The sequence below is a fragment of the Phaseolus vulgaris genome, chromosome 11 (assembly GCF_000499845.2).
Source record: "Phaseolus vulgaris cultivar G19833 chromosome 11, P. vulgaris v2.0, whole genome shotgun sequence".
Taxonomy (NCBI): Eukaryota; Viridiplantae; Streptophyta; class Magnoliopsida; order Fabales; family Fabaceae; genus Phaseolus; species Phaseolus vulgaris.
The window spans coordinates 44,291,009-44,354,680 of NC_023749.2; the positions used below are offsets into that span (position 1 = coordinate 44,291,009).

Sequence of the window (63,672 nt, forward strand, 5' to 3'; positions counted from 1 at the left end):
TTGACTATCTTACAAGATATTTTTACATTGTTTTAACAATTATCTTGTGCAATTCATTCCAAGTTTTGTTTATCTTCAAATATCAATTCACATTATACATTATATAAACAAACGTAACTAAAAAAACACTTTCAAATTTACAATCACTCTTTCTCTTTATTTATTTCAAAATTTATAGCATTGTAATAAAAAATTTGGCATATAAAGTAAATGTCTTTAATTATGTATTTTGATAAAATAAACTTAAAATAATTAGTTTCAAATATAATAGAAAAAATAGTTACTTTTTTTATTATGTGAAATGACATTCGTGTCTTTTTTAATTTTAAAATAAATCCTTATTTTCGTTAAATATTTAATAAAATAATAATTATACATGTGTACTTTTTTTAAAAGATATACCTTTTTATATTTTAATAAAATAATATTCATTTTCCTTATATTTTTAAAAAAATGATACTTATTGTTAACATATTTAATTTTTAAGGATATATCGTGCTATGCAATTTTTAAGAAAGTGTGAGGATCGTGCTATGCAATTTTTAAGAGGATTAAATGATCAGTATAAAAATATTTGTTCTCATGTTTTGCTCATGGATCTCATTCCTGCCATATCCAAAAAAATTTCCTTGGTTGTTCAACAAGAGAGACAATTATCCATTGTTGTTCCTGCCCCTAGTCTTCATAGTCTTAACAGTAGTCGCACTACTACATGCAATTTTTGTGGTAAGTACGGTCATACTGAAGCTGTTTGTTTTCGAAAGGTGGGTTTTCCTTCTGGTGATGTTAAAACCTCAAAGTTTTCTTCTACTAGAAAAATTTGCACTTTTTGTAACCGTCTTGGCCACAGTGTCGACACCTGTTATAAAAAACATGGGTTTCCTCCTGACTACAAATCCATCAATAGGACATCCCAAGCCAACAATATGTTTACTACTAACCCTTCTTTTGAGTCTTTTTCTAAAGAACAGGATGTAAAGGGGATTCAACTTACACCACAGCAGTGTCAATTCCTGACCAACATTTTGCGTCAGCAAAACCTTGAGGATCCTGCCCCTCACGCTCAAATTAATCAAGTCGGAACCTTCTCGGCGGATAAAATCACCAATACCGAGCAATCTTCAACGGGTAAGTTTTTCTCTTCATTATCTGCTATAAAAGAATCTTGGCTTGTTGATTCTGGTGCCACTGATCATGTTTGCCACAATCTGAGCACTTTTACTACTTGGACTAAAATCAAACCTGTCTTAATTAGTCTCCCAAATGGTCAAACTGTTTATGCCACATATTCTGGTTTAGTACATTTTTCGGCCAAGTTTTATTTGTCTGATGTGTTATATGTGCCTCATTTTCAATTAAACTTAATATATGTTTCTAAACTCACACACCAACTTAAATGCACTTTAACTTTCACTTTAACTCACTGCATTATACAGGACAATCTCACCCAAGAGAGGATTGGTACAGTTGAAGCCACTGGTGGCTTGTACCCTGTCACTACCTTGCCTGCTTCTAATCGCTCTAAACCACATAATTTTGCTCCTCTTATTAATTGTAATATCACGGACAAAACATTGTGGCACTATAGACTGGGGCACCCTTCACATGAAAGATTACATGTCTTACGCAAACAATACCCAATACCCTTTTATTACTATTGATACTCATCATGTATGTGACACTTGTAGTCGTGCAAAACAGAAGAAACTTCCTTTCACTTTAAGTACTACTGCTACCTCTGCTATTTTTTATCTTGTACACTTTGATATTTGGGGACCCTGTTCCATAACTTCTATGCAAGGTTTTCGTTATTTCTTAACTATTGTTGATGATTACTCGCGCTATACTTGGGTTATTTTGTTGCATAATAAATCTGAAGTGTGTCCGCACATCATTAACTTCACTCTTTTTGTTCAAAATCATTTTCAAACTAATATCAAAACGATTCGTACTGAAAATGGTGTTGAGTTTGCTATGTCAAGTTTTTATGCTTCAAAGAGAATTATACATCAAACATCTTGTGTTGAAACACCACAACAAAATGGCATTGTGGAACGTAAACATCAACACATACTAAATGTAACCAGGGTCTTACTTTTTCAAGCAAATCTTCCTCCTATCTTTTGGGAATTTGCTGTAAATCATGTTGTTTTCTTAATAAATTCTATTCCTACTCCATTACTTAATAACATCACTCCTCATGAACAATTGTTTGGAAAACCGTATGACATTTCTTTTTTAAAAGTGTTTGGTTGCCTATGCTATGCTAGTACCATTACTGCACATAGGAAGAAATTAGATGATAGATCTATCAAAGGTATTTTTCTTGGTTTCCCGCAAAATACAAAAGGTTATATTGTCTTAAATTTAAAGTTTCATCGCATAGAGATATCAAGACATGTAATCTTTCATGAAACCCATTTTCCATATAAATTGGATAGTGGCTTGCCTAGGGACCCCAACACTTTATCTCTCCCTATTTCTAACGCATATAATTCTGCTCTTGATTTTTTTTCTGATACTGCACCTCCTGCCGAGCCATGTGCCTCTACTCCTGCACCTTCTGCCGAGCCGTGTGCCTCTACTCCTGCACCCAATACTGCCCCTCCACCAACCTTATTATCCTCTGATCTTCCGGCAAATAATGTCTCTGCTCCTGCATCCAACACTGCACCTCCACCAGCATCATCACCTCCTGCACCTCCAGGAAGCACCTCACCCCAATTTCCAAGAAGATCAACTCGTCCTCACCGACAACCTGCCTATCTTGTCGATTTCCACACAGCAACCAACACTGTAAGTAGTAGATATCCTATTCATAATTACTTGTCTTACAATTCCTTATCTTCTAATTTTAGAAATATTATTTCCTCTATCAATTCTCATCCTGAACCTCGCACCTATACCGAAGCCTCCAAACATGCTTCTTGGCAATCTGCCATGCAAGCTGAGCTTCAAGCTCTTGTTGCTAACAATACTTGGCAACTTACCCCTCTCCCTCCAGGAAAGAAAACTATTGGTTGTAAATGAGTATATAAAATTAAATATCATTCTGATGGCACTGTTGAGCGCCACAAAGCTAGAGTTGTTGCTAAAGGGTTCACCCAACTTGAAGGACTTGATTTCTTAGACACTTTTGCACCTGTTGCTAAACTCACTACTGTCCGCCTTCTCCTTGTTGTTGCCACTACCAAAAATTGGGTTTTAAAACAACTTGATGTCAATAATGCCTTTCTTCACGGTGATCTCCATGAAGAGGTATACATGACCCCCCACCTGGTCTCTCTCTTCCTTCTCCCCAGCATGTCTGCAAGCTTCAACGGTCTTTGTATGGTCTTCGTCAAGCTGGTCGTCAATGGTACACAAAACTTTCTACTTTTCTTTTATCAAATAATTACTCTATCTTTGTTGCTGACCACTCTCTTTTTCTTAAATATAATAATGATAAACTCACTGTTATTCTTGTTTATGTTGATGACTTGGTCTTAACTGGTGATGGCACGGAGGAAATCAATACAATTACTGCATCCCTTCACCATCACTTCAAGATAAAAAATTTAGGTAATCTCACCTACTTTTTGGGACTGGAAATTGCTCGCAATAGTACTGGTCTTCATTTAAGTCAACGCAAGTATACTCTTGATCTCCTTCAAGAAACTGGCATGCTTGACTCTGCACTTGTGGCCACTCCTATGACTCACACCTCCCGTCTCTCTCCCGACCAAGGCTCACCTCTCGATGCTGATGCCACTTCCCAATACAGAAGACTCCTTGGACGTCTCATTTACTTAACCAACACGCGACCAGACATCGCCTTCGCTGTCCACAATTTAAGCCAATTCATATCTGCACCCACAACTCATCATCAACAAGTTGTCTCCCGTCTTTTGCGTTACCTCAAGGGCACCCCTGGTGAAGGACTATATTTTTCTCACACTAGTTCACTTCACCTTTGTGGTTTTAGTGACTCTGACTGGGCAACATGCCCTACCACACGCAAATCTGTCACTGGATATTCCATCTACTTAGGCGACTCCCTAATATCATGGAAATCAAAAAAGCAGCCAACTATCTCCCGCAGCTCCTCTGAAGCCGAGTATAGAGCACTTGCCACCACCACATGTGAGCTACAATGGTTGTCTTACCTCCTTCAGGATTTACATCTTCCTCTCTCCCAGCCTGCAAACCTATATTGTGACAACAAATCTGCCCTTCAAATAGCTTCCAATCAAGTTTTTCATGAACGAACCAAGCACATCGAAATTGATTGTCACCTAGTTCGTGAAAAACTTAACTCTGGTCTCCTCAAATTGCTGCCCATTACTTCTGCAATGCAAGTTGCTGACATATTCACCAAGTCCCTTGCTTCCGCACAGTTCTCTACTCTCAAATCCAAGTTGGGCCTGACAAATATCTACTCCCCAGCTTGAGGGGTGTTAACATATTTAATTTTCCATTTTAAATTATTGGGCTTTGTTTGTTTGGCCCAACCTTCCTTTTCTGTTTCAGCTAGGTCTTAATCTTTCTCTTATATATACACCATGTATTTTACTCTATAATATACAAGTGAATAAAAGTTTATTTTATATTTAGTTTTCTCTACAATTAGGGTTTATCAAAACCTTTTTTTTCTCCATTGCGACTACGTGCGATTACGTTCGTTACATTAAAGCATCACATCAGGCAAGGAATATTCATCTTCATTTACTGTAATACTTATCTTCTTTAATTTATTTAAAGAAAACATATTGGTAAAAACAAATAAAAAATTATAAAAAATAAAAATTAGTATTAAAATATAATAATTAAATGTTTTTTATAAAATGAAATGGTTTCCTAATTTTATATGCACCACCGAAAAATTATATTGCCACTCAATTATCAATTATTTAATAAAATTATTAAAAATTATATTTTTGAGAAAAATATTCTTTGATATAAAAAATAAATAAATAGTTACAAAATGTGTAATTAAATATACTATTATACTTAAATATAATTTCAGTACATTATAAATATGTTATAAAAAAATATACAAGTGCAACTTTAGATAAAAACAAGGGGTCATTACAAGAAAATTATGAAATAGAAACCAATTTGTAGAAATCAAAATAATTAGTTGCAATAGTAACTAAATTAGAGACCATTTTAAAAAATAAAAAGAAATTTGGTTTCTAAATTAGTTTCTATTATTGTTAAATAGTTTCTAAATTGGTATCTAATTAGCAACCAAAGTTTTTGCTACCAAATTTAGAAACTAAATAATTGATAGTTAAAACCTTAGTTGCTAATTAGATACCAATTTATAAACTATTTAACAATAATAGAAAATAATAGAAACTAATTAGGAAACAATTTGTTTTTTAATTTCTAAAATGGTCTCTATTTTAGTTCCTATTATAACTAATTATTTTGGTCTCTAAAAATTGGTTTCTATTTCGTGATTTTCTTGTAGTGGGTACACATGTTATTTGATTAATAAAAAGGGATATATATATATATATATATATATATATATATATATATGTGAGAAGGGTGAATGCAATTTTTTCATTATAAAAAAATATTATAAAGCTTTTAATTTTTTATTAAATTATATTTAATATGTTATTTTTAATCAAAATAAGGAAAGTAAATGTTATTTAAAAAACATAAAACAAATTACATTTTATTAAAAATATAATAGAAGTGGTGTATTATTTTATAAAAAAATAAATAAAGGATGTGATTTGAAAACAAATTAAAGAAAAAGTGATTGTTGTTTAAGATGAATTTAAGAAATAAACTTTAAGTTTAACTTAATTTTATAAAACGGGATTCTAAGGTAATGTTTTTGCACATACTTATATATTATGAAGTGACGTTATCTCTAGTCGATGTGGAATTTCCAATACCCCTCACACCGAGACCAACCAAGTCATGGGTAAGACTATATATTTATGAATGATCCGATAGCGGATACCATGATAGACCCTACAAACTTTTGCTGAGATAAATTCTAAATGACTTTGATATTATATTAAGAAATGAACTTTAAATCTAACTTAACCTTATAAAACCAATTTATAAGATAAGATTTGCAAATATTTATATTCTATCAAATAACTTTATGTGTAATATGTAAAATCTCTAACTTTATAAAAATTTAAATAATATATATATTATTCCGTATAAAAAATGTAAGTGTAATTTTTCAAATAATTTTAAAAGTAGCCTCCACCATACTTTCCTGTATTTTGAGTTATATGTTTTGACCTTGTCTTGGTAACATTTCTTATGTGAATAATGGTTAAACATATATTTGTCCTGTTTTTTTCTTCTTCTTTAATTTTTAATCTAATCAAATATGTTGAAAAGGGTTATTTCATCTCACCACTTCCTATTGATTTTGGAAAATCATATATTTGTCCTGTTTTTTCTTCTTTAATTTTTAATCTAATCAAATATGTTGAAAAAGGTTATTTCATCTCACCACTAATCAATAGGCCAAACAACAAATTCATTCCACTTTTAGGAGAGATGTAATGTAATGTAATTTTTGTAATTTTAAATTAGTTCACAATTTTTTTTACTTAATCAAATTTTAAAGTTAGGTTTATTACTCATGTTCTTGATTATTTTCAAATGAAATAATGACTAAGGTTTGACCAAATCTAAGAGTGATTCCATTGTCCAAGGAAAATTCTATCAAATTTCAATCAATTAGCTCCACCCCACTTGAGACTTAGTTCCACTAGAAATTATTAGGGGTGATTAAATATGAGTAAAGCAAAGAAAATTAAAATGAATAATTTTGTATTTTTTATTAAATACACGAAAGTGGAGTAAAACTAAAGCCACTGAGAGAAAAAAAGAAAAATGTTAAAGATTTTTTTTTTCCAAAATGACACTTTTTTTTACTTCCACAAGCAAATTATAGAAAATAATTACAGGATAGCATGATTCTTTGAAGGACATCTGAATGCGGATGACGCTGAATTTATTTGAAAACCAGTCAGATTTAAATTTCTAAAAAAATGAATTCTAAACTAATACTATTTTTTTTTAAAAAAGGAATAAAATGGAATTCATAAATTTTTTTAAAAAAAAACTTTCAAAATGAAAATTTAGAAAAAATATTTATTTATAAAATAACTATTATTTAAAGTAATAATTTAGAAAATTAAATATTCAAAGAAATAAAAAAAGATACATTTAAGCAGTAATTATTTATAAAAAAATACAAATAAAAATATCTTTTGAGAAAAAAATTAACATTTTTATATTTTTAATTTTTTTTTCTAAATTTTGGTTTGAAAAGTCTTATAGAAAAAAGAGGAAACAATTTTTTTTAAAAAATAGTGAGAAGTGTTTTATACAATTTAAATTATAGATTTTTGAATAATAAATATAATAATTAAAATATTCATAAATTATTTCAAAAAATAATTATCCATAGAAAAATAATTATGAAAAAAATAATTATTTAGATAAAAATGTGCATGATGACAAATAACACTATTTTCTGATTTTTATTCTTTATTGTTATTATTATAACTATTTTAATAATTATGTATAAAATGAGAAATAAATTTTAATGTTGTATAATTAAGAAAATTGAAAATTAACATGAAATATCTTAGCAACATAATTTATTTTATTCATTTGTACTAAACCATTTTAATAAATTTATGTGATAATATTTGGAAAAACTTAATTAAAGAATATAAAAAATTAATTTTACTAAAAAAGTATTTGAATATTTATTTAAGAATAATGAAAATTTGATTTAATATTTGGAAATAAACTACACCAAATTGAAATAATGTAAATATAATTGAAATGAAACAGATAAACATTTAGTTAAGGGTAGATTGTGATATCGTGGTGATCAATGTAGGTATTGTCTTATAAGTCACGATTTTTTTTCCTTCAGAAGTTGTCCTGTGTAAATTTTTGGTTTGGACAAACATTTAAATTTTGTCTCATGATTCTTTAGGTTGCAGTTTGGGTATAAAGTTTGAGTCATTTTTCAGTGATTGATCATTTGTTCAACACCAGTGTTGATTTTGAAAACCCTTATACACATAATCTAATTTAGACACTACTTAAAATTGAGACGTTGCGGTTAATACTCTGCAAATTGAGTTTAGGCTCCATTTAACCCCTTCTGGAGTCAATTGAACATTCATAATTTATAACTGAAGAAGTATAATGACTGTAGTATAGTGTAGTAAAAAAACTACTAGACAACACACACACAGCAACAAGGTCTTCAAGTTTTTCACACAGATTTGGAGGCATCAAAGCCTTTTGTTCAACACATATGTATACTTCTAATGCATTACACTCTAGCTAAATTTTTTTGAAAAGTCTGGAAGTGGTGGAATAGGTGCATTGGTGAGTTGAGCTTTCAACCTTTGAAATGCTTGCTCATGTTTCTCTGTCCAACAGAGTGGAATGCCTTTCTTCACTAACTCCTTGAGAGAAGAAGCTAGATTGGAGCATTTGGAACAAAACGTCTATAAAGACTTGTTAATCCATGAAAGCTCATAACATCTCACATTATGTGGTGTTGGTCACTCTTGGATGACTTTGATTTTCTTGGGGTCAACATGTACCTCATTTTTATTAACTATAAAACCTAGAAAAACTACATTATTAAAACAAAAAGTGTCTTTTTCTACATTAGCAAAAAAATTATTATTTCTACGAATTAATAAAACTTTCCTAAGATGAACTAAATACAATTCTAGACTATGGTTGTAAATTAGAATGTCATCAAAATAGACAACTAAAAATTTTCATATAATCCTTAAGGACATGATTCATAAGCCTCATTAATGTGCTAGGTGCATTAGTAAGACCAAAAGACATTACTAACCACTCATATAGTCCAAATTTGATCTTAAAAGCAGTTTTCCACTCATCACCCTCTTTGATTTTAATTTGGTGATAAACACTTTTTAAATCAATTTTAGAAAACACAGTGGACCCATGCAATTCATCAAGCATATCATCGAGTATTGGAGTTGTATGTTTGTACTTGATGGTGATGTTATTGATGGTTATATAATCACAACACATTCTCCATTTGCCATCTTTCTTACGCACCAACAAGACAAGTACAACACAAGAACTTAGGCTTTTTTGTACCCAATCCTTCTCCAACAATTCCTGAACCTCTGATTCTATCTCCTTAGTTTCATCTGGATATGCTGATCTATTTGGTAGACTAGCTTTAGGCACTAAATCTATTTGATGTTCTAGGCCCCTCCAATTGATCCTTCCTTAGGGAACACATTATCAAATTCTTCTAAAAGATTTTTTATTCCAGAAGGTAAAACATTTGGTTCAAAAAGTGTGACAGTGCATGTGCTCATTTACAAAGAATGAGGCTTTAGAGCTTGTTTAGATTGAAGAACTCTTTTTTATTTCTTTTTTTAGTAATTTGGCTTCCATCTAAATGACCTCGTGAGAAGGAGCACTCTTCTCCCACAGCTCAGCATTGTCCCTAAGGAATACTTCTTGATTTTTTTGTTTTCTCTTTTTATTTTCATTTGTACTTGATCTTCTACTATCTATGAGGGTGTAAGAAGAAATAGTACAAAATTTTTATCCTTATGAGTGAAAGTTATCTAGTTGGTAAGGACATTGTGCATGGTTTTCTTATCGAATTTCCAAGGCCTTCCCAGTAAAATATGACAAGCTTCCATGGGTATTACATCACATAAAATTTCATCTTTGTAACTACTCACATAAAGATTGACTTTCACTTTTTTGTTTACAGTTAAATCCCATTTTCATTCAACCACTGCAATTTGTAAGGCTTAAGGTAGGGGGAATAATTGGAAGACTAAGCTTTTCAACCAGCCTCATGCTACAACAGTTGCAGCTAGAGCCACTATCAACAATCAAAGAACAAATATTTTCTAAATCTTTACATCGTGTATGAAAAAAATTCTCTTTATGACTCTTGACTTTCATTAGGTTGATTACTTAGGGTTTTACGAATCATCAATAATTCTCCCTCATATGGATATGCATTCTCACTTTTCTCTTTATCTGACACAACACTATCACTAGGTTCATCCTCTTGGCTACTATACTCATTTATGCCCCTTAAGACCATGGTTCTTTCGCTGAGATATTGATATGTTATATAACCTCTACCAAGACATTTAAAGCATTGTATTTCTCTAGTGCGTGTGTGTGGAGTTTTCACATCTTTCCCTTCCTCTAGACTCTTGGAGGTTTCCTCTTTAGGTTTATCTTTTGAATAACTACCTTCCCTTTATACTCTCTTTTATATTCTTTCTTGGGATAAGAGTTAGAGTAAGAACCTTCTTTACGAATTGATCATTTTCTTAAATTTTGTTGTTCAACTTTAATACAAAGTTGGACCAAGTCATTAAAATCCCTATAGGGTGGAAGTTCTACTTTATCTCTTATCTCAAGATTAAGACCACTTAAAAATATAAAGATGGTGGTACTTTCTTTTTTCCTAATGGATGCTCTCATTATATATAGCTCCATGTTCTGCCTATATTCTTTTACTCTAATATCTTTTTGTTGGAGCCTTTGGAGCTTGTCCATTAGCTCCCTATTGTAGTAAGAAGGAATATGGTGACACCTCAAGGCACTCCTAAGATCATTCCAATATGTAATTGGAGGTTCCTTATGGAGGCATATTTCTTTCTCTAAAGTAGTCCACCAATACATAGCATTGTTTTGAAAGCTTAAGGTAGTTAGGGGTACTTTTTTTTGCCTCACTTACTTGGTGACAAGCAAATAGTTGTTCTACCTTATTTCCAAATCCAGGTAGATTTCAACTTTTTCCTTCCCATGAAAGTAAGGTAAGTCAACTTTGACTTCAGGTTTATGGCTTTCTCTTCTAGACCTTATAGGTGTGGGTTGATAATAATCATGAATTCTAAGACTCCCTTCATCAATGGGTGACTCTCTAGACTTATCACTCTAAGATCTTTGACTTTTTAATTTTTCTATTATGATTTCATATTTCTCTCTTATAATTTTTATTTTCTCTTCAATAACTACGAGATGAGAATCTCTTTTACATTTTTCTTCAATTATTTGATTCTTATGTTGTTGTTTCCTTGGTTGAAATGAATGTAGATCCTTTGCCATTTGTTTTAAAAGAGATTTTGTGAAACTAAAGTCACTTTCATTAGGGTGAGCAGTAGACATGATAAAAGTTTGTATTAAAAAAATATCCAAAAGAGAAAAGCTGCATTCAGTGCACTAGGTAGTTTTCCAGAAGAAGGAAGTGGACCACTGAAGATCACTTCAGTACCAAGCCTGAACTAGCCAGATACTATCACAATACACTTCACACAAATTTTTCTCTAAGCAAATTATTAGAAACACAAAAAGATGTAAAACAACAAATAAAAGCACGAATTGGAAGCAAAACTAAAACAAATTAAATTTCTAAGACTTAGAAATTAAAAATAGATGTTTCCTTAGTGAAGCTTCTTGGCACCTTTGGACCTTGAAGAGACACTCACCGACTAAGACGAAAGATTAATCCTCTAATTGAAAGTTTAAAACAATTACAACTCAAAATGAATACAATCAAATTTTTTTAATACAAAATTTCTATACTATATACACTTTAAGTGTTTGTTTCCTTTTGTTTGTTTGATTTTGTGTTGCTTCTCCTTGCTTTATCTCTTTAGGATATTCAAACTTGATTGATCCACGACCTTTCTTCTCTAAAGAATTATTTTTCACCAAATTACAACTCCAATATTCACCAAAGTAATTAACCACTCCAAATTAATGGTCAAGCATGTTGAAGACAACAAAAGAACAATTTGAAACAAGTACTACTCAAAAGGAATTTTGATAACATACTCAAATGATTAGATAAGAAATGACAATCAAGAAAACAAGGCACATAATAAAAGGCTAGCACAGAATTTGAAAAATCCTAAAGAAAGGATCTAGATTAGATGAACAAAACCAAAAATACTAAAGAAATGGTAATTATTTTGAATGAACTTGCTGGATTTATGTTGAATTTTATATTTGGATTCAACCTTTGAAATTTTGATCACCAAAACTTCAATCAATAAATGAATAGTGCCACTAGAATTTTGCCAAAAAAGTTTACCAATTAATTGCAATAAATTTTTTTAAACTTGTTGTTCAATTCAACTCACTAGAAACAACTCTTTTGCACACTGTTTGTAATTGTTTTTTCATTTTTTTTCTATTTTGAATTTTGATGTATTTTTTTCTATTTTGAATTTTGATGTATATTTTTCTAATGCTTCTTAACACTTCAAAATACTCAATTCCAGAGTTTCATATTTTTTTTAACAAAATCAAATTGTAGCAAATAAATTTCAATCAACATTCAAATATGGAAAACTGGAAATTATAGGCTTCTTAATTGATTCCAAAATCAATTGCCACATAAACCCAAGACACAAAAGGTTTATGAATACAGAACTTGTTTGGCACTAACAACAAGTATACAACTCAAATAGAAAAAATTAGAAAGACACCAAACAACACAATTTCATACTATATGCATGACTTAAATCAAAGCAAATAACCAAAATATTAGAAAAGTTCTACACGAATTTAATGACATTTGTGGAAATACATTACTTGAAATTAGATTCAAAAGCAAAGATACTCCAATTAAAAACAATTGTACTGATTGAAAATTCTAAGAAGACTAAAAAGTAAAAGCACACACACGGTTTACTCAAATAGATGCCTAAAACTCACACGAATGGTTCAAAGAGAATTAGCAAAATTGAATCGATTAAAATTGAAAACACCACAATATAAATGATGAGAATTATCTTTGGAACAAATCAAGACAAGAAAGAATACAATTGAGACGATACAAAATTAAAAAAAAATAAAACACAAAAAGAAGATACTTAGCTCTTATTGAACCAAAACTCTAGATACAAAAATGATAACATCTTCTTCTTCTTCTTCTGGTTTGGCTCTATTGATGAATTGAATGAGTGTTGCAAAAGCACAATGGCTGAATGGATCAAGGAAGAACTTCTAAGAAGCCATGAACCTTTGGAGTAGTCGTGAGGTGTAGGAAGAGTGATAGTTGAGGCTTAATCACTTGGAGAAAAATGGAAGAGACCAACAAGTTGTCTATCCTAAAGAGACTAGACATATAGAGTTATTAGCTTGCAAATGGACAACATACCTCTATATTCATTGATCTGAAAAATACAATGCCTTACACCTTTATTTATAAGTGAAATGGCTGACCAATTAAAAGGGAATTTAGAGGGTGATTTAAATTCAAACTTGGCACCTATTCCTAGTCACATTGACAGTGTGATCACAACATGTTAAGCATGTTTAACCTAGTCGTGATATTCCTATATGTAATTGTGCTAGGGTTTAAAACGAGCCATAATTAAGCTCAATTAAGCCTTAATTAGGTTCAGGGACCCTAACCTAATTCTATTTTATTTAAAACCCAAATTTCTATGCTACTTGGCCCAATTTAAGGCCAATTAGTTTACAAGAAATGAAATCCTATCATAAATTGTATAACCAGGTTATGACTCCTTCAAACATGTATAAGAGTGTATCTCTTCCTGGAGTAGCTGAGTCTCACTCTTCTTGTATTCTTTTAGCCATTTCCCTAGTGATTGGCTCTTTGCTAGGGGCTCTGCCATCAAGTGAGTTCCCTCCCCTAGCCTTTTTTTCATTGCTTCGTTCTTCCTTCTTAAAGCGGTAATTTCTTTCCTATTTTTCTTTTTAAGCTCTGTTAGCTCCGTTTATAACTCCATCTGTAGAGTTGTTTGTCTTGCTTCAATTAGTCTCATGTTTGATGTTCTTTGTTGGCCTGTCAAGTTCCTTATCAGTACCATAAACTTCTTCAACATCCTCGTAGGCCCTACGGTGGACGCCAATATTTTTACATGGACCAAGTATGCCCCTTCATTTGCTTTTTTTTATTTTTCTGCCCTACGTGCTTTTGAGATGTTCTCGTCTAAAGGGTCACAAATGGTTATTTGTGGTCCGAGAAGAGGTACTTGTAAAAGGTACTCCAACAGTCAAGTTAGTCGGGTGAGTTTTATGAATAATAAATATTATTGACATCATCCCTTACCTGTTCAATGTCAACCTATTTATGGTCTTAATGAGTCTTCACATGGATGGGCCTAGATCAATACGGACGATATCACATCCATGCGAATGGTTTACCACACTTAATTGGAATTTAATATTGTATTTGATTAGGAGTTAATATCGTATTTGATTATGGTTCCTTCATGTGTTCCAATATGTTTTTACTAGTGTTTCCTATATCGTTTCGGTTATATGACATTGAGATAGTTTCGACCACATATTATGGGTGACAATATGAGCTGTCCCGCTTCGCATTTGTCCCGCCCCGCAAAAAGGATGTGGGTTGAATTTGTTGGCCCACCCGAAATAAGTTTTGACCCACGGATTAGCCTGTATAAGAAAAAATTATATTCTTTTATTAGGATGTTTCTTCCTGCATCTCATCAATTTCGAAATTTAATTTCCATAATATAAAAAGTGACTTCTAGAAATAGAATTTTGTAAAGAAAAAAAAATTCCAAACTAACATTTCTGAAACAACTATTTTGCCTTTCAGAATCTGAAAGAACTATTTTAGCTTCCAGAATTGATAGGGTGCAGGAAGAAATGAGATAGAATGCTGAAAAAAGAAAACTCTTTATTATTATGCAAGATAGCAAACTGGCATGTCCCGCTTCGCACTTGACCCGTGGGTTGTGTTATGCGGAACAAACCTAAATAGATTAGCGAGCCAAAATAATAAACTCACCCCACATTTTTTTGTACTGACTATGAATCGACCCGCAGTGCACACCCCAGATTGCCAAAACCACCACATATATTATATAAAGTATTATAATTTATTCTTTTAAAAAAAGTATAAGAAGCATTTTCATGGTATTTTAATTGGCTTACTTTTAAAAGTTGATAAAAAAACTTTTATTAGAATGTTTCTTCCTTCATCTCATCAATTTCAAAATTTAATTTCCATAATATAAAATGAATTCTAGAAATAGAAATTTAGAAGAGAAAATAAAAATCCAAACTAACATTTTCAAACTATTTTACCTTTAAAAATATGAAAGAACTATTTTAACTTCCAGAATTGATAGGGTGCAAGAAGAAATGAGATAGAATGCTAAAAAAAAAAAACCTTTTTTATTATTACACAAGCTAGCAATCTAGCATGTCCCGAGCTCCGCACTTGACCCATAAATTGAGTTATGGGAAACAAATCTAAACATGTTAACAAACTAAAATAATAAATCTATCTCACATTTTTTTTACCAACTACGGATCCACCCACAGTGTCGGCCCAGTGCTCTCCCTACATTGCCAAGAGCACCACATTTATTATATAAAGTATTATAATATATTATTTAAAAGAAAATAGTGTAAGAAGCATTTTCATGGTATTTGAATTGGCTTACTTTTAAAAGTTGATACAAAACTTTTGAACTTAACTGACGGGCAAAAAAGAGGTATCCCCGAAAAGCCAAAATAAGAGCGTTGGGAGAAAATATAGCAAAATCGCAGATAATAAAAGTCAAATTAACTGAGATATCTATTTCTCCTTCATTCCTCTTCGTCTTCCTTCTTCTTTGGTCACATTCTTCCTAACACAGATCACAACCTAGAGAGAGGAGAGAGAAAGCGCATTAAAAGACCATTTTGCCCTTCGATCTTCTTCGCCTTTCTCTCTCTCGCCAACGCCCAACCTTTTCATTCGCATCATGAACGAGAAGGCCAACGTCTCCAAAGAGCTCAACGCCAAACACAAGAAGGTTTTCACCTATTTTCTTTTCAATATTATCAATACGTTAATGCGCCATTTCCCAATTTCGCAAACCTTCGATTCAAAGGGAATGGTGATCATGAGAATTCTAAATTGCTGGATTCGATTCCATCGCTGTCCGATTCACTTGTCGAGAAATCGAACTCCGGAGTCGCGAGGTTGTGTGATTGCTTATTGTATGACGTAATTATTTGTTAGGTGTTTTTGAAATAAAAGGAAAATAAATTTGGATGTGGTGTTCGGAAATGGATCGATGATTGGTGGTGATGGATTAATGGTTATGGCTTAAATTGATATGCGTGTTATATGTTTAGTTGTTTTCGGGATTAAATTTGAAATATAAAGAAAAGTTTTGTAGAAATGGATCGATGATTTGTGATGATGGACTGATGGTTATAGCATAATTTGATCTGTGTGTTATTATGTTAATCCTTTTCGAGATTAAATTAATGAATCCATCTCTCTAATCCTCATGTAATTCCTGCTTAATTTTCTGTTTTCTTTTTGAAGATGTTTATTTGTAAAATATTATGGAGCCATTAGAAGCATTATCAGTTGGAAATCTGTGGTTGCTCAAAATCCCTGTTCTTGATCTGGAGAAATGATCAAACTTTGCTTCTTTTTTTTTCTTTTGGTGTTTCTGGGTTTATTTAATTTCCTTGAGGATCGATCACAAGTATTTGGGTGTTTGTTAGCTTATAATTGAGAAGTTGATTCATTGAGTTGATTGCGGTCATAAGGAAAAAGCTTTGTGGGGATTTGATTTGATTTAAGAGAAAAAACAAATAAATAATTATTTATCTATTATATATTTGTATGCATGTATCTATTTGTACATGTATGTTTGTATATGTACATGTATGTATGTATATGACATGTATGTATGTATATGTACATGTATGTATGTATGAGCTGAAAAGGCCAATACTTCGTTTTTTATTTTATTTTGGATGGTTGGGTAATTTTCTTGATTAGGATGTACATCAATTTACATATATACTTTTGTCGTATATATTTGAAATCCTTATATTTTGAAATATGAACTTTGGATTGTTTCATTCATTGGAACTTATTACACTTTTTTTCACTTTTTCCATTTTATCCTTTGATTGTATATTTCATATTTACTTTAAATTAACTATGCAGATATTGGAAGGACTTCTTAAACTACAAGAGAATAAGGAATGTGCTGACTGCAAAGCCAAGTATGTATCTTGCTGGATATAAATGATCCAATCTTTATCTCACATTCTGATGTCAGTAGAAAATAGAGCTGCGAATCTGTCTGTGAAAATTGGATTTTCATTGTGTACGAATTTTCTAGGGTTTTTTCTTTTCTTTTTGTTTCTTCACAAATTTTTATGAAAATTTGATTTGCAGAGGCCCAAGATGGGCTAGTGTCAATCTTGGCATCTTTATATGCATGCAGTGTTCTGGAATACATAGAAGTCTTGGGGTACACATATCAAAGGTAATGTTATGTTCCTTGGTATTGTAAAAGTGATTGAATCTGTGGGTCTCTTGTAATGTTGTTTCTTAAAATGGTTTCAGTTTGATCTATCAGAAACCAAATCATGAGGGGGAAATTATGTATTATAGTCATCTTGTATGGAAATAAAATCTTTGTGAATTCAATTATGAAATGTTAATTTAATAGTCTGGACTATATTATTTATTTTGAGGGACGGTGTATTATTTTCAAGCTCATTTCACTCGGTTGTTTGCCAAATACTGTCAACAAGGACTCTTAATGAGTAGCAGTAGAAAAATGCCTTCTTTAGCTGGTAATTTGCATCTTGGTTGTTACAATAAGTCTCTAAATATTTATGTCAACTAAAAGCTGGTTCTAAATTTAAACTTGGTATTGAAATTCTTATTTATTTAGCTATGCTTACCTGGTAGCTTATCTGCAGGTTCGCTCGGCAACTTTGGACACCTGGCTTCCAGAGCAGGTTGCATTCATTCAATGTAAGGAAATCTAAATTGTCATGATCTTGTGGTTATTTTTGAGTTATGTTTGTATGTATGCATTAGTTATATAGTCTTCTCATTATATTTGAATTTCTTTTTTTGGCCATATATAGCGATGGGAAATGAGAAGGCAAACAGTTACTGGGAAGCAGAATTACCCCCAAATTATGATAGAGTTGGAATTGAAAATTTCATTCGTGCAAAGTATGTCATTTGATGAACACTTTAACCAGACTAAATTTTTTTCCTTTTCAATCTTTGTATAGTTAGAAGTGTATGCTTATCATGTGAGTGTGGTGAAGATGATCCTTTGCTTTCAATCATTGCATATAATTTAAGGTATGAAGAGAAGAGATGGGTTGCAAGGAATGAGAAACCAAAATCACCTTCTAGTTTTCGAGAAGAGAAAAGTCCTTCACATTGGCAAAGGCCTGTGGAAAGGGTTGGCCATAGTTATGCAGCTGTGTCTGAGAATAATTTTGAGGATAGGAAGAAAATCCAACCTTCAAATGCTATTCCTGCTACAAGAATTTGTGTTCCTGCTCCTCCCAAAGGGCCTGACCTGGTAAGCATTCTCTCTCTCCCCCTGCAAGGTTATCAATGGTGGATGGCAGAAGGCCAAAATTCTGTCATATACGCCACCATAGCGGCCCTATAACATCACAAATTGCCTATGGTAGAGGGGTTGGAAAATTCCATGTTATAGCCTTGTAGTGGTACTATATTAGTTATTTAACAATATTTCTCATTCATGTGGTGAATTATATATATCATTGTGGTTGTAGTGTCTGTTCTGTTATCAGTGTTTTGACTCATGAGCTACAAGTATTTTTAGCAATAAAACTAACAAATGAAGGGATGCATGGAACTCATGCCATCAACTTTGGAGCTATAAGAAATAAGCTGTCATGTTTAAATTTAGGATTTCTCCCTCTTATTTTTCAGGAAAAAAAGGTCCAAATAGGTGCTATTGTGCGCATCTTGTATGCATAGTTTTGGATATATAAGCATCCATTGAAAGAACAGTGATCGGATTGGTGGTTCGGTAATGCTCCACTGATTATGATAACAGAATGAATAAAAGAAGCCATCATGGCATTTTTCAAACTTAATTGGACTTAATTGCCAAAGTTTTCTTAATGATAATCAAGTTTTCAAGTATTTTTGTGGCTGTTGCAGTTGTGTTGGTTGTCAAAATTTTCTCATATTAAGAGTAAAGAATCCATGATACGGTGTGACAAGAAAAATCTGAGTATGTCTGCAAGTTGATCTTGAGTGGACACATATGGGGTGCAAATCAAGCCACTGTCTAGTTTTTCCTTAATAGAATATCTGTCCACTTCAATATGTTTAGTTCCATCATTCTGCACCTGGTTGTGGGCTATAATAATCGCATATTTATTATCACAATATAAACTTGTAAGTTCATCCCACTTTATCTTTAGGTCTTCCAATATAATCTTATACCATAAAAGTTCAGATATTCCTTCAGCCATTGCTCTAAGTTTTGCTTTAGCACCCGATCTAGCTACTACATTTTGTTTTCTGCTCCTCCAAGTCACTAAGTTTCCACCAAGGAAGGTGTAGTATCAAGTAGTTGATCTTCTATCCATAACTGAACATGCATAACCTGTATCCATATATGCTTCAAGACTTACACTCTTGTTTTGTTTAAATAAAACCCTTCTTACCTGTATTCATATATGCTTCAAGACTTACACTCTTGTTTTTTTTTAAAATAAAATTCTTCTTCCTGGAGCCCCTTTTAAATGCTTCCTTTGGTTGGTGCATAAACTGACTTATTAGACTCACAACAAAAACAATGTCTGGCCTATTGTGAGATAAGTAAATAAGTCTGTGAAGGAGTCTTTGATAAATTTCCTTGTCCATTGAAATATCCTCCTCTTCACTTTCCAACTTTATGCTTGGAACAATTGGAGTACTAGTTGGTTTGCAGTCTATCTAGTTGGTTTCTTCAAGCAAGTGAATAATATATTTTGTTGACATATGTAGATTCCTCTTGTGGAATAAGCCACTTCAATCCCCCAAAAAATATTTAAGTCTTCATAATGTCTTAATCTCAATTTATGTGATAAGGCATTGATTTAATATTTGCTGCTCCTTTTTGTCATACCCAGTTATTATATATCATCTACATACACCAACAATATTGTTACTCCCCTTAAAACTGAATGTTTGATGAATAAAGTGTGCTCCTTGACTTTGTTTGCAACCTAGACTTGTCATAACCTTGGTGAATCTACCAAACCATGGTCTTGGGGATTGTTTCAACCTTACAAAGCCTTTCTTAACATGCAAAAAGTTATAGTAGCAACCTGTCCTTCATAGCCTGAGGGAAACTACATGTATATTCTTCATCAAGGTTTCCTTGTAGGAATGTATTCTTCACATTGAACTGCTGCAGATCCCAATCACGATTTGCTGCTAATGACAATGTTACTCTGACCGTGTTCATCTTAGCAACTATATCAAATGTCTCCAAGCAATCTACTCCATAGGTTTGAGTAAATCCTTTGGCCACTAACCTTTCCTTTTAACGTTCAATGTCTCATCAGTCCAATATTTTACTGTATATACCCACATACACCCCAAGGATCTTTTTCTAGTTGGTAAGGTGACAAGTTCTCAAGTCCTGTTCTTTTTTAATGCCTCAATTTCCACATCCATGGCTTGTTTCCATTTCCTGTCAGATAATGCTTCAGAAATAAAGAAAGGTGTGATTATAGAGTTTAGGTTTGTGAGAAAGGTTTTATATATAAATGATAATTCTTCAAAGAATAGGAAAATTGATAAAAGGGTGAAGAGGATGTTGGGTCTGTTGGGTGCATGCTCTGGTTCCCCCTAAAGACGAGGTTGCTTGAAGTAGCTCTCTTTTTCATTAAAGGTGACATCTCTTGACAAGAATTTTTTGGATGGTGGGTGATAACATTTATATTGCTTATGCGCGATTGAGTATCCTAAATACACACACTAGACATCCTTAGGATCTTATTTTCCCCTTCCATCACTATGAATGTGTACAAAGGGTAAAACCCAATTATTCTAGTTTGGAGTTTATTTGTAGGGTCTAAGTATGGGTAGAACAATGATAGAACTTCCATGGAACTCTTTTCCCCTAAGATTTTAGAGGGTAACCTATTGATGAGATAAGTGGCACTAAGAAGGGTTTCCCCCAAAATTTCCTATGAACATGATATTTGAAAGAGTAGAGCTCTAGTTTGTTTTAGTAAGTGTCCATTTTTCCTTTCAATAATCCAATTCATGGTGTTATCAAATTGAGATTCAAATCGTGAATTGTTTTTCGATTTTTTTGAATCATGAATTGAATTTTATTATAAATCGTAAGATACATAATAAATAAAATATGATATTTTTAAATAAGAATAAGTGACATGAAAAAAACATTAGAAATATCATATATGAAAATGAAATCAAAATTTTCAACCCACAAAATTAAAACATGATAGTAAGATGTATAATAATATTTTCTATATTTAAATCCTACATGTTAATCTTATGCTTTTTCATCTTCTCCGAGATCAATGTCACTTATAAGATATATGATATTCTTCCTCTAATATAACATTCTTTTGCAATTCATTTTCATCCTCTTCCTTTACCTCTTCAACCATATCTTCAATTTCATTATCATTTTCGGTTATGGTAAATTTTCACTTTTTATCAATCTTAGTAGTTAAATTTCTTGGACCTATTAAAGAAACAAAACACCTATTTTAAGTATTATAATATTTATGATTCATTTAATTGCACAATTTTTATAGTTTAAACAAATACCTCTCTTCTTTTTCTTGCTTGGAGCTCCTTCTCCAAGAGTAAAATATTCATGTATATCCATCCATGAAACATCGTTTGGTAGGCAAGGATCCTTCTTTTCAGTAATCGAGTCATCATTTGATTCAATATTAGATAAACATATAGGCATAAATATCCCATTTCTCCTCTCTAATCGTTTCCCTCGTCTCAAGTTGAAGGTTATAATTAACAAAGACAAGAGCATTTAATCTTTGTTGTTCTACACAATTTCTTCCCTTAGTATGCACTTGATCAAATCCGCTCTAATTTCTCTTGCACCCAGTAGCACTACAAGTGAGTCTCAAAACCCTCATTGCTAGATTTTGTAGCTCTTTACCCTCTCCACCAAAAGCTAACATCAATAAATGTCATCCGAACTGTTATGCTTTTTATGAAACTATTAAGATTACTTAAATGCTTTGCCAAGATGCTTCTTATCCCTAGTATCTATTGCCATGCTTCTTCCAAACAGTCCTTGTGCTGTTTTGAATCTATCAGTTGTTGATCAAGTTGAAATCTAATCCTTCTATCTAGGATTATTATTTCAACTATCTCACATAAACCATATAAAACTTCACTATCCTCATTGTCATAATGAAATTTTATAAAAGGAAATTAAAAAATCACTATTAATTTGCAATAATGATTAAGGTATAATAATAATAGTTACTTAGGGTTAAGGTAGTAAGTAGCAACATGAAGAGGACTATGTAATTGTAAATTCCAATGAGTATCAATTATTTTCCACACCTTTTTCTATTTGAGAGTCTTGATTCTTGGAATTTGTGGGTATTTGTTCTTTAGCTTTATCCATAGTTTCATAGATATATGGCATAGCAGGTTTTGTGTCTCCACCTACGAGCCTTAATACTTTACAAGTGGAGTTACACACTTCAAACAACATTGGATTGATTTCCAGAATATATCATCACATAAAACAATGTTCACCTCTTATTGACCTTCATGTATTATAAAATACTGGGAGCTGACCAATGTCTTCTAGGAGACCAAAATAATTTTGTTATCTTCTCTAAATTTTAACATTTTTCCTACTGCCACAAAGTTAGAAGCATCATCACTAACAACATGCACAACATTATCCTCCCCAATTTCTTCTACCACAAAATCAAATAGTTCAAACATTTGTTTGACATCCTTGATCACATTACCAGTATCAATAAATTTTAAGAAAACTGATCCACTTTAACTATTCACCAAAAAGTTGGTAAGAGACCTCGTTTTTCCATCTATCCAACCATCATCAAAGTACAACCACATTTCTCTCATTCAACCTTATATTTCTCCAAACTAGCTTGGATATTGTCAACTATGTTTTTCAAATAAGACACCCTAACTTAATGATAAGTAGGAGACTTTAATTTAAACCCTTTCTATATTCAACAACGAATTTTAGCATTTGAACAAATAAGGAGCTTCTTACCAAATTAAATGGTAAAACATTACCATATATGCATTTGCAAATGTCTAGAATGACCAATTCTATGTCTTCAAACATTTCATTGATTGTATTTCCTTTATAACTCCTTGTTTCCCCTTCCTAGAAAATGACTCCAATGTCCCCTTTTTATTACTATCTTGGATATCCACTTCTTCGAAACAATTTTTGACGATTTGTTTCTTTGGTTATTTATTTATCTTTTAATAACTTCATAAACATGTCTTTGATATTCTGGATCAGATGTACACACAATGACATATGTGACCAATACATATACTTGATTAGAAGTCTACGAGGGAGGAATGCTCTCACAATGATTCCCACAATCATTCCATGTACCATATGTTTCTTTCTTTTGCTTTGTCTAACTCATTCCCTCTACCAATAGAGTCAAACAAACAACAATTGATTTTTTCTTCTTCCTAAAATAACAAAATAAACAAAATCCTTGAAGAACTCACTTTTGTAGAAAAAATATAAGAACAAATACAAGAACAATTCTATATAAAAAAAAATAAAAAAATTATATAAACATATACTTATACAATCTTATGTAATAAATTAAAATAAGTACTTAAATAATTTTATATAAAAATTAAATAAACAGGAACTTAAATAATTTTATATCAAAAAATAAAAAAAATAAACAAATACAAGAATATATTTTGAAATGCAATTTAAAAAAAAAAGGACCAAAAGAATCACTAACAAATAATTAATGTTGCCTAAAAAAACATACATGATACTGCATTACTTATTTCAAAGTGAAAAACACAATCTAAAAGTATCTATAAAGTGTGATAAATATTATAATAATATCAATACATATATGATGGTTGATGTAGTCCAAGGTTGTAGTTGATGGAATGATTGGAGTGGCAGAGGAAATGAGTTGAAGAAGGTGCACCGAAGTTGAGAGAAAGTGAGAGGTTTCGCTGGAATTGAAGGTGCAATGAAGGGAAAGAGGTGTGGCCATCTTTCCTTAGATTCACTAGGCCAATTAGGCTCACTATCAGGAGAGATTTGGGAGAGAATGAGGTTTCAAATCTGAATTCTTCATTAGTAAATTTGAATACATGAGCTTGTTTTAGGGTATTTATAGATGAAGGTAGCTTGGTCCTTAAGCTCCCATAACCCTAGTTAAGTGTACTTAACTAAGGTGAGTTGCGGTGGCTTAAGGAGGCCGTGTATGCTTCTTTTGAAATGCTTACTTGTGTGAAAAGTTAGGGTTTCTAGAGTGTCTTTATTTCATCTACAAAGTACTCTTGAAAAGAAAACAAAATATAGTTCCTATACATGTTTGTTCTAGTATTTATACAGACAATTCTTCTGTCGTTTATTCTTGTGTATGGTGGCTTGGATGTTCCTCCAGCAATGGCACTGCATCTACTAATTTTAAATATAGAAAACACAATCTAGAAGTATCTATTAAGTGAGATAACTATTAAAACATATACATATTTCAAAAGTAAGACAACACAATCTAGAAGTATTTGAAAACTAAGGTTAATATTAAAACATACGGAACTACATATATAAAAAGTTGAGATAAATATTAAAATAATATTAAAACATAGAGTCAGTATTACATCTATCAAAAGTAAGAAAACACAAATCTAAAGTGTGAAAGTCTGTATTGATCTCAAAAGCAGATTGTTTAATTATACAAGCCTGTTCTTCTCCAACTTGCTCTTCCTCTCCATTGTTGTTTCGTACTTGCTCCAGTAAGTTTCTGTTCTTTTTTCTTTTTCTACTGATTTTATTTTCTTCTTCTAGTATGAGCTTCTTCTTTTCTCTTCTCTGCTATGTTTCTTCTCCCCATGCTTCCACTGTATTTCGTTTACCTTCTCCACCGCCTTACATTTCATCTTTCTTGCCCTTCTCAATTTATAGGCAAAAAGTTCTATGAAAGATGTGTGACTGTTCGTTTCATTTTTGCTTTTTGAGATTTTTCATATCCCACGTGAAGCTTCGTGAAATGTATACGTCACCATGAATCGTGTGTAACGGAACTAAATCGTGAATCACACAATTTGAATCTGATTCATGCCACAACTTGAAATGAAGGATGTCCCAGCCGACAATGGTATTGTTGAGCTTTCTCTTTACTGGTCATGGGGGATTCAAATATGAGGAAGTGGTTATTGAGGGACCTCCATGCAGTAAAGGCCATTTTATTCTCTAGCATGTCCAATTGTCCTCCCTGAGTTTTGTCTGTAAAATACTAGAGTTGCTATGAAAAACATTACATTAAAGATCTTTTGTAGAGAAATCAGATTAGTGGACAATTTAGGGACATGAAGGACACTTTTTAAGGTTATGGATGGGCTTATTTGGATCTCTCCTTGTCCTGCTGCTGTTATAAGATTTTCATCTGCTGTGGAAATTTTCTTGTTGCTAGGACATGGAGAAGTATTTGGGTAGTGGGGTCATATGGTCATTGACTCCAGAGTCTAGTATCTAATAGTGAGTACAAAGGTCTGAAGAGCATTAAAACAAAAAAAAATGGAAATTTTTACTAGATTATGTTAGAGAGCATGCACATGCGCGCTTCTCCAATTTAATAAGGAAGGACAGGTTCTTCACCTTGTCTATTAACAAGGTGTGTTTGTCCTTGCCCTTCCCCTCTTTTAGGGCCTCCTTTATGCTCCCATTCTCGGTTTTTCCTCCTCTTTGCCCCCATTCTTGGCTTTGGGGTTTTCCATATAATTTCCAGCATGTCTCCCTTGTGTGGAGTAGGTTCACCAAACCTTCTCTCTCCATAATGGGAACCCTGCTTTTTTCCTCTAGTTAGCAATCATTCTTTTTCCTCCTTCAATTATTATTGTAAGTTTTCAGTAGTTGGGGTCTCCAGCATCAGTCCTCTCCTGCTTTCTTCACTCTGGATAATGGTTACAACTTCATTAATCCCTGGAACCTTTTCTTTTCTCAAAATTTGGACTCGAACCTGATCATATTCAAGATTTAGGCCTACCAAAAAATCATAGACTCTATTTGTTCTATACACTCTTTCAGTGTTGCTGAGTCTTCTGAACACATTGCTTTTATAACTCAATAGTGATCCTATTCCATCTATAGGGACTTGAGTTGATTAGCATATTCTATAATTGATCTGTTTCTCTGTTTCACAACCACAATTTTCACCTTTATATCATAAATTTGGTAGCATCCTTGGCCTTAGAATATGTTTGTTCTACTGCCTCCAAATATCCTTTGCTGATCTAAGGAACATGCAGGTATCATTGATTTCTGGAACCATTGAATTCTACAGCCATGCCATGATCATGGAATCTTCTTCATCCTAGGATTTGAACTTGACATCATTTTCATTAGGTGCATTATCAGTCAGATGACTAACCTTTCCTTTTCCTTTTGTGATGGTCTTAATGAGTTGATTGAGATCATTTGAGATAATTCTTTTCAATTAATCGATAAGCAGAATAAACATTCTGCAATCCTTTGGTAGTGTGATCTGTCTCCAATTTCCATTCCTAAATTCACGATCTCAACCATATAGGTTGATTATGCAGCAATAAAGGCTGCAAAAGGGTTCAAGGTGGTGCAGAGAAGGCTACAATATGGTTCAAGGTGACCCAACAATGAAGGCTGCACTTTAGGGTTGACAGACACGGGCAGAGACTCCTGAAGATTAGGAGCTCTGATACCATCTCATATTTAGAAAGAATAATATATTTTTTGTGCATCAATAATGAGGCCATTGGACCTATAAATACATGAGCTTGTTGATAATTTTAGGAAATATAGAGAGCTAATTCTTAGCAGACAAATCCTAGTATCAATAGCAAGATGCAACTGTAATAAAGAATAAAATGATACCAAGGATAAAATATAAAACTTCCTAAAATACATAACGAGCAGCACAGTTTTGACATGCAGTAATAGAACTAAGATGCTGACCCCTTGTAGGGAAATTTTATGACTGAGGTAAATATTGTTAGTGTTGGATGTATGGGAAATAAAGTGAGAGAAATATTAATTGACAACTATAATATATAAAATCATTTATATATTGGTATATACATTGAATAACTTGTATGATAAACTACACTAAGCGATTAACATAGATAAAGGATCTTGTTTTTTCTTTCTCTTTTCTGTAGAATGGAATTTTTTACCTTTCTCTTTAAAGTTGATTGTTTCATGGTTTATTTATACTTTTTTAGATGTGTGAAAATAATCAATTTCTGAACAGGTAACTCCCGTGGCAAAACCTCAAAATGTGGATAAAGTGGAACCTGTTGCACCAGCACTCCAAGTTGAAACTTCAAAACAGACTACTGACACCACACCAAATTCCTCTTCTAAAGTTGACTTTTCTACGGATCTTTTTGACATGTTATCTATGGATGATCCAAATGAAAAGGGCTCAGGTGCAGCTGAAACTGTTGCTGATGATAATAACTGGGCAGGTTTTCAGTGTATGTCATAGTTATCCTTTTGAAAAAAATACATCATGGAAGCACTAATGAAAGTGCTTTTAGGCATTGTTTTAGAAGCTTTTTGTTTTATAATCTGTTGTGTTTGTCTTATTTTTAAATTTTTTTGCTTATTGTTTCAGCTGCTACAGAGGCATTGTCAGCTGAAAAGACTGATACCACAAAATCAGTTGACGGTACGCCTCAGTCCACTTCTGGAATTGAGGATTTATTTAAAGACTCACCTTCAGTTACACCAAGTTTAACTCCAGAAAACCCTCAAAAAGATGTAAAAAATGATATCATGAGCCTCTTTGAGAAGGTATGTGCCGGTGCTTCAATATGTTTGTTTTAAGCCTGAGTTTCTTCTAACTTGATATATGGTTAGCATTGTTTTTTAAAATATACACATTCTGTTGTTATTTGAGCTTATCAGAACAAGTCTATTTAGATGTTGATCTCTATCCCTAGATGTGCAGCTTTGTTTTGGTATGCAAATAAGATTTTGCCTGACCCAGTAAACTGGACATCTGCAGGGCAATGTGGCGTCTCCATTTGCAATGCATCAACAGCAGCTGGCCATGCTGGCACAACAACAGACTCTTCTAATGGCTGCTGCTGCTAAATCTGGTGGTGTGGATTCCAAGTACTTGGCCAACTTACAACAACAGCAGTCTCTTCTAATGGCTGCTGCTGCTAAATCTGCTGGTGGGGATTCCAAATTCCCGGCTGGTATACAACAACCTGGATCCAATATTCCTGTCCAAAGTTGGCCAGCTGCTGGCTACTCAATCCCAGGTATAGTGCCCATGGGAAGTCAGGAAGATTTGCAGAAACTAATGCAGGTAAATAATTCATGGAAGCATCAAGTTAATTGATTAATGATTTGTTCTTAACTGTTCAGCAATTTATTTATCTTCTTCCTTCTGTGTTAGACAATGAACTTGACTGCAGCGCATTCAGCAGGGAGTTCAGTTCAGTATCCACAATCTAGGTACAGCGTTGGTTTGTTTCTAAAAAAGTCTTTAATTTCAGCTTGGGTAACTTATTAGGAGTTTATTCTGAAATATGACCTAATCTTTCTTCATAAGATCTTATGTTGATATTGATGTCAATCAGGACTCGTCATTCCCTAAATCATCTATAGAGTCTATAGACTGTGTTGCCAAAAAGGCTATTTGGATTTATTTTTACTTCTGAGTTATTAAGGTTGATTTCTCTTCATAAAATTTTCTCCTTTGGCCAAATTACTCTTGTGGTTCCTTATTTTGTTTAATTTGGTTACTTCATTTTCAAAATTGTGTCAATATCGTCCTTTCCATAAATTTACCGTAAGCTCTATAATTAACAAAATTGTTAGCAAAATTAGTCACAGGTCACTTCACACTTGTGAGAACTATCGTGGTCAAGTCAATTAAATTGAAAGAACACATGCAATTTTTTTTTTTTAAAAAGGGATCAAATGTATTCTTTTCCTTTCAAAACCAAGTGCCGGTGCCAACTGTCTTGGAATTTTCATATCGATCAATTTCTGGTTTTACTGCCCCATGTGTGCTACTTCGAATTTGGCTCAGTTATCTCATAATGAACACATGACAATGAGGCATTTCGTTTCAACAATTTTATAAATTTACTAGGATTGTGATGGCTTTACTGGCTGAAGATTATGTTTCAAATATGCTGTTAACCCTTGCAATAAATCTCATTCACTTAAGTAAGCGATACTGCTCATTATTAGTACATGATCCATACATTGCTACTGTTCATTCATAAGTCATCATAGGAAAACATATATCCATATTGTTTCTGTTGATTTTTCTATTTCTTTATAGTTAATTAAGTAGCCTCTTGTTGCAGTTACTATGCTATGGGGCAAGTTGCTCCAGTTAATGGTTCGTCGACAACGACAGGAGCAAGTAAACCTCAGTCGGCATCTCCGGTTTCACCAGCATATCCAGTATCATCGACCACCTCAAAGACAGGGAGCGATTATGATTTTTCCTCTTTAACACAAGGAATGTTTGCAAAGCACTAATTCACCAGTGCTTGACGGCTATGTCATATACCATAGAAATTAGTTAAAATTACAGAAAAAGTGCACTTTCTTTTTCTCATCCCCTTGCCCCGTGTCGTTGGGTTGTAAACCATTTCTACAGCTACTGAGCTAGTTCAGTTTTCTTCTTGTATCGGGTGATTGCTTCATTTGTGTCCATAGTTGTATTCACAATAAAAATTTAGTGATATTAATTATTTTTTTTCTGTTTCTCTTCTTTATCTTTTGTGTAAGAGTCAAGCCTTTCATGTGAACTATGTCCAGAACTCGTCATAGTTACTTGGGCAAGTATTTTGTTTCATTTTATTCAAATATTTAAGTTGTGTAATCATTTATTCTAAACCTTGTTTGTAAAATAAAAGGAGTAAGACCATATCAGATGAGTTAGATGTGTTTAAATGACCAACTTCAATGAAGGACACAATGGAACTTCTAGATTTATCATATTTTTACAAGTCCTACTATGATTGTTATACTCTCTTATCAATTAAACTCACCCAATAATAACAAGCAAATTCGTTATAACTATTTTAGACCAAAATGGTAAATAATATCAACTTTGACTGGATCCTACAATTTTCAGCTTAAACTGAAGTGATATTTCGTTTTAAATCTTTGACCTAGTAATGAGTTGGCAGCGGGGCTTATGCTCGAAGAGACTATTGAGAGATTAAAACCATAAATACTGTAATTCACATCCCTTAAGAAGAGCATGCTTTGGTCACTGATTATCATTACCGGGAGGAAGAATTCGGCTGTGATATGCAAGAGTCTCATTTGAATTTCTATTGAATTGAGTACATTGTATGAAATATATACATGTAACTGTTTAAGTAAGAGATCATGGCGTATCAAGAGCCAAGAGATTTTCTACATCACCATTGTTGTGGCGGGGAACAGCCTATCCAAGAAAGTATACAGACCACCACCTAACAACATTGCTCCGCTGTATGACAAGAAAAATGTAGCATGCATAAGAAACGTACAAAGTCTGAAATTCAAAAAGGAAGTGGATACTCTCCAGTCTCTAGAAACTAGAAAATTATCAGAACATGAATTGTGTAAGGGGTACATGAGTGTACCCTTTATGTGTGCTTGGTAATCCCTTATTGAAAAGTAAAAAAATTACCTTATAGGATTTATCCATGCTGAGAACTTGCGAAATGAGAGCAAGCTCTGCCAATAGAGTTTTGAATCAGAAATATTGTTTTCCATGAGACATTTCAAAAGGGCGATATTGGAAGTTATTGACATGTACTGACCTGTAATGCTCCAGCAAAAGAAGCAGCCAAGAGTAAGGGAGAAACATAACCAGTTGTGTATGTCAAAAGTAAGCTTCCTCCAATCACAGGATCCTGTCAAGAATTCATTATTTTCTTTATCCAGATAAGAAGGACTAAATATGTAAAGTGACAAGCAAATGTACATTATCACGCAATTTAAAATTGATAGTAACTTGTAATCTCAATTCCTTTAACCTTTTTTCATTTCCTCGAAGTGCATACAAGAAAATTTATCCAAACAGGACTACATTGGATTCAAAGGTAAAGAAACAAGTAATTTGACATATTAGATTAGAACCCTCTCTAGAGCTATTTAATTCATTAACTGAAAGTATTGAGCAAAATTCTTTTGGCAACCACGTATCACTATGCTGCCTATAGAGAAACAATGAAGACCTAATGGTTATTACTAAGATGTACCTTGGATGCAGCAACATATCCCAGAAGGGTTGCCAGAACAGGTGTACTACAAGGTGAGGCAGCTAATGCAAATGTAAGCCCAGCCAGGTATGCTTGCACACCTAAGAGTAGAATTCCTCACAATAAAATGTTCTGGGAACATACTTAAATAATAAAAGAACCAAGGTCGGCACAAGAGCATGAACTTACTAGATGGAAAATTGGCCGCCGCTGCACGTGGATCAAAACTGTCAAAGAATGAGGGCAGCCGTAATTCAATGATCTGCAAAATTTTCTCCAAGTGAACTCAAATATAGTGTCTTATTGAAGGAAAAAAATCGTAATAAGCTTGTTTAAGTGCGTATGTTCTCTATTGTAAAAAGCTTAGAACTGTGAAGAATGCCTAGTAAGAATTAGTGCATATCCGACTATATCTGATGAAAATGCTCTAAATGTAACTGCACAGAGATTAAGGAAACTAGCCTAAAGCTTGCATGAACATTTAAATTCATAATTTAGATATAAAACTTAAAGAGAGGCAGAAATTATCTCAACATCAAATAACTACAAGACTGAGCTTTTAGTACTTTGACATGCCTAATCCATTGTAATTCTCTGAGATTTAAAGATTTAGTACAGAAATGGTTCCAAAAAATAACCCTGCTGACTGAGAGTGAATTATGGGTGTTGTTGCAGGAAAAATGAAATAAAAATAACAGAAAAAAAAATATACACTGATTTTCATAACTTGAAAGTTTGTAACCTTTAGAACACAGTGAAGGGGGAAAGAAACTGTTTCAGTACCTCGAGAAGATTCAGACCCATAATTATTGCCAAACCAGAAGCAGCCAAAGGTAATCCTTGGCCAATTTGTCCATAAGCCTTTCCTGCAAATGAAGCTCCTACACCCAACACTGCTAATGTGGTTGCAAGACCCAAGGAAAACGCAATGGAATCTCCAACTACCTGCCAGGAAGAAGGGATTGTTATTAGTGATAGTTCTGTCTGAGTTTGTCTCTATGTGGGTATGAGAGAATCGCAAACAGAACTAATGGAAATAAGACAAGTTAAGGAAATGAAGCACTTCAGAAAAAAATCATCTATGCAATTCTATGGGTCTTAGTGACGTGACTCCTCAATTATGAATCTATTGAACTAATAAGGTCAATGTATATACAGTTTCAATACAGACCAAAGATCCAGGCATTTTACACACAAAGCCTGCTTCAAATTAAATGCAAGAGACTGGTTGTAAAATTCTGCTACATGTCAGATCTATGCATCTTAGTAGGAACCTAAGAGATTGAAAACATAGATTTAATTTACCAATATTTCCTAAAATCATCTCCCTAGCTATATTAGTATTTAGCATTAGTAATCAGAAAAAGTTCAATCCTCAAACATGGTTATAAAAAGAGAGGAGAATGTCATATAAATTAGTTATTACCTCTGCTCTGCTTTTGCCAGAGCCAAATGCTCCTGAAATATTTCCAAACAACAAACTTAGGCAACTAAAAGAGACACTAATACTAAAAATGCCAACAGCAGCATGCTCACCAATGTAACCAAGGGTCAGTGGTAAGACGCTGAGTGTACAGGGAGAGAGGCTGGTTACAAGGCCTGCCCCATAAATTACAGCCAAACTGTAAACATAAATAAACAACAAACAAACTATTAGCCCGTGTTTCCAATTTTGAGGGAAAATAAAAGAAAATAATGTAAAGGAATTTATAGGGGACCTAGTGAAACTGAGAGATGATAGTTGGTCCTGAACAGCTTCATTAGCCTGTTGTCCAGCTGAAAATAGAAAGCCTCCAAACCAATCACTGAGGCTTCCATCAGCCAAAGCATAAATAGAAGAAGCCACTTCCTGATTCGATAAAATAATTATAGTCACAGAGTGGTATACAAAGAATGACACAAAAGAGGAAGCCACTATGACTTGGATCCTTAGTGTTATCAGGATTTAGCACAATTTTTGTCATTTCAACTATCAAAGAGACATTCACAGAATAACCTCATTGAACAACATTTCCCAGTTATCATTTGCTCATAAAAAGCTAACACCTTGAGTTTAATATCCCAAACACAAATAAAAGGAAGAAAAAATAACCCCTCATGTAGTCTCTAATCGCAATAATCAATATTAACAAGACCATTATGTACATTGAGTGAGTTTACTTTGCATACAATAAGAAAATAAACACATTAAAAGGGACAAAAATTAATAACTCCAGAAATGAATTACCAACATAGTATCCATACTTACAGCTTTTGCAGCAACTGGAGCAAGCAAGTGTGCCGCTGAAATAGATGGAAACACAAATTATTCGCCAATACAATAAACCAATCCAAATCATCAATGTTGTAGCAGTAGCACATTACAGAGCAAAGTTTGAGCATGGACAAAAGATCAGGAATTTAACTCAAATTTTAAGTCAGTAACTCAGGCAAGCAGTGTCAGGTCTACAATTCGCATTTAATACAAACAGAAGCAACGAATTCTTCACCATTTTATTTCACGTCTAAACGTTTGAATTATCCTTGAGGAGAATTGTTTATAAGTCACCTAACCCAAGTTTCAAATATAACCAGCAAAATGTTGACACTAGCAAGTTCTCTGTTCTCAAAAGAGGGAAAAAAGAATTAAATAAAATACATGAATAGAAAAAATAATTAACAAGTGTGTAGAAGAAGCCAGTACAACATAATTAAGCACGCATTATCTCAATAGAAGAAGGATGAGTAAATTAGATGAAAAAGAAATTCTGATAACACATCATCTTGTGACAAATTTGACAAAAGAAACAAGGGATAACTGAGGGGCTAACATAATCCATAATAACCCTATTTTCAAATACTACCTGTCATGACTCCAATGCATGTCGTCAAATTATTGCCATTAATCTTCCATTTTGGCTGAAGACAATTTTTAGGCTCCGAAGACTTTTGGTGCGTACTGATGGGAACAATATGCCTGCCTACAACAACAACACTGTCAAAAACAAAGAGAGGATACAATGCTTGACATTTTACTCAAAAACATGATAATGGTAGCAACATCTGATGAAATAATTGGGAACTACATTGTTCTAAATCCCAATGATAAAACATTAAGTACCCTTCCATACCCCCACACCTTCATTTCAACAAAAATATGAAACCATACACATCCAATAATTTATTTTTTTAATAGAGCAAGGTTGAAGATGGCAACCCATCAAAATTAGGGTTCCGCGAGAGAAGAAAAGAACTCCAGTGAGAAGCATGGAGTATCAGGGCACAGAGAAAGACAACGCTCACACTAGGTAAAAGACAAAGTTCAGAACTTTTATTATTTGAAAAACAATATAAACTAATACTTTACACAACAAAGCAAAACCTATATAAATAGGTTTCTGGAAAACCCCCAACAGATACTAGTGTGAAAACCAGTATCTCAACACTTGACAAAAGATGATCCACTCATGCCACATAGGACCAGTATAAACAGCAAAACTCTTCTTTAGTGTATTGAACAATTATATACACAGAGCTACATCCAAAAACAGTGGCAAAATCAGCAAATTATCCTTTTAAGAAATTCATATCACCTTCCTATACTTCATAAAAGGAACAAAAACATAAACATTAACAAAATCAGCAAATTGTGATTTTTAAGGAAAAAAAGAATACCCATTAATGATAAACATGGACGCAAAGAAATTGGCAGACTTACCATCACTGTGAAGATTGCAGCTGGCAATTCTGCGACATGGAAACTGAAGACTGTAACTACCACACAAGCTCATATTCAAACTCATCTCAATACACAATCAGAAAAAAAAAATGAAGATTGAGAAGATAACAAATATTTGGGAAATGGAAGCCGAAAATTATTGTTGCAAGTTTGTATTATATATAGGGATCGAAAGAGAGTGTTAGAGAGCAGAAAAAGGAAGAGACTCTTACTGTCTAAAACACGGAACCTATGAATAGAAGATTGAAAAATATCCAGAACCTGACAAGTTTAGTTGTGGCGGTTATTGTGTTCACTTAAATGCTTAATTTCAAATATTTACAATAATTCTTTACAACCTAAATTATGTATTAACATTTTTAAATAAAATGTCATGTTCTACATTATTATTACAACCTAAATTATATATATATATATATATGTATGTGTGTAAGTATATAATAATTTTTTATTTTTTAGATTTTGAATATTAAATATTTTTTTTCTAGTTAGTTAATGCGATAACACTTTTCATATTTGGAGTGATTAATCTCCAAAAATAATAGTCATATTTGAATAATTGGTTAAAGACTTGGGAGTGTGACTACTGTTGTTGCGTAAGTTTAATTTAAATTCATTCTATGAGAATATTTGGAACGGAAATATAAGAAGACAAGAAATAATAATAATAATAATAATAAATATAAATGTTAGTGTAACATCCCTAATTTTTTTTTTTTATATTATGCGTGCAATATCTAATTAACATATGAACATATCTCATATTTGTATCTCAAAATATATCCCTCCTCATAAGAATTTAATATATACATCCAAAAAGTTTAAAAACAAAACAAAGCAAAACATTCAATTTAAATCTATATAATCCTTCTGCTGCTCACTGAGGAGGTCTATTACCTGCAATCTATCTTCCGTGTAAATACACGATCATCACAATTAGAGAAACAACACAATCAAATAACAGGTAAGCTAACCATATAAAACAAAAAATTCTATAAAATTTCACTTTGAAATTAAAAAAAACATAAATCATAAGTCTCGTACAAATTCTCAAATCATCAAGTGTCATACAAATTCTATATTCATCTTTCACATGTCAGAATTCCACTGACTCATATAACATAGACACTTGACTCTACTTCCGGAAGACTCGTGCGTTGACTTAGACTCAGAGATCGGCACCTGTCATACTATATCACTGTGAAATCCACACAGCTATGCGCATATATAATCTCAATATCATCTCTCTCCTAGTATGACAGGGTTAACTCATATAACAGGTCAAGTTAGTTATCTTTCAAACAACTTACCCATTCATATGAACCTCCTTCGACTCTCACCACCTGAATAACTTCATCTATATGATTCCATTATCTCAGTAGAGTCAGGATATCTCCTTCTACACGAATCCCTAGTCAATGCACATCCTATATGCTAAAATAATAAAAATAGCAATATTCATATATGTATACAAAATTTTGGTTTGAACGAAAATAATTTAGGTTGATCGAAATCACACCAGAGAGCACCCAGAAATTTTGGTTTGAACGAAAATATTTCAGGTTGATCGAAATCACACCAGAGAGCACCCAAAAATTTTGGTTTGAACGAAAATAATTCAGGTTGATCAAAATCACCCGAGAGAGCACCCAGAAATTTTGGTTTGAACGAAAATAATTTAGGTTGATCAAAATCACACCAGAGAGCACCCAGAAATTTTGGTTTGAACGAAAATATTTTAGGTTGATCGAAATCACCCCAGAGAGCACCCAGAAATTTTGGTTTGAACAAAAATATTTTAGGTTGATCGAAATCACACCAGAGAGCACCCAGAAATTTTGGTTTGAACGAAAATAATTTAGGTTGATCAAAATCACCCCAGAGAGCACTTAAATTAACAAAGTCCCTGCTATAGCTAAAATTACTCTAATCAACATCAACAACCAATACTCAACAACATTATAATTGTATAACAGCAACCATATATCCAATTTCACCTTCAAATCTTCTAGCCTAGTGTTCTATTGGAAATTAAGGCTAGCTTCCCTTACCTGAAAATTAGAAGATATTCACTAAGAGCTCCAAAACCACCAAGAACCCAAAGGTAACTTAACCTGTAACACAGAGTCCTAATAAAAAATCTAACTATATCACTAAGACCCTGAGCTAACAGAGATTAACCCTGAAGCTAAAAGGGTCACATGCAAGCAAGGAAGAAAACAACCTAACAAGTTCCAAATTTGACTCAAAGAGAAGAGCAAAAATGAACTTCTGATGGTGGACTCTGATCGTCGAACAGATGAACAAGGAAGTCAGAATTGTAGAGAGAAGGGAGAGGAAAGGAAAAGAACTTTCTAGAGAGATGGTGGTTCTTTTTAAAATGAAACCCGAATAACTGAATTTCTACTTATATGCTCTTTTCATTTAAAATTATTCAGGAATCATTTAAAATATACCACTTCTACTCTAAAGTAATTTTCTAGATCCTTACAGTTAGTATGTTTTTATTATTTTCTTCCACTTTGATATATTTTATAAATTATTTTTATTGTTATTATGTTTTATTATTATTTACATATTCTTCAAATAAAAAGTTAAGTGTTTTTTATAAATATTAACTAATTTAAAAGGAAGTATAAAATTTATTTTATTATCGCGTTAATTTATAATAGATTTAACAAATTTTCGTTCACAAAATTACAAACCCAATGAAAATAACACAATATTTATATAATTAATGATAAAATATTTTAATTAAAAAATAGGGAAATGTGTCATAAATGGTATGTTCTTCGAGGTCTCGTATTTCTCTTCTGTCTAATTAAATTTAGAGTATTCAATTTATATTACAAAGCACCTCATACATAAAAAAAATTTTATATTATAAAATTGTTTGTAAGCATGAAAAGATTTTTAAAACATCTTTAAAATATTTTTATAATTTGAATTTTAAAAGATTCGTGAAATCATAAAATTTGAAATGATTTATGGATTTATAATAATTTAAAATATTTTTATAAAGGAATTTGTTATCATTGGAAGGTTGAGTATTGTGGGAAGAGAAGTAAAAAAATGTAATTTCTTTTTCAAGCTTGTGAATTTGTAAAATCTGTTCAAAATGTAAATGATTGAATAGAGGTTCACTTTTAAAAAAAAAAGTTTGAATGTTCAAGTGAGTAAGAAATTTATAATAATAGTAATAATAGTTTGTAAAACGAGTGAGTACTTTCTTTGATGGTGTATATTTCATAAGTTTTTTGGTCTTGGTAAAGGAAGCTAAATAACAAAATAAATTGGTTTTTCTATTTGTGAATAGATAAGTACTTGGTTACTAGATTGTAGTTTAAGTACAATACTCAACCACGAGATCATTAAGTATTAAACTATTTGATTTAACTTAAGTATTCATAATAATCAGAATATGCTCCATGTATTTGATTTTGTGAATAGTCATTATATGCTTATATTTTTATGATTAATCATATGAAGGAATGTACTTTTAATGCTCATTAATGAGGGAGTTTTGAAGATTATGAAACACACTACTTTAGGTAGTGATACCTTGAAAAATGCATATCATTTCACACAAAGTGCTTTAAATGTATGTTATTTAAAGGATTTTGCTTTCTACTTTGTTCATATGTTTTTTTTGGAACTTCATTCGAGCACTTTGGCAAGCTTATTCTTTTATACATTTGCATTTTTCAATCATCTTCCCCGCTTTGTTCAACTTATGTAAGTCTTGTTCTCCACCATTTCTTTGTGTTTTGATCCTTTCTGTGATGGTAGTCCCTTTGTTGATAGGGAGGTTTTTGGCATTAAAGAAGAGACACTCTCTGAGAGTCATAGTAACACTTTTTTCCTAGAGAAAGATATGATAGAGGAAAAATCTTCTCCTTCTGCTATTGTAGCCACAATGGTTACTCTTCTCAAGTGGAGGTTTGTAAAGCCCAACCAAAGGTGTAAGTAAAAGTTCTCGCTCAACAAACCAATGAAATGGATGGGGGGCAATTGATAACATAATGGATAGGACCATCTAAAAGACTAAGGTTTAGGGTTAGAATAATTTTTTTTTGCATTTATGTGTAATTTTTTGTTCGGACATTTATTAGGCCTTGTAATTGTTTTTTTTTTCTTCTATTTTTTGTATTGGTCCTTTTATATGTTTATATATTTTCTTGTAATTAGAGACTTTCTTGACTTTAGTTTTAAAAGGCTTATTGGATGAACCTTAATAGTATTTGGGCCAATGAGTACAAGTTCCATAATATATAAGTCTTTCTCTAGACTTATATACTCAGAATGGTTCATTTTGGAATTTGAATCATTTTCTTAAATTTTGAATTCTCTCTTAGTTCTTCATTATAACTTTCAATGCTTATGTTCGGATTTCCAATTCAAAGTGGCAGATCTTTCTCTACTCATCAATTTCTCATGATTTCTTGTGACATCAATCAAGGCAGAGTAGAATTTCATCATCTTTGACCCTTCCACATTTTCTATTTTGTCAATGGTTATTGAGAAACTATTGGAAAAGATCCTAGATGAGGTTACTATTTGTGTATATCACTTTTCTCTTTGTCAGATTCTTAGTTTTGTCATATTCTTACTCTCTTTGGTTTAACTTATTTCTTGATTTTGTACTTTTTAGTTTGTCTTTAAAATTCCTTGGTTTTTGTCTTAAAATTTTAATTTTTTGACCTCCTAAGTTGAGTTTGGATTTATTACATCTTTCACTTTTGACTTTAAAATTCTTGATAGATTGATTGAGATTTCTTTTTAAAAACTAAATGGGAATTTGAGTCACAAGAAGGAAGAAAGTTGAATTATGTTTTAATTAATTTTAAAGTCTTTTCATAAATATTGCCGGACTTTGACTATTTAGACGATGGTTTTATTTTCTCAAGTTGTCAGTTAGTAAATTTTGCATCCGATGCACCACAACATACACAAGTTTATGACTTGATTGATTATCTTGAATATAACGTTTTCTAAGCATATTCTCATAGTCATTATCCTTCCCAATTTAGTATAAACAATAATTAAAATACAATATAAACAGATATAAGGGAAGAGAGAAAAAAAAAACACATGGTAATTTTGATAAGTGCCAAATTTCAGTAATATTTCATATTAAAATATAGGCACTTATGAGTATTAATTGCTAAAATAAGTATCAAATAACCTCTAATTTATGAATTTATGCCTTTTTACATATTTGGTGATTTTTATTTGAATAAGAACGATTTATTCCCAAATTTTGTGTTAATTTCAGAATTCTAGGGGAGAATGGAGATGATTGGGCAAAAGGACAATAATATAAGCTAAAAAGGGAAAGTTGGAAGGCCCCGACACACACCAAGCTCATACAAGCCCACCTTATCATCAGGGCATGTCGCTCAAGCAAGATCATTCTCGCTTGAGCGAGATTGCTCCAGTAGCATTGGATGTTTCGATGTTTTACTCGCTCAAGCGAGCTCTATCTCGCTTGAGTGAGAATCCACTTAACCCAAGTCATTTAGGTTACATAGGGGGTTAGAGGCACAACCCTAGGTGTGCAAGATTGAGAGGAAAACACTATTGAGTGAATTGTAAACCAATTGGGAGAATAAGAGGTGTGAGAAACATTAAAGGAGGAAGTCGTCAAGGAGAAACATCCTGGAACTTCTTTTAATGCTCTCCCTACTGTAACAGTCATCATGTGTGGCTAATTATACCCTTTGGGATTAAGAGTAATCTATTCAAACTCTTATGTATTGAGGTGATATCTAAACATAATATTATGTTCTTGATTGATGATTGGTATTATTGTTTTGTTTGTAATGCTTGGTTTACCATGATTTAGAATCTTAAATTTGACTGAAAAGTACTTCTAAGGTTCTGACCTAAATGATAATACTTAACATATTTGAATGCTAGGAATAGATTTGAAATGTTAATTATTATCAACGTCTGATCTTAAGGGTAAGTTGTTTTTATAAATATGTGAGGAATCAATATTTAGGAAGCATCTTAATAATTTTATATGCGAGAAATCAATATAAATGATTTTTATACGGGCATCAATATCAATCAAAGGACATAATATTGTCATGCTAATCAAAATACAAAAGAGTGAGAAAGATGAAACTCAATCCCTATTTTTCCAATTGAAGCAACAACTCTTTGACTTGTTTTCTTATTAATCATTGCTATCATAACAACTCTCAACAAACTTTTATTATTTTGTTTTATATTTAGTGAATATTTTACTTGATTATTCAACTATTCCTTGTGGGTCTGATATCTGTCCTTAGGGACAAATTATTACTTCTCACAACGTGGTGCATTTGCCATAAAAAGTCATCAAATTTTTATACTAATTCAACAGAACATTAAGACTACTTCCAGTTCTCAATCAACTGATTGAGTTCCATTAAGCAGACTATTGCTAGGAAGTACAAAAAGAGTATTGTTTGGGCTTATATCCAGTCCTGGGCTAACCCTTTAAGTATTGTTTGATTTTGTAGTCACTCTTGACTAACCCCTTATTATTGAGTCCAACCACTCCTTGATTAATGAGTCTATTTTACTCCAACCACTCCTAACTTAGTCAAGTATTCTTTGGGCACCTAACCATTATTGGCTACTCACTTAAGTATTTTTTACTCCAATTACTTTTGGCGTAATGAGTATTCTCGACTATAACTACTCCTGGCTTAATCGAGTATTATTTGGGAACCTAGTCACTCTTGGCTACCTTGAGTATTCTTGACTCTAGCCACTCCAAAATTAATGAGTATTCTTGACTCTAGCAACCCCTAGCTTAATCAAGTATTTTTTGGGCACCTAACCACTCTGGTTATGCGATGTGGTCTCTCACTTTCTTCTTCTCCTTGAGTTGCTTTATATAACCTTTGAAGAAAGTGACCATTGTGAATTCGTTTTCTACCTGTTGAATTAGCTTTTTGAATGTCCTTTTATGTTTGACGAGCTTACTTAAGTAGGATGCATTAGATGCACTCCATGCCCCATTAAATTCTCTTTTCTACATCTACCTAACTTCCTTATAGTTAGATATGTTTATCTCTTCTTAGGCAGTGTGTCTTTACTTAACTTTCCTAAAGTGTAGAATTGTATGAAGTAGATAGTCTTTTCCAAAGTTGTCAGTGCTCTTTGTTAGGGAATGGTAGAAGCAACTTTAGCTTGAACTCCAGGAGATTTTGATGTTATCTTTTACTTGAGTCTTGAATGAATTTCTTTGATAGATGAACATATCCATGCTATGTTAAACTTAAGTGAGTACCACACAATTTTGTATTGTTTGTCAGACTAAAAACTTGTGTTTTGCATGATCTGTTGTTAGAAAAAAGGTTGTCGTCTCACAAATGAAATATGATCATATTTTATACTTAGCTGCTTTTAGAACGTAATCAAAATAATAGGGTGTTGGACTTTTTCCTTAACAATAACCTTTTAAGAGTGATAGACGAGTGAATTGAGTGTAAACACTTAATGAGTGGTGAGGTCATCTTATTTTTCTATATTCCTTATGCTAACCATTTCTTTTGTTTTATATTAGTTCTTGTTTTTCTAAATTTTACTAGCTATGAGTTTAACTTTGAAAGAATACATTAATACAATTGTTTCAAGAATAATAAAATTGAACAACAAAATTTATTATCATAGAAAGGAGCACATGCATATAGAAAAAACAATTTCAAGGATCAAAACAAGTTTTATTAGATGCTTCAAATGTGAAGTTATGGGCATGAGACTCATCAATGCCCTAATTGGAATCTGAGGCTAATGAATGATCGAGACCTAAAGAATTATTGTAAATACTTGAAAGAGATAACAAAAGAAATTGTAAAAACTAGAGAAGATGGGGAAAGTAAAACAAGAGAAAGAAAAGAGAGAAAAATAGGAGGAAGAAAAGAGATACAAATATGAGGAAGAAAGGCGAGAAAAAGAGGAAGAATCTCTAATAGCAGTCCTTACAAGCATGACAGAAAATAATCCTTAAAAGGGGACTGTAAAACTTTGAAATTTTCTTATTTAAATCGTATTCTAACTTTTCATTGAAAAAAATTACTAACTTGTCTCCTTTTGTTTTATTGCCTAGGGAAGACTTGAATATCAAGAAACAATGATGAAAATAATTTGGAGAAGAAAAAGAGATAAAAAAAAGCCTGAAAATAAATAAATATGTTTTTAATTTGTCCTCCTGTTTTTCATTTGATTGTATGAAATTTCTTTCCTATTTTTGTTGCTTCAGAGGATGTTTTTCCTCTTTGTATTCATGTAAATAGAAAATTTAATTTTATGTTTTTTATGTATTTTTCAAGTTTATTTTGATCCTAGAGGAAGATATCCAACCACATTTAATATTATTTCTTTTTAAAGCTTATGCTTGCTTATAGGTAATAAAGAGCTAAATTCACGATCGAATTTTTTTCAAGTACGGTATGATGGTATCATGGATGAGACCTTCTCAAAGACCACATAGTAGGCTTGAAGCTATAATAGAATTTTGATATTATTATGTAATTTTTGGTTTTGGGCATGTATTGGACCTTATATATGTTTCTTTTTTTTTCTTGTAATTATTGACTTTCTAAACTCTAGTTTTAAGAGGTTTATTGAATAGGCCTTAGTCATTTTTGGACCCATAAGTACAAGGTCCATAGTGTATAAGTCTTTTTATAGACTTTTGTACTCATAATTGCTCATTTTGGAATTTGAATAAATTTTGTATGTGAGAATTCTCTCTTAGTTCTTTATTACAACTTTTTGTCCTTATCTTTGAGTTTTCGATTCAAAGTGGTGGTTCTTCCTTTACTCATTAATTTCTCTAGATTGTGGAATCAAACAAAGTATATTATAATTTCTTCATCTCTAATCCCTTCCACGCTTTCTATTTTACCAATCGTTTAATGAAAATTGTCAAAACTGATCCTACACGAGGTTAATATTTCCATCACTGGTACCATTAGCTTGTAGTCACTTCTGACTAACCCTTTGAGTATTTTTTGTGCTCGTAGCCACTTTTGGATAACTCCTTTGAGTATTCTTTGGAACACAACCACTATTGGCTTAAATGAGTATTGTTTGGAGCATAATCCTCCTAGATAAAATAAATATTTTTTTTCTTTTACATACAATCACTCCTAGTTAAATCTGAGTATTTTTTTACACACAATCGATCATGGATAAAACCAAATATTCTTTGACACATAGTGACTATTGGCTAAAACTAAGTATTCTTTTGGAACGCAGTCACTTTTGACTAACCCATTTAAGAGTATTCTTTGAACAACAACTACTCCTTGCTAAGATAAATAAATTATTTGAGTAGTGATCAACAGATCACAAGGTTTATCATTAGAGAGGGATCGCGTCTTTCAACGTATAAAAGTTTTATGCACTCTTTTAGTTTGCAAAGTGAATACGAACAATGTTCTCTATGAAGGTTTTTATGAAGTAGAAATTTCTGTAGAGTTTCAACATTATGCAACATTGTTAGCCTCATATTCTTCTTGATGGCTTTAAATAGGTGCTAAAGAATATAGTCATTGTAATTTCGGTTATGGTAGTTGAGCAACTTCAGTTCACTTGAATGTCCTTTTTGCGTATCATGAGCTTGATTGTGAAGGATGCATTAAATGCACTTTGATAACTCAATTTTCTCATATTTTGTAGGCCAATTTCTTTTCCTTGGGATTTCTTTTGTTCTTACTTTCTGTTTTTAGTTTAGATTTGTATTTTTTACATTAAATTACGCTTTTTAGTAAAACATAATAAAAATTGCATTTACAACTTATATTTTGTTTGAACCATCTAACAGTTGCTTTGATCAATTCAAGAAACATTTTCAAAGTATACTTTGACATAAGGAACTTGAATGAAGACATTTATACTATTAAAAGTAAGAGAACCGAATTTAAAAAGAAAAAATATGCAAAACAGGCACTAGACGATCAAAGGTTCTTAGTCAACTAGCATTGGATGGTCAACAAAAAGCTTAAAGAGGAAGCTGAAGTTAGATAATATATTTTTAGAAATAATTTTACGAGTCTGATTTCGGTTGGAACCAAGGTCCACCCATTTGTGTAGCCTCATAACTCTATAAATAGAGATTAGCTTAAGAGAAACGTGTGCGTACGAGATAGATGTATAGTTAGACACTTAGGCATGATAGTAGTTTAGTTTAGTTTTTTGTTTGTTGTTAACAATTTCTTGTTGTTTTGAGTTCTATAGAAGTTCTTCATTTTTGTTCATTTTCTCTCGCGATTCTTATTCTTTATCTTCTTTACATTATGCACTTTATCATTTAAGTTGAATTTAGTTTTGGAAATGGGTAATAGTGAATCAAAATCATGTATGGGGATGTTATGTTTAATTGTTTTCTTCTTCAAAATCTTTTCGAAACTCTATTTTTGATTGAAAGTATTTTTCTAAGAATATACAAATTGATTGGTTGTCTTTTCTTCACTAACAAGGAATCTAGATTTGGGTCTCTTGTAGTTGAAGTTGAAGACCACTAAACCATGGTTTATGTTTCTTAATTTTCATTCCAGTACTGAATTTCTCTTTTCTGGTTTACAATTCATTTAAATTCTTGTTCGTTTTTCCGCACTTTAATTTTCCAGTCTACATGCTCAATTCATTTCAATTCAAATTTAATTCAATTGCAATTTACATTCTCACAATGCTCTATTTACTTTTCCTGCACTTTAATTTTCTGCCATTTACATTTCCTGTTTATATTTTTGCAATTTACTTTTCCTGCAATTTACTTTTCTCGTACTTTAAATTTCTGTAATTTACTTTTAACGCTCTTGTTTCCTTTTTCTCATTCCTTTTTGTTATCTCTATGTAACCATTAGACAGTCTAGTAAGCGATTACTAATTAGACGGATTATTAGTTGTACATAGACATTTCTATATAAGTGATTTTACTTTTTTGCATAACAATTGTTAGACAGTCTAGCAAGCGATTGAAGATTAGAATGTCTAATAGTTGGGTTTCATCATTTTCGTTTCATTTTCTTTGTTTTTAGTTTACATTTTTATTTTACTTTCATATTTTTACAATTTATTTATTTATATTTTAGTTTTTACATTCTTGAGTGTTGTTATACGATTTGTTAGATGATTGTTTATAGACAATTTAGTCTTCCTTTTGCTTTACTTTTCATATTGTTTTACATTTAGATTTCAATTCAAATTTTCTCCCCTTGTTAATTTGTGAAAGAATAAATACATATAATGATTCTTTCGTGACATGTTGTCTCTGGACTAACCTAGATTCAGCTTATACCACATTAAAGAAAACTTACTTTTATTTTGAAAATTGAATGCGACTAACTGTTTATCACACTTCTTGAAACATTAGTTTCTCTTTTCTCCTTTACGCAACATCCCAAAAGTTGTTGTATTTTTCTCTTCTTAGACAATATGTTTTTACTTAAAAATGTGTGAAGCATAAAGCTATATGAAACAGATTGTCTTTCCAGAGCTCACAATGCTAGCGCCAAAGAGCTTTTAAAGAAAGCAACTTTGGCTCTTCATCCATGAGATCATTCCATATGACTTTGTTTGAACGGATCCTCCCTAAAGATGAAGATAATAGACATTCCTTACAAATAGAATAAGCATATAGATGTTTATATAGTATGAGGTTAGCTTAAAACTATGTTCTTATCGTTTTAGCTTGTTAAATGTTTTACCATATGTGAAAAAAGACAACACAGTGTTGTACCATCTAATAGATTAAATATTTGTGTCTTACATGAACTATTGTTGAACTAATATTATTGTCTTACAAACGAAACATGATCATGTTGTACACTTAGTTGTTTTTAGCGCTCTATCAAAATTATGGGTGTCAAACTTTTTTTCTAACAAAAAAATATTTGTTATTTTATCTCTATTACACATTGATTCCTTTTTCTACTAGATTGATAAGATAAAATCAAATCTAAGACTTAATAGTTAATCTTAAGGAAAGGATACATATTGAAATAATTAAAACTCATCCTCATCCAAACAAGGTTGTTTCTTCCTACACCATATCAATTATAATGTGCACCCAACATAAATTTTAAAACCCGAAAGTGCCCTTGTCATCTTTACTTTGAAAAAATGGAATCAAATGAAAAAACACACACACCGACATTGCCTTCTCCAATGCATACTTCTTCTTCATCGACAACTTCTTCTCTCTGTCGTCGTCGTGCTTAGAGGTGTGCCTCAATTAACCCTAGGTAGTGTTTTAAATCATTAAGGATAAAAGGGACTTTTCGTGTGTATATGTTGGGTACAGATCTGAATTGACCTATTGAAGGGAGAATCAGCCTCCAAACAATAGTAAGGGTCTCCTTAGCATATTTGGGTGTTAGGATCACGTAGTTTGGTTTCTAGGTAAAGCCCTTTCTTAATGTTGAACGCTTTTTTTATTTTTTATTATCTAATTTATTTTTGTCGCACATACTTATAGAAAAAGGTTTACATACAACTTCATGTTAAGGTTAGGGCTCCTACCTTGGAGAAAATTCCTCTAGTTGATTTTAAAGGTCATAAAAAATAAGAAGAAAGGTGATGTTTCATCATTTAATCTAGTGACCAAAGTGTTGCCAAGCACTTCTCAAATGCAACAAAAGCATCATCATAACTAATTATAGATTAGACTGCTCCACTAACATCTTCGATTATACTAATTTGTAATAAAGAAGATACTGACAACAAATCCACATTTGCGTCCAACACCAAATCTCTATGTAAACATGCAATTCATCCGAATTAAGACTCCACAAGACCCAATTTTCTTGCTCCTTCAATGTCGAACTTTTGAAGATTGTGAAGTTATGATGGTGAGGTTCATGGCAATTATGCATTATTGGAAAGGGATGAATGCATTTCTAAATAAAATTTAAGAGCTGAGTATGGTGGCGGTAGATTACGAAGCTAAGGAAAATTAGGTATTGGTGCAATGATAGTGAAACGAGATAATGAAGATCTTTTGGGTGAATTTAAGGAGGTGAAGATGAAAGTGGAAGAGATGTAAGGTTGGTTACACTTCAAGCCAAGGTGGAGGAATCAAACAAGACTAAGGCTGCACTAAATATCAAGCTTCTTCAGCTACTCACTACAACCAAAACATTATGAAGAAGGTTTCAAATAGGTTATGCGCAAACTTACTTTTTTTAAGGCCAAACCTTTGAGAGGGAGCATTTTAGCTTATGGAAATTACTTCTTGCATCCAATTCAATTTTATCGATTTTATGTGAAATAGTAAAAGTGTTCTTAAATGAAAGGGAGTGTGGATAAAAATGGAATTTCATTTCAAGACTACTTTTTTAGATTTAGATTTTCAGAATGCTTTTCTGGATTTTGAAATTTTTTTTCTCAAAAATACACTTTCAAATTTTGTTTTCTGGAATTTTTTTCTCAAACGTATTTTTTGTTTGAAATATATGTTTGTATCATAAGTATATAAGATTGTCAAATATGAGATTTACTTAAGCCATATAGGTTGTTTAATGCACATTTGGGTTGGAGGCTTCATCATACTTCTCGATGTTAGGATACTTCCACTTCGAGGCCAAAATATTTGTTTCTAAAAGGGTGTTGAAACTCAGTGTTCCTAAAAAGGTGTTAAAACTCGATGTACTTGGAAATGTTAAAATACTTTGTGTACCTAGAGAAGTTAGAACACTTATTATAGGAAAGGTGTTGAAACTCGTTGTAGCTAAAGTGTTTTTGGTTAGTGAAAGTTCTTTATTAGTTTGCTTAAGGAGAGTGGATATAGCCCAAGTGGTTTGATGAACCACTATAAATTCATGTCTACTTCTCTCTTCTCTTTATTTGTTAGACATTGATTTGTATTGTCTTTCAATTTTCTATTTGAGTTTAGGCTTCATTCAATTACACCTTCATATTTACAATTGAGAAAGAATCATCTAAGTATTCGAGAAATAAGAGATGGTAGTTTGACTTCTAACAAGAATCATCAACAAGTGGTTTGAGAGAAATTTTTACCCAAACCCCATTAGGGTGCTAAATTTTCTTACTAGAAGGTGGAGAGTTGTTAGAGGAGATGTAAAATCTCCTTTCTAATCTTGTAGACTCCTTAATGGTGAGTAATAATATTAATAACGAGTAAAAAAAAATTAATAAGTACTTCCTTTAATGGTGTGTATTTATAGACTTTTGAATCTCCATGAGTGAAGCTAAATAATAAAGAAAAATTTGTATTATTGAACTAATGAGTACAAATTACCAATTTCTAATTTAAGATTAGTACTTGATCCGGTCGGACATCGGTAGTCGGTGACGACAGCAAAGGATAGCCACCTGGACCGATCTTAGTGGAACTCGTGGGCCAGGGAAGCAGATGAGTCATTGAGAAAGTCACCCAGGGTGGTGATCGGGGATCAGGGGGCGGTGGTCAGAGAGGATGCGCGATCAGCGCCTGGAAGCAGAAGGCGTGGCGCTATGGGGCACCGATCGGTCATCTGGGTGAGCGATGATCGATCAGGTTTTCGTGTTACGCGCAGTTAAGCTGGAAACGAAGGGTGGTTCCCAGCGAGAGCGTTGCATACGAGCCTTGTGTGGCAGAGTATCAGAGAAAGGAGAAGTTATGTGCTTTGTAGTGTCGTGCACAAGAGTGGCCTAAGAGAGCTAGTAAGCCAGTCGGCGATTGGTGTTCTCTTAACCCATAACGTGCATGGTGCAAAGCAGAGGTGATCGTTCACACAGTAGGTGATGCCTAGTGCGTGCGCTTAGCCAAGCCACACTTGGTATTCACACTGAGATTGCACGAGCCACCTAGTTGAAGAAACGCGCTAAGTTACTTCATGCACGGATAACTTAGGTGCGCAACAGAGTATATAAAGGGCATTCCATGCTCATGCAAAAGGAGGTAAGATTCATTCTTGCAAGTTACTAGTTTACACACACACAGAGTGCACACGAGTCTCGCAGAGATTCTTAGTTCTTTGGTGGTTTTGTAAGGTTGACTTGAGCATCGGAGTGCAATCGGCCGCTAGAGGCGCCGTTTGGTGTGTTTCGCAGGTTTGCTTGGAGTTCTTGTGAAGTTCCTGGAGCGTTCTTGCACTTGTCGCGGTTGAGGAGGTGGAAGATAGAATTTGACGTGGCGAATCCTTCGACGTTTGAATCTCCTGCAAGATCAGTACTCAACTAACAAGATTATTGAATATTGAGCTATTAAATTCAAGTTCAATATCCATAAGAATTTAAATATTAGATTATTGAATATTGAGTTATTAAATTCAAGTTCAATATCCATAAGAATTTAAATATTGCTTCGATCTAATTTATAAGTACTTTATATCTTCTTCTTTTTTTTTTTTGGACAAAATACATATTTATTGATTATCTTTTTATACAAAATTATGTGAATAAATTGTCTTTAAGTTCAATTTTAAGATAAATCATTCAAGATACAAACAACAATTTATATGAGGGATGATGGTAGAACAAAATGAGTTCAATTTTTTACTATACTTTTCTCTCAAAATAAAAGCACATAAACATTCTCTTTCCTATGTTAGATAAGAATGAAATTTGTGTCTCATCTTCGTTCCTGTTGAACAACCAGTATACTTGTATTTACATTCGTACCTACCTAGATATTCATTACATGATTTTATTTTTTAAAAATAGAAAATTAAAAATAGAAAAAATGATATTATTTTTCTCTCTTTAATTTCAAATAACAACAACAAAAAATAATTACATAAATTTTAAAATAGAAATAAACTAAAAGTCTTTTAAATGACTTAAAAAAATAAACATTTAGTTTGATTAGTATAGAAAGAAGACCAAATATATATATATATATATATATATATATATATATATATATATATAAACATATATATATATATATAAACATATATTCCCATACCCGATCAATCTATATATTCTCCCATAAATGTTAGGATGAGTTCAAAACGTGAAGTTATTTTCTTTCTTATTTATTATGAAATAGTAAGAAATTTTATTTATTATTTTAAGTACATAAATGTTAAAAATTAATAAAAATAACTGTATAATTACAAAGAGGTACATCCTGAATAATAGTTCACTATATTTAAAAAAAAAATCATACCAACCACTATATTTAATGAAAAAGATAAAATTAACTGATCAAGTTGCGAATAAAAAAATCAAAACCAATATAAATTATGATAACTAATTTACTCTAATTTATTGCTATCTTCTATAACATTTCTCCACCTATCTAAATCTTAGTATGTCTTCACGTGTTAAAGAAAATTATCATTCCAACTTTTACATCAAATAAGTTCAAGCATGGTACTAAGTGTAAACATGAAAATTTGTTTCCTAATTCATTAGAAAATTGATTATAAAAAATAATAAGATGATTAAAGTGATTTTTTTTTTTTACAATAGTGATATTTGTAATGGTTAATTGTTCAAATGCTATAAAAATAATTTTGTTGATTTTTTGTTTTATATGCAATAGTTTTTAAACACATATCCTATCACATGAATTATTAAGTTTATAATATTCAAATCGATGAATGAATGTTGTCACTCACTTTGGTATGATTTTTTACTATCTTTCGTTAGGGATAAAACTTAATAAAGTTACAAATACTTAAGAATTAAATTATGAACATTGCACAAAATGAAGTCCAAGAACCAAAATTATTAATAATTAAAAGTTAAGAGAGTAAAATTACAGAAAGAATTTAGAAAGCAAATTTACTATCTTTGGAAGAAAAATGATAGTTAATATTTTTATTTACCTTTTCAACTGTTTAATAAAAAATTTAATTGTCATTAAATAATTTTATTTGGATGATTTCATAGGAAAAACTCAAAATAGTCATTTTTTTTTAATTTTAAAGAACGATGACATCCAGTACTGAAGTTGAAGGTGAAATCCCTAGGCAACAAATTTGAAGATTATGCATGACTTGATTTCGTAATCAGCAACGTGTTTTAATAGTAAAATACCATCTTCAACAACATTCTTCGGTTACTTACTAATCAAAATCACAAGGAAATCAATTCAGTGAATGTGATCCCAGAAAACAAGTACATAATTTAATCTAGCATTAGAAAGATTGAACAATTATATGCTTGCTTATGAAGAACTCAGTCACGCTCACTTATTGCAGTCAAGTGCTCATCAATTTCCTCAGTGGTTAGAACTCTGAATTCTGGATTATCCTTCCGCACCACTCCAACCTGGAAAACGCAAGACAACCATTTGCAACAAGTCAGTGAAGAATACGTTTGTTCAATGGTTATAACCACAGGAATTTTAATTCTTCAAGTCTCGCACTTTAGAGCAAAAACGTAATACTGATTTATGCCACTGAATGTAATTTTAAAATTCAAATACAATCCTACAGTTTACCCACCATTTTCACTTGTTAATAGTCCACATTAAGCATTAGAATCAACAATCAATTGCAACACGAGAGACTGAGAAGTTAGATTACAGATCTTGCCTATTCATCACGTACAAGTAAAACTAATGAAATAAGGAGAACAGGAGAAAAATGTTCTGACCCGAGTTGCCTGTTAAAACAAACGCAATATGCTGTGTACGACAAAAAAATATACGGCTTACATTTAACGAGAAGGAATAAGCAACTTGCTAAAAATCTTTAATATTAAAGACCAGTTTTAGTCCTTTACTAGGGATTAAACATGAATGAAATCCTGCAATAACTTTTTAAAGTAAGATATGGCTTGTTTTGCAAATTTCAATTAACAAGGGGAACAAAGTCCTACCTCAATCTCAGTGGCCTTAAAATCCTCCTGAAGAACTGATTGGAGAGCAGAAATGGCAGTCTGATAAAAAAACAGGCAGGAAAATCATGAATTCAGAACATAGAAACGAAATTTAATAACTATTAACAAAATAAATATTAAAAAAAAAATCAAATGCCTTTAGTTGCATTATAACATTACCTAATTTGTCCAGTGATACAATCACTCATTTTGAATGTGGTTGTGATTATTAATTATATCTTTACATGTTTAAATGTCTTATATTAATTATATCTTTACATGTTCAAAAGTCTTATATGTTACATTTTTTAAATGTTTATGAATCTTATGATCCACAATTCAAATATAAGCTCTCCGATACATAATTTGGATCACGATTCAACTACCATCACCTTTACAATAAGTTCTATTTAAAACTATCTACTCTAACACATTTTCCAAGGGAGGTGTGACAATAGAAAAGAGAATGGTTTGCCTCAATGTGTTTCAAGCCCAAAATTCAACTATGGGGCTGAACTTCCGAAACCAAACCCATGGAAATTTGACTATAGAGAAAGTGACGCAACTTAAAAACCAAACCAGACTTCCTTTGAGCAACAAACCCAGGAGGTTGCTCCCATACAGACTCTCTTCTAGACACATTTTTTATATCTAATTAATGAAGGGGTCAATGACAAATGACTGACATGGCAATGAAAAGTCTAACCGTAGTCATAACAGAGAAAAAATATCATTGTAGTCAAGCCCATATATACTCCTTAGCCACCAATCGAGCTTTGAGTCAATCAACTTCACTGTTAGATCCAACCTTAATGGCATAGACCCAACGATAGTCTACTGTTTTCTTCCCAGAAGATAAAAGAACTAACTCCCATGTTTTGATTTGTCCAAGAGCCTGCATTTCAGTAATTGGGGCTTATCGCCACCCTAGATGATCAAGTCTTCTATCACATTTTTAGGAAAAGTAATAGAAGAGACAGAAGAAATAAAGGAAAAATAAGGAGACCGCTTGTGGTAGCTAAGAAAATTGTAAATTGAGGATTATGGGTATATTAAGTACCTTTGCAAATAGCAAACTCAAGTCATCATGATCAAGAGTCGTGGTATTAGGTGATGATTGAGAAGGACTTGTTGAAGTGAGTTCGGACTAGCTATTTGGTTCTTGTGTTGATAGGTAATAAAAGGTGATGACAATGGTTCACGAGGATTTTTTATGGTATTCTAGGTGTTGGGAGCAAAAGGAACAAAAAAATCAACTAAGTGCATCGGAACAACATGTTGGAGAGAATTAGAATCTTGTGTAGAAGGAGGGAAGGGAGTTGGTTCAAAAAAGGTGACATTGGTAAACATGTAATACTTCTTGGTTTCAAGAGAGTAACATTGATATCTTTTTAGAAGTTAAGAATAGCCCAATAAGACACATCTGATGGCTCTAACTGTGAGATTATCTAACTTGGAGACATAATGAACAAAGCATATGCAACCAAAAATACGTGCAGCAATATGAAAGAGCAGTTTCTTTTGGAAATAGAATGGAGTAGAGAACTTTATTTTCAAGTGAAAATGAAGACATTTTGTTAATGAGAAAACAAGCAATGAGGATGGCATCACCCAAATAATGAATAGGTATATTTGCACCAAGCAATAAGTAGATGTCCATTTTTTTTCCTCTTGTTATACCATTTTGTTGAGGTGTACAAGGGCAGGTAGACTGATGCAAAATGCCATGTGAGCTTAGGAGTTTAGATAAATTCAGAGGAAAAATATTCCTTGCTTCGTAAGACTTTGATTACCTTTCCAAACTGATTTCTAATTTCATTATGGAAAGACATAAAAATAGACAAAAGTTCATAACAATGTTTTATTAGATAAATTCAAGTGCATTTAGAAAACTCATCAATGAAAGTAACAAAATATCCAAAACCAAAATATGACACACGACTTGGCCCCCAAACATCAGAATGGATGATAAAGAAAACAAAATCACGTCTAGATTCAAAATGTTTAATTTCCTAACATGCTTTCCTAATTGACATGATTCGCATTCCAAAGTTCGGAGACTATTAAGTTTAGAAACCATTTTTTTTAATTTTGACAAATGAGAATAACCTAAGCGTTCATGAAGCAATTTAGGAGATGAGGATGCAACACAAGATGTAGATGATCTAGTACCAAGGTAGTATAGGACTCTAGATTCATTTCCTTCGCCAATCATTCAACTCGTACCACATTCTTGTATAACAAAAGAGTTGGCAACAAAAGTTACTAAACAATTCAATTATTCAAGATTTACTTAATTGGCTTAAAGAAATTGGACTACTACAAGCATGAACAAACGGAACAAATTTTAAGATTAATGAGGGAGAAAGACAAACCTCACCAATTCCTTGGGAAGCTACGCTAGATTTGTTGGCTAGCATTATGAAACAAGGTGTTTTATGAAATGATAGAAAAGAGAAGAAAGATATATTTCTATCATATGCACCTAAGTCAATTATCCATGGATTTTGACTCTCCATAGATTGTGAAACGCAAGTTGTTGTTGACAAGCTAGGAGTTCTAAATGATTTGGTTCTGGATTTCATCCTTAGGCTTAGGCTACTGGAATTAAACCTTAAATATCCCTGATATTCTTCATTAGAGTACATTAGCTTAGAACCTTCATATTTGGAAATATTGGCTGCCTTGTAGGAAAGCCATGTAAAAAGTAACAACTCTCTTGGGTGTGTCCCACTCATCTAGTGCCACGACTACCTTTTTCACGAGTAGAAATCATTGCAAAAGACTCAGCAAATTCTTGACACATTCCAATAATGCAATAAAGAATAGGCAACTTAGGGTTTCTAGAGAGAGAAAGCTAGGGTTTCTAGTGAGAGAAAGCTAGGGTTTCTAGTGAGAGAAATCATGTTTAACACTAGAAGATTCACCAACAAAGAACCGAGGGTGGAAATGGGCTTAGAATGCTTCGACGAATCAAAGAGTTGTGGTCTGGGAAGATTTTGACCACTGGAAGGCGACACGTAAGACACACGTACCTAGGGCAACGTAACAGTTGGACTACACGTGATAGCTTGTCAGTCAGAATCTAAATGAGCAACCACTGGGGTTGGGTCGCACTCCTCAAGGCGCACTGGACCCAAAATTGGAGTACAAAACTCTGGTGGCAGACGGCAATGAACAACAACAAACGGCGGGAGAGTGATTGATAGACATTTCCTTTGCCAAACAGAAATACCCAGAACAGGATCGACCCGCTCTGATTCCAACTTGAGAAAAATACAAAAGAATTTAGAATGAATTTGAGAGAGTGTATTTCCCTCTCTTAGGATCTCATATGTATAATAACTTGGATACATAAATGAGAATATGAAAAGATATATCTAGGAACTAAATACAGCACAAAGCACACAACATATTCACAAAAAATTCTATTTAAAACTATTTATTCTATTCTAAGCAAATCCAAAACTAAGATTATTTACATCTACTCTCACTCATTTTTCAGACTTTTCACCTTCCATTAAAACCCAGATAATCTTCAGCAAACACAAGTGAATCCAACATTTTGTCCAGTAAGTTTCATGCAGTCTAATTGTGATAGATCATAATAGCACAGCTATAGAATATAATTGTGTTGCTAGAAGAAAAAATCAACAAAATTCATTGTGTATCCAAAAAAGAATGGAGGAAATGGAGTGAGGAGGAAAACACACATTCTTGGAGACACTATATGGCTTCTTCATTTTCCACACCAACCAAAAACCCAGTAGAAAGATTGTTTATTTCTCAAACTAAACAGATAAAAATGGAGTGAGGAGGAAAAAAGAGCACTACCTGAACTGTCTCCTCATAAGTAAATGCAGGGTCACCCTTCATCTTCTTTTCCAAGAAATTAATTGCCTCTTGGTCCTTCAATCCAGCACTTGTGGCCTGAGTACATCATAATAGATTCTTAGACACTTAAATTTATGTATACAAGGCAAACAAATTACAAATGATGAAGTAATGAAGAAACAGAAACACCATCCATTGCTTTGAAAAGTTTACAAGGTTCAAATGTGGATAAGCAATGGAAAATTAAAAAGGAAATGTAGTCACCAGATCTAACAAAAAGAAAATTGCAATACAGTTTTTTTTTTAAATAACAGAATCACCAAGCACCAAAGACGCATAAGTTTCTCAATGTCACTAGTTCTAGTAGAAAGAAAAATTTAGACCAAATAAGGAGGGGGCAATTTTACAGCGGTTGAAGGCTCTAAATCTTTTGGACATGATTACATATTTTATAACACTAGTACACTATAAAGATAATTACAACATAAAGTTCATAACATAAACAACTTATGATGGATTCAAGGCAGCTAATTCATTTTTAAAAAATCATTAATTTACATACTCCTTTCCCCCCATTATTGACTAGTTAAAATCCCTACTTTTCTGGGTCAAACAGAACTGTAGCTATAATGTCATGATAACCTTTCATTTGGTTCCTTAGTTCAATCAATAAATTTCAGTAAGCTCAAAGAATGCAATCTTACACCGGTAATAAAAGAACCGGAATAAACAACTTTCATGAAGTAAAGGCAGTTAATCTTGGCGTAGCCCAACCCCCTCATTTAAATATTTGATTATGTGAGATAATTGTTTCCAATGCATGAGACATTTAAATAGAAAAAAAAAATATAACTTAGAAACTTTTATGAAATTGAGTTTATTATCAACGTGTTTTTCATCGTCTCATATTAAATAGCAACAAACCACTGAAATATCTAAGGTCAATCAAAGTGAGAAAAGATCTTCTACGTACCTTGTGACCAAAGTAATGACCAGCAGGATCACATTTGTAAAGCTGTGGTCCATATTCATCATCAATACCCAAAACCATAGCAACTTCATGGCACAATAGATTTGAAATCATAGAATGAAGAAATGGCATCAATAAAAACCGTAGGTAATTGAATTATAAAATATTATTTATGATACAAAAACAATTTGTGATTTTCAAACAAGTTCAAAATTGTTAAGCGGGGAAAAAGCAAATAAGAAAACCTACCTACTCCAAGTGGTCTCATATAAGCATGCTGGGTATAGACTTGTGATTTGTCTGCAATCCTGCAAGTATAAAAGATAACAAAGGCAGTCACAAAGATGTTAGTAATATTGACAAATTGTAAAACCCTAATATACACTAAGTCAAATAATCTAACCTTTGATAAAAGTCAAAACTACAATCAAATTCGATTTAACAGATTAATGGCTATAAAAAGATTATTTCAATCTAAGATTATATGTTGAGGCATATTAGAGTTAAGAGAGAATGAGAGAGAGAAGAGAAACAGAAAAGGTAATTTTTGTATTGATAAAATGTACAAAGGAAAACAAAGATTCTCTTTATATAGAGAATGAAAAGAAACAAAGCTGTAAACAAACAGCTGATAAAAATACCTATAACAAAAACTATATCAAATTGAATACTACACTAACAAGGCAGCAGCCTAAGAGCACATGTGTTTTCAGTTATAGAAAGTATGTCCTGACTACTAACTTCAAAAACGGGGGTATCTCAAAAACCTTCCACAATGCGCATAGACAAAACTACTACTGCAATTAAATTTATTCTGCATGCATCAGCCATGTCACATAGATTTCTTCATAGAACCCACATTAAATTACTAGCTACTTCAAAACTGGAACGCATAACAATGACAAAAATAACATCACAATTTTGAATGTTTGAGCTAGAAGACATATTAAACTTTACAAATCTGTTAGATAATCCTTTCAGAGATCACATAAGTGAATCCTAACAAACAGAACAGATTACCCAGACATAATACGCTACATCTACATCCAACTATAAATTGAAAGCAAAACACACGTTATTTAGAAGTAATGCTAGTGCTACAACAAACAACACTACCACAGTGCCACTGCTGCAAAAGCTGTTAGCATTGTTTTTAAGGAACTTTAGTAAGTACATTAATGCAGCCAAAGAAATCTCAAGCTCTAAAAGTGTCTACAAAAATGGTATACTATCCTTTGCCAAATACTTTTATATCACAAATTTTTAATCATAATCAGTGCCATTTCCAGAAACTGGATGAAAATTTGGACACGACTAGTTTATTACTTACTATGTTAGAAAAACTAGGTGAAGATGACAGAAAACCACAGATAGATAACAAGGTAGATGGAAAAGCATGAGACAATTAATCACCAATAACTTTACTATAAATTTTGCAGTAAGTTCTTTATCAAACCAACTAGGAAAAAACGAAAGACATCAATGAACAATCTCACCAATCACCAAATAAATTCAATCCTTAGAAAACTAATTAATTAGTACATTATGCTGATTACTGAATCCTAAGCTTGCAATCTACCTAGTCAACGAGGTAGAAGGAGCAATAGACCTCCCAGTCGCAACCCAATTATAGAAGCACGTTACAGCAATGTGGATTAATGCCTATTGTTTTACATTTCTAGTTACATTAAATGAAGTGCAGATGAAATTATTCACTAAACAATGATAATTCCAAAGCAGATATGAAAAAGAAAAATATGCAGCTTGATATTATGGTGGAAAAATAATTTTAAAAAAAACTGAACTGCTTACCATCTAGCCAACACATCTACAGGCATCTCATATCCATTTGTAAAACGAAACTCAGCTGCTTCATTTCTTGCTTGTTGGACAAGTGTCCTAGCATCAGCTGGAAAGAGGTATTCCAAAATAAAGCAAGAGAGAATTTATAATGTAAGGAAAATTCAGTTCTAAATAGGTCTGAAAAATATACCTGTCATGCCAGTCGCCAACAAACCAAGGTACTTTGTGATGGGAAAGAGGTGTGTAACACTTGTCTGGTCCAAAAGCTTATCCTGCATGTTATCCTAACTTAAGCATCCAGCACAAATACTCACAAGCAAAGCAAAGATCAAAGAACCAACTTTCAGTACTCACCGGAACCTTCTTCTGAGTAACAACACAGATGGAATCCTTTCCTCGGACACCGATTGAGGTGATTCCAGCAGCTTTAACAGCCTTGAAAGCATACTCTGTTTCATGATGGATAAAAAATTCAACCACACAACACTACAGCCTAACTTACTAGTCAACTCATTTCGAAACAAGTGTAATGAAAAATCATAAACCCACGCCAATCCAGGCCATTTCATTAATTAGAGGGAGTTACAGATTTAAGCCAGCCTTTGATAGGGCTAAAACAGGGCTGAACATTACATTATTCCCAAAATTGAAAAAAAAAACACAAGAAAACAGGATTGAAACAGACATACTCAAATTATGAAAAGAGAACAAAATATTCCATTCGTAAGTTCGCACGCAACCAATCAATTCAGAGTCATGAACATTTCTTCACTTCTGATTTCCACCTTACTAACCTAGCTCACTACTCCACTACAACTAATTTAAACTTAAATCACAAATTACAACAAAGATTTCATCTAAATAACAAAACATATTGTTTTTCCGCACTGAATTGCAGAGATTAGGTCGGTCCATGGCGTGAAAGATCTAAACCGCATTTGACTTATCAAAACGTCGATGTTGCGAGAGGTTACAGTAAAAGAAGAGATTCGAGTTACATACCAACTTGGAAGAGACGTCCCTCGGGAGAGAAAATAGTGATGTGACGATCGTATCCACCTCCACTTCCTCGACTCATCTTAGCCCTAACGGATGACGCGGAGTTCGACGGCGCTTGCGGTGGTCGACGGCGGCGACGAGTGGTGTACTAGTTTTGTAGAAAGTGCAACGAAGATGTCGAGAGTGGAGACGGTGCTCTTTTCGTTTAAAGCGTCGATTTCAACTTCCTTCTCAAGAAAACAAGGGGGTTTTCTTCTTTAGATCCAGAAGCGTCAAATGGGCCAAGCCATTGGGTCTGTGAGGTTTAGAAATTGCTTCCTGCACCCAGTGAGGGCAATTCTTCCTGCACCTCCATATAAGAAGCGAAATTACCATTTCACCCTCTTCTTTATTAAGCACCCTTATTCTCCTTCTCAATTGCAGCAACTGTTGATTTTAGCTTAATCTCAAGTCCCACATCGATGAGAATTATTTAGGAAGGGGTTTGAGTATTATAAATTAACATCTCCTCCTTCATTGCTAATATCCCAATTTGTAATATTTTCTCTCACATTAATAAAAGCGGGTTGTTTCAGTTGTGCTCGGAGATTAGACTAAACAGACCGAACTCCGTTAACAAGTTTCAGTTGTGTTTTTTTTCTTTATCTCTTTTATTATTCTGCTTTATTTATTGGTATTATGCTACTTTCTTTTTCTGTTATAGTATTCAATATTATTTGTCGGGTAGCTCTGTTAGTGTTTTGAATTGGTTCATTTCACTAGTTGTGATGTTTTAGTAGGGAAATTACCCAATTTTCCCCTACAAGTGGTATCAAGAGTCGAAGGTTTGCCTTTGGGTTGTCTAAATTTTTCATAATATTGAACACTATATTTTGAGTCTGTAATGACAAATAAAGATTGAGAAGAGAAGGATGTTGTCTTAAATATTCCACCCAGGGTGTCGAGCTCCTTGTCATCATGGTCGAGGTTCCCGGTGTCCAATTTGAAATTGGCGGTGGAAATATTTGATGACACTGGCCATTTCAGCATGTGGCAAGGAAATATAGTATCCCAGTAGTCCCTCACCTATGTCATCTAAGCAGAAAAAATTGTATTCTAAATTGTACAATTCATAATTCATTTTTTGTATTTCGGCTTGCACAATTTAAAATATAATTTTTTTAGTATTCCAGATTGTATAATTCAAAATACAAAAAAAAAAAAATAGTAATCTGGATTGCACTACAAATTAATGGAGTTAATGTGTTCCGAATTGTAGAATCCGAAATTCAAAATTTGTATTCTAAATTGTAGAATCCATAATACAAAATTTGTATTTCGGATTCTAAAATTCATAATACAATGTATTTTGAATTCTATAATCTACACTACAAACCAAAATTTATATTCTACATTCCTTCGAATTATAAATCCATAGTGCAAATTTTGTATTATGAATTCTACAACTTATTCCAGATTGTAGAATTCATAATGAACAATTTTGGCCTTTTAAAGAATATGAGGGTGTCATAAGAAACTATAGAGGTGCATAAAGAAATGACTAAAATAATATTGGTATTTTAAAAAAATGCAAATTCTCCATGCCTTTCTATACATTCTCTTGTACCTCCATATTTTTTTTTTTAATTTCAACAATATTCTTCTGGGTATGGTGGAAACTCTAGTGTCTTCTTCTTTATTTTCAAGTGGTGGTGATTGTTTGTGGTGGTTGATGGTGAACGTTGGTAGTTTAGTTATTTTTCGTGCTTTAGGTAAGTTTTGTGGTTTTATTACTAGTGTTGGTTGTATTTTTGTTCACTTATTTTTTTTTATTTTTTTGGAAGTCACAAAAAAACAACATGTGCAAAAAAGGAGTACTAAACTAAAAAAAAAAAATCTCCACACTGAGGAACGTCGAATATAACAAATCTTCTTGTCATCCTTATCACATGTTTAAATGATAGAACTACTCAAACGCTACGACTGGAGAATAATGAAAGTATTGCAACTCAAAGGGAGGAATGAGGGTGCGGGGGATGCAATTAAGGTTATTTAAAAAGATGAGATTATGTTTCATTTAGGTTTATTAAACAAAATTAAAACTAACTTTTCACAATTAATATGAAGGTGCAAGGGAAGATATAGAGGTGGAGGGAGAATTTGCCAAAAAAAGTAGTGGTGTGAAGACAAAAAAGAATTTGTTGGTGACATGTTTAGAATAATGTAGATTCTTCTAAATGGTTTAGAAACTCTTGGACAAAGCTTCTCCGAAGCTCGGATAAATCTAAAGTTGTTGGACACTATGCAAAAAATCTAGAAACCCAAGACAACATTTGTCGTTGTGGTTAGATAAATTAATAAGCTTACATGGGATTAACTTCTTGGAATTCAGAGAGTTCATAAAGTCCACATATAGAACAAAGAACAAAAGGAGGTTATGACTGTTGTAGAGAAAGAACTACAAGCAAAATCCTCGTCAAAATAGACAATCACCAAGCAAAAGGAAAACAAGGGAAACATATATGGAGAAGAGTAAGATTATTCAACAGATGATGAAGTCCCTAACATATCCAAAAGGTTTAAGAAATTACTTAAAAGAAGGGGACAAGGAATCATTAGATTTCCACTCTTCATAAGACATTATTTGCTTCGAATGCAACAAGTATAAACACATGAGACATGAATGTTCCTTGCTAAGAAGAAAGAATTGGCCAAGTAAGAAAAGTTTGATTGCTCCTTAGAAAGACTCAAACTTAGAATTAGACTGAGCATAAATGAACATGCTGATACATCGTATTCATCGTTTGACGAAAACTAGCTTTTTACAAATATTTCTCAAATATTTTATCTATATTTTATGTGATAGCATCTAAATAGATGATATCAGCGAAAAACTGCAAAATTGTTAAAACAAAATTCAACCATCCCTTCTTATTTTTTTTATTCTTTTTACAATGATTAATGAGAAAATGTTTGAGAATATGGAATTGTAATCTTAGAACTGGTTCACATGAAAAGAAATATTATGCCATTATTTTCAAAATGGATTAATCACTCTATGTTGTTGTTAGTAATCACTAGGGAAAAGTACTTTGGCAACATATGACACCTTTACCTAATGCTTCAAATTTGATAATGGGGGATGGTGTTTATACAATTAGTGAAGGATATATTATATAACTATTCTTAATGGAAAAAGTGCAAGCGTGGCAAGTTTATTTAACCTAGTCTTTGTTTCCATTAGAAGGAAGGTGAAAATAGGTTAAGGTTAGAAGTTTCGAGTTTAAAATTCTAATA

At 32.5% G+C, this 63,672-nt stretch overlaps 4 protein-coding genes across 4 annotated transcripts; 2 read left to right on the forward strand and 2 right to left on the reverse strand.

Moving 5' to 3' along the window:
- Positions 1 to 593: 593 nt before the first annotated feature.
- LOC137808338 (uncharacterized) lies at positions 594 to 1,661 on the forward strand. Its single transcript, XM_068609404.1, has 2 exons — positions 594 to 1,298; positions 1,437 to 1,661. The coding sequence occupies exons 1-2, from the start codon at positions 594 to 596 to the stop codon at positions 1,659 to 1,661; spliced, it is 930 nt and encodes a 309-aa protein (XP_068465505.1).
- Positions 1,662 to 15,452: 13,791 nt separating this feature from the next.
- LOC137832762 (ADP-ribosylation factor GTPase-activating protein AGD5) lies at positions 15,453 to 29,803 on the forward strand. Its single transcript, XM_068641102.1, has 11 exons — positions 15,453 to 15,827; positions 16,985 to 17,043; positions 17,219 to 17,309; positions 17,752 to 17,806; positions 17,923 to 18,013; positions 18,149 to 18,374; positions 27,316 to 27,541; positions 27,682 to 27,860; positions 28,075 to 28,383; positions 28,474 to 28,532; positions 29,396 to 29,803. The coding sequence occupies exons 1-11, from the start codon at positions 15,777 to 15,779 to the stop codon at positions 29,571 to 29,573; spliced, it is 1,524 nt and encodes a 507-aa protein (XP_068497203.1). The 5' UTR covers positions 15,453 to 15,776; the 3' UTR covers positions 29,574 to 29,803.
- A 544-nt stretch (positions 29,804 to 30,347) lies between these two features.
- On the reverse strand, positions 30,348 to 35,257 carry LOC137832773 (cytochrome c-type biogenesis ccda-like chloroplastic protein 2). The gene is made up of 12 exons (XM_068641114.1): positions 34,992 to 35,257; positions 34,138 to 34,254; positions 33,543 to 33,577; positions 33,013 to 33,143; positions 32,831 to 32,916; positions 32,721 to 32,752; positions 32,078 to 32,239; positions 31,484 to 31,556; positions 31,295 to 31,395; positions 30,854 to 30,946; positions 30,721 to 30,767; positions 30,348 to 30,537 (listed from the first exon to the last, which is right to left on the reverse strand). The coding sequence occupies exons 1-12, from the start codon at positions 35,074 to 35,076 to the stop codon at positions 30,462 to 30,464; spliced, it is 1,038 nt and encodes a 345-aa protein (XP_068497215.1). The 5' UTR covers positions 35,077 to 35,257; the 3' UTR covers positions 30,348 to 30,461.
- A 16,688-nt stretch (positions 35,258 to 51,945) lies between these two features.
- LOC137810348 (proteasome subunit alpha type-6) lies at positions 51,946 to 60,652 on the reverse strand. Its single transcript, XM_068611570.1, has 9 exons — positions 60,400 to 60,652; positions 59,752 to 59,846; positions 59,588 to 59,669; positions 59,407 to 59,503; positions 57,844 to 57,902; positions 57,598 to 57,680; positions 56,625 to 56,720; positions 52,791 to 52,850; positions 51,946 to 52,238 (listed from the first exon to the last, which is right to left on the reverse strand). The coding sequence occupies exons 1-9, from the start codon at positions 60,473 to 60,475 to the stop codon at positions 52,146 to 52,148; spliced, it is 741 nt and encodes a 246-aa protein (XP_068467671.1). The 5' UTR covers positions 60,476 to 60,652; the 3' UTR covers positions 51,946 to 52,145.
- Positions 60,653 to 63,672: the final 3,020 nt, after the last annotated feature.

Coding starts and splice junctions, on each gene's coding strand:
- LOC137832773 (XM_068641114.1), bottom strand. CDS start 35,076: ATGAGTTTGAATATGAGCTTGTGTGGTAGTTACAGTCTTCAGTTTCCA. Junction 33,144..33,542: donor CTCCAGTTGCTGCAAAAGCT/GTAAGTATGGAT, acceptor TTATCGAATCAG/GAAGTGGCTTCTTCTATTTA. Junction 32,240..32,720: donor CTGGCAAAAGCAGAGCAGAG/GTAATAACTAAT, acceptor TCTTCCTGGCAG/GTAGTTGGAGATTCCATTGC.
- LOC137832762 (XM_068641102.1), top strand. CDS start 15,777: ATGAACGAGAAGGCCAACGTCTCCAAAGAGCTCAACGCCAAACACAAG. Junction 18,014..18,148: donor GAAAATTTCATTCGTGCAAA/GTATGTCATTTG, acceptor ATATAATTTAAG/GTATGAAGAGAAGAGATGGG. Junction 28,533..29,395: donor GTTCAGTATCCACAATCTAG/GTACAGCGTTGG, acceptor CTCTTGTTGCAG/TTACTATGCTATGGGGCAAG.
- LOC137808338 (XM_068609404.1), top strand. CDS start 594: ATGGATCTCATTCCTGCCATATCCAAAAAAATTTCCTTGGTTGTTCAA. Junction 1,299..1,436: donor ATGCCACATATTCTGGTTTA/GTACATTTTTCG, acceptor TGCATTATACAG/GACAATCTCACCCAAGAGAG.
- LOC137810348 (XM_068611570.1), bottom strand. CDS start 60,475: ATGAGTCGAGGAAGTGGAGGTGGATACGATCGTCACATCACTATTTTC. Junction 59,670..59,751: donor TTACTCAGAAGAAGGTTCCG/GTGAGTACTGAA, acceptor GATAACATGCAG/GATAAGCTTTTGGACCAGAC. Junction 56,721..57,597: donor GTCATTACTTTGGTCACAAG/GTACGTAGAAGA, acceptor TGATGTACTCAG/GCCACAAGTGCTGGATTGAA.